Genomic DNA, 72,089 nt, shown 5'->3' on the forward strand with positions numbered 1-72,089 from the left:
AAATAAGGTAGGGTGGAGAAATATTACATTACCAACTTAAACTACCTATACATATACTGTACATTCCTAGTAGATGCAGATATATATCCCCTACATGTATTAGTACAGTTTCCTGTATGTAACTTTATGAATGTTGGTGATGGGGATGTTACTGCTACATTAATATGCATTCCATTTTTATTCATATATGTTCATATCTGGCTGTATTCAGGTACAGCATCCTGCTACATTTGATTTATATGGGTCTAGACAACTGTGTAAGTTCAGCATTTCATACAACCATACTATTTCCATAATGCAAGGGTACAGCAACATATGAAATTTGTGGGACGGACACAGTCCATGTTCTGTATTTTATTTAACACATTACACTCTTTGGTTGTGGCTGTCTCATTCATTTCATAATGTAGTGACTGCAGTATACCTTTATTCCAGACTTATTACAGCTTTTTTGGTGGCTTCAAACTGTCTTTCTCACACTCTCTCAATTATTTTATAGTTACATTTCAGACTGGTACTTAATTCTAGGCTTTATTAACATTTATTACAGGTTTACAACAACACTTTCCAGCTGACTCACTTATTTCATATGGCAGAATTTACAAGGATGTATTTGACACTTGTCTATCCTTTGTTGATTGATTACCACTCATTTTCTGCCTGCAGCAGTTATCTGATATTCCAATACAGGTGGACACTTCTATTTGAGAATTGTTTAATCTTTATTACTGGATTGCATGACACTATTTTCCAGGCTGCATCACTTATCTAATCTTACAATACTAGCAGAATCTTTCTTCTAGGCTTATTTGACCTTTATTAGTGGGTTACAACACTGAACTCTTTTACAATCTGTCTCACTTATATTCTATGACAATACCAGCTAAGTAATTACTAACCTGCCTGGTGGCACAACCTAAGCAGCCTATCAGCATAAGCTCACTGATTCGCAGAACGAACACCTGCAGCTGTAATATAAAGAAAGTAATATTGGAACATATGTCTCCATATTATAGGCTAGGATAGCATTTCTTACATACTTAATTACATGGATACTTAGTAGTGGAGCATTGGGCATTTGGCGGGCCTCCTGGATCCAACTGTTCAGTTGGTCCTCCTTCCATCGCTTCAGGTCCGCATGGTGGTGACGGACCTGTTCACCTGTCCTTGGAATGCCTGTGGCACTGGTGAGATCATGTGCCAACCGGTTCCATGCCTCTGCCTTGTACGCACCCCACTGAACCTGGCCCTGCATGAATTGTGCTTCATGATCATGGACTAGGAGCCAAACCATATATTTTGACTCCTCAACACCCCATCTTTGTGCTCTAAAGTGACTTGCCTCTCCTGCACCTGCCATCCTGACTGCAAATGGGTACCACAATCAGTTATGCTGTGAATTCCCGCCTATGGGGCTTATATATGCTGTTTTTCCTGCACTTATCTGTGATTGGCCATTTTGGATATTTATCAGCTTGAAAAAACCTGCTTTGTCATGCTTCTATTTCCATTCATTCCTATATATATGTTAATACTGCATTTCTCAGTACAACTATCATGGCTTAGTGGTAAAGTACTTTGACTATGGTGCACAGTATCCCAGGTTCGACCCTGGGCATTGCTTTTTTTTATTTTACTACTGTCTAGACAGGCTAGGAGGTGTGTCTGTGTAAAGGTGGCTTTGATACAGCTTGCCCAATGTTGCCCAACAGTAAGCTGGTTGGCTCGCTGTGCGGCTTCGCACAAACGGCTCATGCTGAATAACCCGTTATTTAGCCATGAGCACTAATATTACATTGGGTGCAGTGCTGCTGAACTACGGGCACTCATTTTAAGCTTGGTAAAGTGCTGCTCAACTCCGGGCACTCATATTATACCTGTTAAAGTGCTGCTCACCTGCAGGCACTCATATTAAGCTTCTTAAAGTGCTGCTCACCTACGGGCACCCATATTCAGCTTGCTGAAGCCTTGCTAAGCTATGGACAATTCTGATCCTTTTTTTATATTTTATTATGTCGGATTTCTTCAAAAATATATGGCCCATTTCATTACATTTTGCTTAAATTATAGTTTATATATATATATATATATATATATATATATATATATATATATATATATATATATATACATATATGTATGTGTCAGGGGATTGTTTCATGCTTATTTAAATAAAAATGGAATATGATGTTGTGGGGGCTCGAACCGTGATTACCTCCTCTTTGGCCAATGTCTCTACCGCTACGGTATTGCTACTTGGCGTAATTTGCATATTTAGATTTTATATGCTTTTCAATGTCTGCTGACTGTGGCTGAGTGGAGGCTATACCCGCGCAAGCGAGCGCAACTACGGGCAAACATTTTGGACATTATAAAAAAAAATTTAAACTAATACTTTTACATTTTACATTACAGTTGGGTTTATAGTCTGTGAGGGCATGTGGTGTTGTGTTCCTTGACATGTCCGCGTACTCGCTCGTGGGTATTTACTTTCAGGACTCTGACTCTTCTGGGGGCATGTCCCTTTGCAGAACTCGGCATTCGGACACGCCCCCTACATTCCTACACGGACCGTGTTAGCCTAGGGTATGATTCAGCATGCCCTCATGAATATGCATGGCATGCTGACGTCATACTGTTAAACTGCAGCCTCCGTGTAAGACATATTAACTCTTACATGGAGGTTTCGTGAATCCAGCCCAATATTTTTCTATTGTGGAAATCCAAGAAATAACTGCACCTTCACTAAATGATGCATGCTTCAGACATGTCAAGATGGCTGTGCAAATATCACAGATCCTGACAGCATAAATGGGCTGATCTCATAATTTTAAAAACAAGTAGCATTTTGAATTCCTAATTATTTATTTATTTATTTACATTTGTTGACTGGAAATGTCCGACTGGGCGCAGGTCCATTTTCAGTGGAGATCCAGGGAGAAAAGCTCCACAAATTAAAATATTACAGACATAGTTACAGATTAAGAATCCTAGCAATTAAAATATTACAAACATAGTTACAGATGAATAACATAGTACATTCAGCAGATAACTAGCATCTGTTTTATCCACGAAGTCATAGCAGATATTAAGAATTGTTACAATAAGAAGTTACTGCCATATAATAAGTAGATAGGCATGGAAGTATCAGAGCTCGCTGTAATCAAAGGTAGTTTGTGGGGTGGAAGAAAGGTAGAGGGTAGATGGAGTGGGAGAAGTTAGAGGGGGGAGTTACAAGGGCATAGCCAGCATGTTTCTAGGTGAGCTTTAAGTAAAGCTTTGAAGTGGGTGCATGATGGTAGAGAGGTTATTGTGGGGGGGAAGGTGTTCCATAATTTGGCTATAGCACTGGAGAATAGTGCTTCTCCAGCAGTGTTATTGGCTCTAGTAACCTCTAATTGATTTTTGTTGCTGGATCATAGTGGTCTGGTGGTGAGATAGGGTTAGAGTAGATACTGGAGGGATGGGACCTTTAGAGGATGGTTAACCAGCTTGTGGGTGAGTGTGAGTTGATACCATTGAAGGAGGTGAGGGAGTTCTAGCTAGCCTAGTTCAGTAAGTGAGAGACAGTGGTGACTGTGGTGGGACACCCCGGTGGCGAATTTGGCAATTTTGTTGTAGCAGGTCTTGAGTTTATTTAGATCGCATTGCCTTAGGTTGGTATATATTGGAGAGGCATAAAGAAGGGTGGAAATAAGGTGCGAATTTGCAACTGAAATCCTAGCTGCTTTGGTGAGGAGTTGCTTATTTCTGTATAAGGCTCCTAGTTTTTGGTGAACTTTGTTTATGGTCATGGCTATGTGAATTTCAAATTTGATAGCTTGAATTCGAACTGGGCTGGGATATTAATGGTCAAAGATGTATGAGCTATAAAATTAACGAAGTATGAGATTGTCAGCAAGGTTAAGTTTAGATAGCAATCCTTCCTCCTGTTTTTGAGCCTAGTGGTGCAAAGTCTGATTCCCGCAGCCTCTGTTGTTTAACTGTGTGACTTTGAACAAGCCACTTAACCAGACACTGTTCCCGGACTGGGAGCAGTTACATTGTTACATGACCTAACTGTGGGACTCTGAGCAAGTCACTTAACCGGACAGCACTCCTAGGCAGGGAGCTGTTACATTGTTACATTACCTAACTGTGTAACTCTGAGCATGTCACTAAACCAGACAGCACTCCTGGGCTGGGAGCTGTTACATTGTTACATTACCTTACTGTGTAACTCTGAGCATGTCATTTAACCAGACAGTGCTCCTGGGCTGGGAGCTGTTACATTGTTACATTACCTTACTGTGTAACTCTGAGCATGTCATTTAACCAGACAGTGCTCCTGGGCTGGGAGCTGTTACATTGTTACATTACCTTACTGTGTAACTCTGAGCATTTCATTTAACCAGACAGTGCTCCTGGGCTGGGAGCTGTTACATTGTTACATTACCTAATTGTGTAACTCTGAGCATGTCACTAAACCAGACAGTGCTCCTGGGCTGGGAGCTGTTACATTGTTACATTACCTAACTGTGTGACTCTGAGCATGTCACTTAACTAGACACTGCTCCTGGGCTGGGAGCTGTTACATTGTTATATTACCTAACTGTGTAACTCTGAGCAAGTCACTTAACCTGACAGTGCTCCTGGGATGAGTCTGGAAATGGTCCATGGAGATAAGTGCTCTACCCCACTAAACAAAGAAATGAATAAATGAAGAAAGAAAGAAAGAACTGTAGCAGCTTTAAGTTTAGAGTGACACATGATGTCACACTTTGTGTGATTGAAGACTATTACATTTTAGTTCTGTACTGCCATGGGATTTCATGATTTTAGCAGCTGAACTTGTATATAAGATGCTCAAACTATACTTTAAAAGTAATTTTCCATGAAACAGAATAAGAAACAATGCTACGCTAACATAAGATTCATGGGAACTGTTCAGAACCACCTGCCTTGATATTCGGTGGGCTATGAAAACATGGGTGACTTAAATAAAAGATTCTGATGCAATGATTTCTGGATTATTGGTCTTTTGGATAACATAGAAAGAAAAGACATAATCACATTTGCTTAAGAAAGGGCTCTCAAGTTTTCTGCAAAGACTGGGTTGTCCACCAAAACAGGCCAAAAAATCATTGATACGAAAACTTCATCCTAACAGCAGCTGTAGCCAAATTATCCTTAGAATGGCTGATTTCAGGAATGAAGATATTATTTTGCAAGCTTGCCAATATAAAAATCAAATTGAGTTCATAGATAACAAACTTAGGGCCTTTTAAGATATCTGTTTAAAATTAATCTGTACATGACTTTTTTTTCTTTAGGCAAGCCTTGTGTAATGTATACATAAATTTACTTTCAATCAACTTCCAACACTCAGTTCACGCACCTGTTGAGAAAAAAATGTAACTTGAATAACCTACATCAAACTTTTCAACTGAGCAGATTTTCACAGAATTTTAGATTTTTGCATTATATTTGTGTCTGGTATTCTAAAAATTTGTAGTTTTCTGTAAAACCATTGAGGACTGAAGTCACCAAAAATGACAGACATTTGATTGTCAGACTTGTTATCCTTTAGAAAATGCACGTTAGTGCAAAACCTATTACTCTAACACATTTTTAATTTTATTAGAGAAATATTTAAAATCTGACCTGATTTCTGTCATTTTGTCCCCTTTATTTTTGCCTTTGTCCAGATTTCTTGTGCTAAGCGGTTGAGATGTATGACCTACATAAAACATAAACATAAATACAAATATAAGAATATATCTATATATATATATATATCTATCTATATATATATATATATATATATATATATATATATATATATATATATATATGTGTATATATATATATATATATATATATCTACACACACACACACACACACACACAGACACACACACACACACACACATATATATATATATATATATATATATATTTAGTTAAATTTGTCAAATTACACAAATGTTGACGTGCATAATGTCAACACCAAATGATTGAAATTATGTCCATCAGCACACTAGTATGCATGCACCAACATCAATTTTGGCTAATGCAAAAAAAGAAACTGCAAAAGAAAACATAAGATTGCAGCTATTCATTATTTGTTCCTTTTACAGCATCTGATAATTCCTGAATTTTTCCGTCTGCCCTTGTCTGAAAACCCTTCTTGCTGCTTCCTCCTTGCTTCACGTCACTGCTAGTAGAATCTCTTTAACTGACTGTATTCATATACTTTCTTCCTGTTTTTAAATAGAAGTTACATACCTGGAAAGGGCTAATTTAGTACATTTGACTCCTATTGAATTTTTGGTCCAAGTGTATTATTTTAACTTTCCCATTCCAGCTTCAGATCATATATGGAAAAAAAGCTTTTCATTTCCACCTCTTGCCTTTTATTAAAACTGATTTATAATAATACTGTTTACTGATAACATTTAGCTTTAATTTAATGACACTGCCTGGGATACTTCTGCTAATATTTAAGGATAGAGGAATGGTTCTTGCCTTCAGATTTACAGTGGATTCATGAAGACCTGGTAAAATTCTTAGAAGAGTCAAATTGTTTATGGGCATTTAAACTACAAGAACATTGAACTAAACCTTTGCAAAGATTCCTTGTTTTTAAATGCATGATGTCTAGTTTGTATAACTTTTTATTATTATGTTAATATTGCAGCAATAATTCTTATACCTATTTACCATTTATGTTGAAAAGACACAGTTATGCTGCTTAAAAGTTATAGCCTGAGATGTAGAGGCTTCCTCCTGGGATCACAGCCTTGTTGTGGTGGAGGGGTTTGTGTGCTAACACAACTCCTTAGGCAGGGCACCATTTGTAAACTGGCCTCAGGAGAGAAGCCAGACTAATACCAATCCCCAGTTCCACCATACATGATTTAGTTGAGCCCCTGCTGAAAGTATGAGGACTGTAATTGTGATAATCAGAAAAACAATTCCTGAGTATAGTTTGTCTTTCTCCTGTTTTGGAGATGACCCACTAAAATGGATCAGGCAGCAGTGGGAATTCTCAGAAGCTCCTGGTTGGGTGGTGCTCAGTTGAGATTTGTACAGTGAATGAGAGAGTTGCCTCAGACTCAGTTTGACTGTGAGATGTAGAAAGAACACTTTCTTTGCTGTGTGTGCATATACACAGCAACAATTTGGAGTATTTGTCCCTTTTATAGACTGTAGTTGTGATGCAGGAAGGCACTATAAATTAATTATATAGTTCTTCTAGGAGATTTTTTATCACTAATGTATGGAAAGATGGACATACATGTGAGAGACTCAGTGGAAGGAATGGTTGTTTCACCTGAACCTACAATAATTTGTTTTTGAACTTACATTCTCCTGATTGTCAATAATGAATAACACATTTGGATACAAGGATGCTTTTAAATTTACTTGATATCAGAAAGTCTTTGGACAAAAGTCACTGATTAATTTTATAATCAAGTCATTAAAACTGAGACCGTATTTTCTGGATAAATAGGTTAAGAGAGGAGCTGGGCTAAGAAATGATCACCATTTGGTAGTGAGTTTCATCAGACTGCTGTGTCAGAGGTTAGACAAACCCAAAATCACAATTGAATAATGAAGGTGACCTTGGAATACCTAAGCATTGCTTCTGTGTATAATAAATTCAATTCATATAATCTGTAGATATTGGAACAGTGGATTCTGACCGGAAACTTTCAAGTCATCAGCAGCTGAGGGTATGGCAAGGGGCTGTTGCCAGATGTTGGTAAGTGCTTGGATGCATACTTCCCAGCTGTGGAACAGTGAATCAACTATTTTCTTTTCAATGAGTACAGCGGGGAGGGGTGAAGGAGATTTGCCAATACTGTTTTTATGGATTTCCATGATATTTAACAGGCATATGACCATGTACATTGAAATATCTTGTAAGAAGTGCTACAGCAGTTGGGGTTCCAAGGCTGCTACTGCTTAAAAAGTGAGAGTTGTGTGTGATTTTTGACACTGGTAGTATCCATGCAAAACTGCTCCTAGTTGGATAAGAAGTAAAGCAGCAGGTGCATCCGTTACCAACATGAAGGTGTGGGTATAAGAGGAGATTGCTGTAACCATGGAGCATAATTTTCATATGGCCTTATGAAGGTTCTTAAAAACTATCTGGAAACTTTGAAGAAGAGGCAAAACATCACCTGGACTGTTATGTACAACCCTGGAGAAATATTGGCCATGACTGGTAATATTCGCATTGGGTATAGGGATCATAGCTCTTGTATACAATATTCTGTTTTCCTATGTTATAATCCTCTTTTGAAAATGTGCAGCTTATATTTATATGTATTCCCATGTTCTGGGGGTTCTCCCACTGAGGCACTGCTGAAAAAAAGACTGCTCTCTCGTTTGGCCAATCCCAGATAACAAGAAAAAAAATCCTGAATTTAATGGGCATGTATTCCTCTGAAGAAGCAGCAGCAGAAGAAGTGATGGGAATTGTATGAATTATAGTCATTAAGCACTTCCTGTGTTATAGTCAAGTGTGTTTCAGTCATTAAGCACTTCCTGTGTTGTAGTCAAGTGTGTTTCAGTCATTAAGCACTTCCTGTGTTATAGTCAAGTGTGTTTCAGTTATTAAGTACTTCCTGTGTTATAGTCAAGTGTGTTTCAGTCATTAAGCACTTCCTGTGTTATAGTCAAGTGTGTTTCAGTCATTAAGCACTTCCTGTGTTATAGTCAAGTCTCTTTCAGTCATTAAGCACTTCCTGTGTTACAAAGCTATGGGAGTAAAGAAGATCTGGATGGATATGCTGGAGATGCAGTACATTTTTGGTGCCCCATGGTTAACACATCATTGCAATGTTACATGGATGGCAGAGGCAGGGCCTCTGAACTGGCAAAAGAGGCAGTAGTCCCTATTTTTAAGCTGAAGGAGATAATGGGGAGTCCTCATTAGAGGGATTTCTTGATTCTCAACCTCTCTGAGGAAGTGAATACTAGAGTGTTGGAAGAGGACCTCCAACATAACAGCCTTTGATTCAGGAGCAGTATTGAAGATTGCATCCTGACAGTGAAACAGTGGATACAATCTTTTCATTTCTATGGGTACTGGGAAAGGGGTGGTCAAGGATGTTGGCCAATATTGTCCACATGTTTGTTCAAGACATTTAATAGGTATATTTCCAGTACATTGGAATCTCTTGTAAGAACTGCTGCAGCTGTGTGGGGTTCTAGGGCTGCTACTGCTTGCCAATTGGTCCAGAGAACATTCAGGGACCCCATATGATGCGCTGAAGATTGTTGTGGAGCTAGAGAAGTCTAGTCTACCCTGCTTGGAATGATACCACTGCAACCCTTCCAGGATAATCACCCTAGAAAATGGATGACTGGAGGTATATGATCATATATGGGTGCCACAGTGGTATTCCAGTTAGTGTTGCTCCCTCACAGTGCTTGGTCTCAAGTTTGGTTCTCAGCTGAGGTGTCTTCTCTGTGGAGTCTACACATCTTCCTTGTGTCCATGTGTGTTATTACTGGGTGCTCTTGTTTCCTCCCCCATTTAAAGGATGCATTCTATGTGAACTGGTGTTCTGCTAAATTGTGTGCAGGGATATGGACTTTACAAGAAAATGTGAATTTGTGCATCCTGTGACATGTTGGTATCCTCATTTGATATTCGTTCCTTTAACCTGTGCTTCGTGAATACCCATAGGCTACTGTTCCTCTACACTAGTGAATCGTAGTCAGTGGGTGATCTAAGACTGGTGGAATGTATGAATATTTGTTTATTTTTATTTATTTACTTGTAAATTAGGGTGTAGAACTGATACCCAGGGACCATTTCCTGACTCATCCTTGGGACACTGTCTGGTTAGGTGACTTGCTCAGAGTCATACAGCAGGCAAATGGAGACTGATAAAATCAAACTCTGGACAACATGAAGCAGCTTCTAAAGAACTCATAGCCATAATCCTCTGCACTAAGTGATAGAAAAGATAAAGTAATTAGTGTTTCTCACTACTTAAAGGTTGTTTGGTACAGACATCTACCTTATCCACTAACAAGGCACTAATCACAATCTCCAAAAAACCATTACAGCTCTGGTGACTCCCTGTACTCTAACAACATTGCCAAGACTTGGAACTCCCTACCACTACAAATCAGGGTACAACCTAATAAAACCATCTTGAAAAAGCTTATTTCCCACCTAAACTACTCCTGGACATGCAACTGCCTAGTACCTGGCTGACATATTCTAACATCTTTCCCCATCCACTATCCAACCTCTTCTTTAAAATTTTCACAGATGCACTATATATTATCACATGTTACTTATCAAATCCCCACCACCTGCTCCCCACTGTCCCATCTATACCCACTAACTCTCCCCCAGTCTAAGTTGAAAAGCTTTCCCTTAAAATGTCAATGCACCTCATATAAATTTGTCTGTATTCTCCTCCTTTGACACACTGGCTAGTATTTTTAGTTTTTCCTTTCTTCTCTTAACTTCATTACATCTTCAAGATTATTTGGCTAGTATTTTTTAATTTTCCTTTCTTGTCTTATCTTCACTACATCTTCAAGATTATCTCTACTAAACATACTGTATGAACAACTATCATATGTTACTACCTGCAGTACTTTTAATTGTATTTCTAAATCATTATGCTGATGTAAATATCTTATGCAATCATATGTTATTATCTGCTTTGTTTTATAACTGTATGTCTAAACCACAATGCTCATGTAAATATCTTATGTATAGTATGTTAGCAATAGTGCTGGAGCTTTTCTCCCCGGGCCTCCTCTGAAAATGGACAACTCTGTCCAGTTGTACCTCCCTGGTAAACAAATGTAAAATAAATAAATAAATAAAAGTAAACCTTTCTTTATTAGTTATTTGCTTGTTTGCTTATCATAGATGAATGGAGCGGACCACACAAGATCTTTTTTCAGTTATGACTTAGTTACAGGAATAATAAGGAAGTCATATAAAATAGGAAATCAGGACATTAAAGTAATAATATTCCTAAGTATGAGAGACATCTTGATTTGCACTGATCAGCATTTCAGAAGCACAATATCTCATGCTGAGACAAACTTAAAACAGAGACATATAGCGTAAGGGCTTGTACAACTGCTGATTTACTAAGAAAGGCCTACAGCTAACAAAATACGTTCTAAGATCTTTTAATCTAAATTGCTTTTAATTTAGTTATTATAAAAAACACTATTATTATCAGCACATTGGTACACAAAACAGAGGTTATCAATTAAATCAGAAGTGATTAATGCTTTAAAATTAATAAGAAACAATACATTTTAGCAAGAAATGTCAGAGAGAAAATGAGGCAGAGTGATGACAGAAAGGTAATCTGAAGCTGTGGCCTCATTTGTGAATAATGAAGAAAGCACACAGCTATGGTACGCATCTTCTCATGATCCACATATGTAGGGTGGCCACCTTTTCAAATGTCTAAAGTGGGAAATTCTTTGTAGAAACATGAGATTCTGCAGGACAAAACATACCCACATCCAGTACAAAGGATAGAGCTACACTTTTTTGCCAAAATAAAATCTTATTCTTGTAGCTTTTGAGTTGTTTATGCTCTTTCATATAATATTTAGGTCTTTCAGATGCAAAACAACTGTTTCAAGCAACTATTAACACTTATGAAATATTTTTGTCCTAATATCTCAGGAAATTTGCCATTTTATAGTTTTTTTCCCACAGGACACAACCACCTAAGATGGACAATGGTAACCAGACAGATATGAATACCACTTCAGAACTATCTTTATTGTCCTATACATGCTTTCTGAAACAGGTAGAACCATATCAAATATTTCAAGCTAAAATGCAGCCTTTCGTGCTGATGGATATTTTATCTGTAATCTAAATACATTATTTATAATTTATTTATCTCTATTTCAGATACAAAATTAAGAAATAGTTAAAATGCAATTGCTTTATTCAAAGAATTCTCTACCATAGTTCTTTTCTTACCTCCTAGCATACACCCAAATAAAAAATTAGAAGCCAGTAGTTTGTTCTTCTAATATTTGTCTGTATGATGTATCAGAATGACTAAAGGGGTTGGCCATAATTGTTTCAGCACCTGGTTAAAAAATTCAGTTAGCATTTCATGTGTGCTTAGTCTAAAGCCACTGCATTACAGTTTGCTAGTGAAGTAAATTAACAAAGGGACTTAAAATGTTTTTCTTGCTCACTGTTTGCTATAAAGAAAAAAGTGAGCATATGTCTCTTCTCTTCCCATCTGTCACTTTTTCGTGCAGTTAAAAAAATTGGTTTATAAGCTATCTCAACTATTAGTGAGAAAAGAAAAAAAATGAATCAGCACCATTTATCAATACGTTTCTCAGTTTTAATGTTCTTGCAAAACCGTAAAGATGCACATTTTTGGCTTTTTTTCATATAAGATAAAGATGTTGACAATCAATCTATGACTCCACTGTCATTCATACTTTAGGAAAACAGTACAATGTGTCATTATCATCTGCCGAACGAAATGGTGAATGTCCTAATTAAAAGCCTTCTAGTCATCATCAACAGTTTATAGAATATGTTGCCTTTAAGAATAGTATGAGTTATCATTTTAAGACTCAGTAATACCTTCATAAATACAATTAATTATTTTCTACAAAATTAGATGTAATAGTGATTTTTAAAGTATTTTAATAATATAAGAGTCTCAAAAATGCATAGTTGTCAAAAGTTTAAATAATAGTATGGAGGCTGGTGAAAGGTTGCATTATTACAGGCTTACAGCATTTTAAGCTAAATAATACCAAAATGTAAGTATGGCCATAACATAACATACATTTTAATTTTGTCTTCTATAAACTAGAGCCATTAAGTATGAGTGAAGGTAAAAAAGAAAACAGGACCATATCAATATGAGTATATGGCGCTGCTGGAAATGTTGCAGTTACAATCAGTTAAGAAATACAGTAATATTACAACATGAGTGAAGTTTTTTTTTTTTGGTGATCGGGAGGAAACTGAAGAGGATGCATGAAAGATGCAATAGGTGTTGTTCTCAGACTGAGCAGTGGCATGTTTGATATAACTCATCTAACTAATGGGATTCTCCCAGGGATTCAGTAACCTCTGTGTAGACTTTGTGCAAAGCCTACATAGAGTTTACGTGTTTGCGTGATGAGCAGCAGCACTAACTGCATATGCATGCCATGCATCGCACATACACGGTTACAAGCAGTGTTTCATGGCCCCACGCATCGCACGTACACGGATACAAGCAGTGTTTCATGGCCCCACGCATCGCACGTACATGGATACAAGCAGTGTTTCATGGCCCCACGCATCGCACGTACACGGATACAAGCAGTGTTTCATGGCCCCACGCATCGCACGTACACGGATACAAGCAGTGTTTCATGGCCCCACGCATCGCACATACACAGATACAAGCAGTGTTTCATGGCCCCACGCATCGCACGTACACGGATACAAGCAGTGTTTCATGGCCCCACGCATTGCACGTACACGGATACAAGCAGTGTTTCATGGCCCCACGCATCGCACGTACACGGATACAAGCAGTGTTTCATGGCCCCACGCATCGCACGTACATGGATACAAGCAGTGTTTCATGGCCCCACGCGCCGCATACGGATACAAGCAGTGTTTCATGGCCCCACGCATCGCACGTACACGGATGCAAGCAGTGTTTCATGACCAGCAGCGGTGTTGCTAGCCAGGAAACCATACAGAGCAACATAAACTCAGATAGAACATAGAAACAAGTTTGCATACAAGCAAGCCTACTTTGCAAGATTGGGCAGAAAGCCACCATGACTAACAGGGGTTAAAATAACTGAAACAACTGCAGTATTAACACATTATAGAAAGGTGAACTCAGTGCAATGTACACTACCACAAGTTTTTCCATACTGAAATAATGCATGTTGCAGTGATGAGCAAGGGCAAATACAACGCAACATAAATACACTAGGCAGGGAATTTGTGCTGAATAAAATGTCCAGACATGAATGATAGGAATGGAGAAAGAGGACATGTGCGTGTACAATACGACAATGTACCCAAGACAGGATATGTCAAGTTATGTACACTTCCACGACACATCAGTGGCATAACATGAAGCACATATGTAGACAGCACAGAATGTACCACTGTTTATGCCTCCTTTTCAAGTATATGTATATCAGCACACATCATAGTATATATCTTTGACTGTCACACAAGGTTACATGTCAGTGGAGATGAATGGTTGTGATATAACCATCACTGACATGCCCATTGGAGACAACATTTACCAGGGATGGTATATAGAATAGGGGGTATGTGACTGTTGTCGACAGTATATAGAATAGGGGGTATGTGACTGTTGTGGACAGTATATAGAATAGGGGGTATGCGCATATTGTGGACAGTATATAGAATAGGGGGTATGTGTATGTTGTGGACGGTATATAGAATAGGGGGTAAGTGCATGTTGTGGATGGTATATAGAATACAGAATATATGCATACTGTGGACAGTATATAGAATAGGGTGCATGTGCATGTTGTGGACGATATATAGAATAGGGGATATATGCATATTGTGGACAGTATATAGAATAGAGGGTATGTGACTGTTGTGGATGGTATATAGAATAACGAGTATGTGCATGTTGTGGACAGTATATAGAATAGGGGTTATGTGCATGTTGTGGACAGTATATTGAAAAGGGGGTATGTGACTGTTGTGGATTGTATATAGAATAAGGGGTATGTGTATGTTGTGGACGGTATGTGTATGTTGTGAATGGTATTTAGAATAGGGGGTATGTGCATGTTGTGGACAGTATATAGAACAGGGGGTATGTGTCTGTCTTGGACGGTATATAGAATAAGGGGGTATGTGTATGCTGTGGATGGTATGTGGAATATGGGGTATGTGTATGTTGTGAATGGTATTTAGAATAGGGGGTATGTGCATGTTGTGGACAGTATATAGAATAGGGGGTATGTGCATGTTGTGGACGGTATATAGAACAGGGGATATATGCATATTGTGGACATTATATAGAATAGGGGGTATGTGCATGTTGTGTACGGTATATAGAGTAGGGGTTATGTGCATGTTGTGGATGGCATATTGAATAGGAGAAATGAGTTGTGGATGGTATATAGAATGGATGGATATTTATGTTGTGGGCTGTATGTAGAACAGGGGGTATGTGCATGCTGTGGACTGTATATCATAGGATCATAGGATTATAGGAGGTTACTAGGTTACTGGCACTGAGGCCCTTATAAGCCTAGCCAAGAGTTTAGCCAATGTTTAGACGAGTCAGCACCCAGAGCCCCTGTCCAGCAGGGACACAAGTTGAATCCCAGGAGTGTATTTTCTGTTTCTCATCCAGTTATCCAGGTTGCACTTAAAAAGGGATAATGAGATGCTCTGCTTGATGTGGAGAGGGAGTCTGTTCCACAGATGGGGGGAGTCTCTGGGACACAAATCTATCCCTCCCACAAGTCCTATTGATAGCACAGATCAGATTGAGGTAGTGAGTATGGGTTGCTCGAGTGGAGCTTGACTTGTGGATATGCAACAGTTCCACCAAGGCAGGGTCTGAGATTGCCTTGTATGCCAGAAAGAGGTAATCTCTGAGGAGTCTGTATGAAACTGAGTAGAGGGACAGGGCTTTTAGCCTATCTGTGTAGGGTAGGTGTTTGAGGCCCTGGATTCTCCTGGTGAGGAACCCCTGCGATCTCTCCAGCTGCTGCATGTGCTTTGTGAGGTACATGCCAAAAGGGGCATTGTACTCAATGATTGGCCTTATAAGGGAAGAATACAGGGATCTTATGACCTCTTTTTCCCTGGATGAGATACCCTTACTTATGAGGTGGGCCATGTAGAAAGTTTTCTGTACAACTAAAGCAACATGGTGGTCAGAAGTCAGGTTGCTATCAATGTGGGTGACCAAATCCCTCACTACTGATTGTGTACTTAGGGTGTTGTTATTAATGTGATAATATATGGGGACATCACTCTCCCCAAAGGGGATGATGATACATTTTTTGACATTCAGCTTGAGGCCATATTTTGGGTACCAGTCATTTGTTTGGGTGAGACCCTCTTGGAGGATGTCCACATCACTTGGGGAATTCATGACTGCGCCCAGCTTGCAGTCATCAGCAAACTTCGTCAGCCATAGCCCACTGGTTTTGGCCTGCACCTCAGAGAAGTATATCCCAAATAACAGAAACCCCAAGACTGATCCCTGGGGTATGCCACTTGTTACGGGTCTACTGTTTGAGGTGGCTTCCCCTATTTTGATTAGGTGGTTTCTATCAGTGAGCCAGTTTGCTACCCATCTGGTAACATATGAATTGATGCCTAGTTAAAAGATTTAATCTACTATGCCTGAGTGGGGAATAGTGTTGAAGGCTTTAGCCAGGTCAAGGTAGGAGGTATGCACTGTCTTCCCCTCATCCATGGTTTTGGTGACAGTCTCAAAGAAGCCGACCAGATTTAACAGACAAGACTTCTCCTTGACAAAGCCAAACTGAGTGGGGTCGAGTGTTTGGAGGTTGCCAATGTCCCTGTTAATGAGGTCCATTATAATCTGTTCCATCGCCTTGCAGATCATGCTAGTTAGGCTGATGGGTCTATAATTTCCTGGATCGGTGGATGCTCCACCTTTATGTCCTCCACTTGGCTGTGACAATGCCAGTACTCAGGCTTTGGTTGAATAGGTTGCCTAATGGTGCTGCAAGTTCTTGCCTGAGTTCATGTAGGATGCAGCCTGGAATGTTATTGGGTCTCATGGAGGCTGTATTTTTAGCCTTTGAGAGGGCAGTGATGACCTGTTTCCTAGAGATAAGGGGTGGGGGGCAGGTACTGTGGTTTCTGGATTTACTGATGGGGAGGACAGAGGGGAGATGTTTTTGGTGAATCTGTCAGCCAGTAGATTGGCTATATCTACAGCATTTGTGTATATGGTGTCCTTGACTACCAGTTCTGAGCAGAGTGCTTCCTTTGAGATTGTGGGCATATGTAAAGAAAGCCTTATGATTGTGTCTAGTAGATATATCCAATTTGAACTCAAAGTTGCCTTTAGAGGATTTCACTAGTGCTCTTATTTGCTTATTCAGGCTAAGGAGAGATTGCCTCCAATTTGGCACCTGCTCCTTCTTGGTCCTGGACAGCAAGTTTTTCCTTTTGTTATGGAGTTTATTTATTGCAGATGTCCACCAGACAGGTTTACTCTTCCTTGCAGAGGATGATTTTGTCCTGTCAGGTATTCCTGATTCCATGCATCTATATAAATGTTCGTATAGTACTTTAGTGTAGATTTGGACATTGGTGCCAGTTCCTACATTGGGGGAGGGAGCTGTGAAGCTGTTTATACCATCCCTCAGGAGGTTGTATTCAGCTCTGGAAATTTTTTTTTTGTTGGACCCTATCAAGAGGGGGGTCAGGGCACATGGTGGCTTTATGGTTGCATCTTACCAGAGAGGATGATACCATAGGGGTGCTGCAGTGGTTAATCATGTTGGTTAATACCACGTCCAAGATATTATCACCTTTTGTGGAGGTATCAACTAGCTATTCCAAGGCATTTGCATTGATAAAATTGAGGAATCTCTGGGCATTTGTGTTCTGGCATGAGTAGTTTTTCCAGTCTATGGTTGGATAGTTAAAGTCACCCAGGATCAGGGTAAAGGGTTGAATCTTGACAGATTTGAAGAGGTTCAGATAGGTGGAGTGGGCATCTTGAGTCAAATTTGGGGGCCTGTAGCTAGCAATAATTTGAATAGGGGTTCTTGTCAATGGTTAACTGCACCTGGAGTGTCTCCTGTGCATCATACTGTTTGACCAGCCTGGAAGTGTGTGTGTCTTTAATATATATTGAAACTCCATCTCCTTTGGCTTTGCTGCCCAGATTTTGAGGTCTGAATGTATGATAGGATGAGTAACCAGGTAAGGCTGGGGTGTTCTCTGCAGCTTTTAACCCCGGTTTTTGTGACTGCACAAATGCCAGCATCTTCCAGGGTTAAGAATACTTGCAATGAGTGCAGTTTCATGTTTAGATTCCTAGCATTTAGCAGCATGACCTTTAATTTGCATTTTGTTGAAATGTTTATGTTGGTAGTATTGACCTCATGACGTTTCCTAAAAAAGGAACTATGGGGGAGGCAAGGGCCTTTGCCAGAAGCCTGAAGCCCAAGTGAGACAGATGCAGGCCATCTCTAGCAAAGCATCATGGTCTGTCAATCATATCTTCCCAGGTAGTCAAGCACTGGATCCCCCTGGAATGACATGAGAAACTAAGCCAGTTGTTAAAGTTAATCATTTTCTGTTTGTATTGAGGCATTATTCTGGGTGATGGTTGATGCTGCTTAAGGCTAGGGACATCCCTGCCTGGGACACACATTTAGTGAGCTCAGTCATGTCTCTCTTCTTATAGTCCAGGGAGGTACTTCGCAAATTATTGATGGCAAAATGGACTATGACAGAGTTATAACAGTACCTGTTGTTGAGAGACTTGGGTGCATGTGTGATATGGTGGATTCTGGCACCTGACAAACAACTAACTGTGACTTTCTCCTTATCCAGCCTGGTGAGAGGCACATCTGTGTGTCTCACAATGGAGTCTCCTCTGACTAATATGCTGGATTTATGGTTAGGCCTTAGTGGTTGTGAGACACTGGTATGAGGACTATGCATGGTATGTGGTGTGGAGGGTTGTGGAGTTCTCATGTGTTTTTGCCTCTGAAGTATCCTTTGTTTGGGTTTGTTTTTGTTGAGAACATCCACATATGTGGGTGTATGTTGTGTAATTGTCGGTGGTGTTTGAGGTGTAGTGATTGTGTTGACAACCTTCTCAGTGCCAGGTATACTGGCCTGTGAGGGAGAGAGCATAGACTGTAGCTTCTTTATGTAACTGCATCTCTCACAAATTGTGTTCCAAGGTGGTAGTAGTAGATGGTTGTCCATGTACATGAGGCAGTTGCTACACTGTCTCAGGATACCCATATCAACTAGACTGGAAGGAGAAACCATAAGAAATTGCCCATCCATATTTGTCAGAATCTGAAGGAAAGAGGCCTGGGAGAGCTAAGGGGTAGGCCTAAACCCCAAGTGCTTAAACCAAACCTAAGAGACGTAGAATAACACTTAAAATTTAAACAGGCTAAAAACAAGCAGTAATAAATGCAGCAGAGAAGATGCAATTGAACACTTTAGAGAACAAGTAGCAGAAAAACCAAGATGAAGTGACAGAGTAGGAGAAGGAAAAACAAATACTGTAAAAGCAGCTGAATAAAGCTTTTTTTTTTCCTTTTCTTTTTTTTTTTAGTAAAGTGGAAAGGGAGAAAGGATATAATTGAAGGTTAAGAAATTAAGAGGGTTGAACTTCCCAAATGTCCTTTCTGTATTAGGTAGAATGAACTAAAGACCCTGGACTGGACTCAGATAAAATTTACACTAGGGGCAGGCAACTGCAAAATTACCAAGTATAAGAACAAGACACCAATAGGGAGGGAGGGTAAGAAACTATGGCACACCTACTAGCTACACTATTTTAGGCATAAAACACTACAGAAATGTTTATCACAGCAGCACAGCAGTGAGACATTAAATGAAAGTTTTAAAAGATGTATACAACTATAATGATTCCTAATATTCTATAACAGGAAGTCAGCCCTCTTTTCCAAAAATAAACTACCTTTGGAGGGGTTAAGTGTGATAGTGTTAAACTTGGTGTCGAATTCAGGGGCAACCCTGGCCATTTGAGAGGTTAGCATGACACATAAGCTGCAAGCCATATGTGCAATAATCAAACCCATGTCATCAATGTTGTCAATGATCTCTGTATTTACTGGCTGCAACACTGAAAGACGTATCACACATGCATCTTGTATAACACCTTGAGGGGAAGTCTGCACTGTCAGTTCCTAATAGGTGTGTATAACAAAGAATGGTTCTGTATGGGCGGCAAGATGTGTGCAAGGTCACTGTGTCATATGTAATACACTTGACAAATGCATCCCTTGCTGACATAGGTATCAGCCATAAGGATAGCAACACTTACAAGCGACACACTATTATGTGTGGAATCCCTACACACAGCTGCTTATTGCATGCATCTGCCACATGTAACAGCAATGGATAAATTGTCTGAAGCATCTTCAAGTAATGTTTGAATAAAGAACTAGTGTGTTATAATGAATGATTCAGTAATATGCGATACTGATGGCAATGCATCAGCTATGCCTATGTGTACAGAAACTACAGCAGTGCAAATTCTAGTGTCAATAAGCAAGGAAGCTGTCATTGTAATATTGTGCACATACTAGATAATGCATGGAGTGCACTCTATAAGCACATGCATTGCTTGGTATGTGAACAAACAAATAAAATAAAAGGCTCAAAGAAGCCAAAGTGTCCAAGATAAAAATGAAGTATCCAAACAGCCAAAAAATCTGAAGACACACCATTACACCACAGGACGATTTTAATGCAGGCAAAAGTAGTAACAAGCAAAGCTTTCGAGACAAGCTTTTTCTGAATGCTTAACAAAAATAAAATGCTGTCAAAATCCTTTAAATGTTATGCATTTGCATCAGCTAGCTAATGATGCAAATTAACCAAAGTTAAAAAACTTTAACCATTTAAATACACACTCATTTTTTAAAACTATCTTATAGATAATTGTGCTTAATTTTTAAGACAGGCTTTATGTTATGTTGTGCATTCAGTACTGGTAACACATCTGCCCTGAAGTAGTTTATCCACTTATACTCTAAGAGTTCTGCTTTTGGTCATCACCAACATGGGCGACAGGTGTTCCGTACTGGAGGTCAACCCATCACTGGTTAGATCAGACCATAAACTAATCACCCTGGATGTCCACACCCCACCACCACCCTCAACCAAGGAAACCACAGTGAAAAACTTTTCTAAAGCAAACTTCACCTTACTTAAGGCAGAGGTGGTAAGTTTCACAGCCCCACGCTAAAGGATAACACTGCCCAGGATGCAGAATCCTTTACAATTGCACTCTATGAGCACCTACAAGGATGCATGGATCATGCCATCCCTAGCAAGACCAAGACTCACTCCCCTAAGAGAAGGAAACTAGTTGGTGGACCCCTGCCATAAACAGGTTATACAACAGAAGGAGGAAACTAGTTCAGAAAAAAAGCAAATCCCAAGAAGGAAAGACATCCCTGATCAGTATCAGTAAGAAACTAAGGTCCCTCATAAAATCATCCAAGGCTAACTTCAAAAGAAAAATAGCCAAGGATTTGAAAGATAACCACAAAGCCTTCTTTAGCTATTAAGTGGCAACTCACAGATATGCTCTGAGCTAGTGCAAAATAGCACAAAATATACTGAACCTACTGCTATTGCCAACATCCTGGCAGATAGATTCAGTGCAAACTTCACCTCCCTCTCACCTTCAAAAGGGCCCACAACAATACCGGAAAAGTGTAGTGTCTCAGAAATCATAGAAGCACAGGTGAAAACAGCCCTTTCAAAAGCCAAAAACACAGCATCAATGGGGCCAGATGGTGTCCCATGCTACGTCTTGCACGAACTACAGAACGAACTAACCCCCACCTAAACACGCTGTTCAACCTCAGCCTCTCCACAGGCTACATGCCCATAGAATGTTGCACAGCAACGGTTATTCCACTCCACAAAGGAGGGGCCACAACTGACCCTGGTAACTATTGCCCCATAAGCCTGACTAGCCTGGTCTGCAAGGCTATGGAGCACATCATAATGGAACTCATTAACAAAGACATTGGGAACCTCCAAATACTTGACCCGACACAGTTTGGCTTTGTTAAGGGCAGATCATGCCTACTAAACCTGGTTGACTTCTTCGATACATTCACTAAGGCCATAGATGAGGGAAAGGTGGTTCACACAGCCTACCTTGATCTCGCCAAGGTGTTTGGCACCATTCCTCACTCGGGTATTATAGAAAAACTCAGCAGCCTGAACATAAACCCCTACATCACAAGACGGGTTGCCAACTGGCTTACAGACATAACTCACATGGCAATAATAGTGGGCTCCAGGTCCGACTCTAAACCAGTCACAAGTTGTGTCCTGCAAGGTTCGGTTCTGGGACTCCTACTGTTTGGAATATATTTCTCAGATGTGCAGGCGAACACAGGAGGACTATGGCTAACCAAGTTCGCCAATGACAGCAAACTGGGAGCCATAATTGACTCTCCGGCTGACACAGACATCCTTCAAAAAGGCCTTACTGAGACAGACACCTGGTGTCAAAGTCATGGCCTCAAGCGAAATGCCAAAAAAATGCATAGTCATCCCGTTTGGGAAAAACAAAACACCCACGAATTACCACATAGGTGGCAGCCCCCTTAATACAGAAGAGGTAATAAGAGATGTGGGGACCCAGGTAGATAGTAATCTCTCCTTTGACAATCATATTGCCAAAGTAGTTAGGAAATCCTTCTATGTGGTCCATCTAATTACTAAGGGGTTCGCATGTAGAAATAAAGAGGTTATTGTGCCCCTCTACTCATCACTCATCAGACCCATCATAGAGTACAATGCCCCATTTGGGATGTACCTCACAAGACACTTCCAACACCTGGAAAGACCACAAAAGCACCTCACCAAGAGGATTACTGGCCTCAAACATATGTCCTATGCAGCCCGACTGAAAAAACTGCAGCTGTACTCAGTGGCATATCGCTTACTCAGAGGTGATCTCTACCTGACTTACAAAGCCATGGTCAACTCAGAATTGATGGACATGCTCCACCTAAAGAAATTCAAATCACTGAGAGCCACATGCTCTAGTGAGCTAAACCTCACCACAACAATAAATAGAACATGCTGGAGGGATAGATTCCTGTTACAGAGACTCCCCATGCTTTGAAACAAAATTCCTAACTACATTAGGCAGAGCCCCTCACTAACACTCTACAAGAGAAGCTTTGACGAGTGGATGGGTAACAGAAAATACACCCCTGGGATCACTTCATTGGCTCTGCTTGACAGAGGCTCAGTTAATTAATCAATGGGGTGGCAAAAGCCGACACACTCTGGCTAGGCTTAAAAATGCCCTCGGGCAGATAGCCTAGTACCTACTTATGAACCTATGAACCTAAGATATATTACTTCCTCTAATATCCTAAAATACTTTTTGTAGAACTTTAAATGTATACTTATGGTTGGGGCCTTTCTGAGACATATGTTTATATAGGGCATTATTAGTAGCACATCTGTGTATATCTGAGAGATGTGAACTAATGCATTCCTTACGTTTCTGATTTGTCTTCCCTATATAAAAATGATCACAAGCCTCACAGTTAGCAAGATAAATGAACTTTTCTGTAAAATGTAGCATAGGTTTTGAATGTAACTTATGACTTAACATATAAGGCAGACTCATTTAAAAAGCTGCAATGGCAAAGACTTAGTTTTAACACATATTTAGAACTTGGGATAGTACCTAAGGGATTAAGAATATTGACTATGCCTACATATAGGTTCATAGGTTCATAAGTAGGTACTAGGCTATCTGCCCAGAGGCATTAATAAGCCTAGCCGGAATGTGTTGGCTTTCGCCACCCCCTTAGATTAGTTCCCTGTGCCTCTGTCCAGCAGAGCCGCCGAAGTGATCCCCGGGGTAAACTTCCTGTTTCCCATCCACTCATCAAGGTTTCTCTTGAAGAGTGTTAGTGACTAGCTCTGCCTAATGTAGATTAGAATCTTGTTCCAGAGCAAGGGAAGTCTCTGGGACAGGAATCTATCCCTCCAGCACATCCTATTTATTGTTGTGGTGAGGTTGTGTGGCTTGAGGGGATATGGTTTTCTTTAGGTGGAGCATGTCCATCAATCCTGGGTTGGACATGGCCTTGTATGTCAGGCAGAGATCATCTCTGAGTAGGCGGTATGCAAATGAGTATAGCTGGAGTTTCTTCAGTCGAGCTGCACAGGGCATCTAATACGCAGTTCAAATAGGTTCATAGGTTCATAGGTTCATACTAGGCTATCTGCCCGAGGGCATTTACAAGCCTAGCCCTTCGTTTTGTGGCTTACGCCACCCCTTTAGTATGGGGAACTATACCCATTATTTTGCTGTGCCTCTGTCGAGCAGTGACACTGAGGTAATCCCTGGGGTATATCTGCGATCTCCCATCCATTGGTCAAGACATCAAGACATCAAAACACTCAATATTTATTAAAACAAAAAACAACTGGTAAGCGCTTTCATTCACAAAGAACTTCATCAGACCTGGTTGTCACACATACAAAATTTACATTTATAGTTTGCTCAAGTCACATGACTCAAAACATTAGCAGTGTTTTAACCCTTTCTTACGTAATACTGCTTTAAAGTTTTACATATCATTCATACCTGGATCTGTACCTGTGTTTAGCCTCACTTGCCAAGCATATTCTTTCCAGTTTAAATCCACTTCTGCATCCCATCTCTTGTTTGCATTTAAAACTTGGTCAGTAACAGTAAAACTAAAACCCACTTTAACTCTGTTATGGCAGTTAACAACATGTCTTGCTAGGGCATTAGTTACATCCAGTTTTTCAACTGCCCTCAGGTGCTCATAAATTCTGCGATGGAAGCTACTTATAGTTCTTCCTATGTAAAATCCATTGCAAGAATGACATAATACTAGATACACAATGAATTTAGACTTGCAATTGTAATTCACCTTGATATTAATAGTAAAGTCCCAAGTCTTTACTACTGTTGTGTTCCCCAGTACCAAAAACTTACAATAATTTCTGTCTTCACATCTTGACATCCCATTATAAGTAATAGGAGTATTACATTTTTTTGGTTTCTAAAAAATCCTTAAGACTTTTCCTTTTTTTTGTGACAAAAGTAGGACTCTCATATAAAAAAGCACCTAACTCTTGGAAATTCTTCAAAAATGTCCAATTATTTGTGATTATCTGCTTAATGCTGTACATATCTACTGAATTTTCCAATGTACAACTCAGATTGCAGTCTACTGCTTCACTAGTCCTTTCAAAATCCTTTATTGTCCCTTTCTTCCTCACAGCTTTAATTGTATCTATTGCTTCACTTATTACCCCAATAGGGTAACCCCTGATTAAACACTTTTTTCTTAACATCTCACATTCTTCCAAAAAATACTCATCTTTGTCAGTGAGTCTATTTATTCTATCAAGATGACCAAACACAATATCATTTTTCAAGTTCACACTGTGCAAACTGTTATATTCCAAGTAGCTGTTACTCTGGACATCTTTTTTAAAAAATTTAACCAAGATCTTCCCCGCTTTGTTGTACACAGTCAGATCCAGGTAATTCACAATAATTCTACTTTTATTAAAGGAAAACTTTAAATAGCTTGTAACAGAATTTAAATATTCACAGAATTTCAACAATTCTGACTCAGAACCTTCTCATAAAAAAACAAGTCATCAATAAAGTGTTTGTAAAAATAAATATTGCTAGCAAATGTAGAATTAAAAATAAATTCTCTTTCCCAACTACTCATGAACAAATTGGCATAACTTGGGGCCATAGCTGCTCCCATAGCCTTACCTTTATTTTGTTTAAAAAAAATCTATTGTCGAAGCTAAAAAAATTGTAAGACAATATTACATATAAAAGTTCAGCCAACACATTAATCTCCTCACCATTAAAACCAGGAAACCCCTCAGCACTCATGTAACCCTCTCAGTTCCTTCGTCATTGGGAATTACAGTGTACAATGAACATACATCAGCAGTTACTAACCACGTATTATCGCTCAGGGAAACATTCTTCACACTTTCTTTATAATCAAACGAATCCTTAATATATGATTCAGCTGAAATTACTGCTTTTTGCAAGCATCTATCTACATAGATAGCCATGGACTCAGTTTTACTACCACCATTGGCCACTATAGGCCTAAAATTTGGTGAATCCAAGTTCTTATGTATTTTGGGAAGGCCGAAAAACCTTCCCACCTTGGGAGTACTCGCGCAAAAGTAACCAGCCAACTCATTGCTGATTCTTCCTTCAACTAACCATTCTTCAATCAGTGAGTTTATAAAATTAAAACTTTTATCTATATCAATCCAATTCACTTCTGCATAAAAATTAGCATCAGACAATAACTCTTAGATGCTATGTTTATAAAAACTATAGTCCATGACTACCACTGCATTAGCTTTGTCAGCCTTAGTGATATAAATATCTTTATCAGGAAGAACTATATGTAGTTTCCATCACAGAATTTGTGAGCACCTGAGGGCAGTTGAAAAGCTGGATGCAACTAATGTCCTAGCAAGACATGTTGCTAACTATCAAAAGAGTTAAAGTGGATTTTAGTTTTACTGTTAATGACCAATTTTTAAATGCAGACAAGAGATGGGATGCAGAAGTGGATTTAAACTGGAAAGAATATTGGCAAGTGAGGCTAAACACAGGTGCAAATCCAGGTATGAATGATATGTAAAACTTTAAAGCAGTGTTATGTAAGAAAGGGTTAAAACACTGCTAATGTTTTGGGTCATGTGACTTGAGCAAACTATAAATGTAAATTTTGTATGTGTGACAACCAGGTCTGAAGAAGTTCTTTGTGAATGAAAGCGCTTACTGGTTGTTTTTTGTTTTAATAAATATTGAGTGTTTTATTGTCATTCGAACTGCGTATTGGATTTATTATATTTACAATTGGAACTGTGGAGATTTATTTGCATAGGGCATCTGTTTGAGGTCAGTGATCCTCTTGGTGAGGTACTTCTGTGGTCTTTCCAGCTGTTGCAGGTATCTTGTAAGGTACATCCCAAATGGGACATTGTACTCTATGATGGGTCTGATGAGTGATGCGTAGAGGGGCACAATGACCTCTTTTGATCTGGATGCAAACCCTTTTGTGATTAGGTGGGTCACATAGAAGGATTTGCTAACCACTTTGGCAATGTGATAATAAAAGGAGAGATTAATATCTACTTGGGTCCCCAGATCCCTTATTTTGTCTTCCGTATTTACGGGGCTACAACCTAATAGCACTCCTGTACTATCCAATCTCATAATCCCCTATAAAAATCTAAACTCCCTATGCTCTTCTAGTAAACTTCTAGCTAACATAACCAAGACTAACAACACAGCTGTTGATTCCCTGTTTTCTAATGCAGTGGGAAAAAACTGGAACCTACTCCCCAACGATCTTACACCACTTACTTCCTTGCCTCTCTTTAATCAAAACCTCAAAAAACATCTTAAAACATACTGGTTATGCCCCTGCAGTAACCCTGACTAACCTCCTGCTTTTTCTACCTTATAACCCTGCTTTTACTAACTGATAACCCTGACTAACCATCTGGTTTTGCTAATTTTTATTTGCGCCTCTTTGTATACATTGCAAACACTTTGCATACTTTTTGAAGCAGACATGAACTGGTGAACACAATGGAACAGACTGCTGGACTTTGTACTGTTGTTGATCACAAAACACTCATTTTCATTATTTGTTCAGAACCTTTTCTCACTTTTTGTGTAATTAATTTAGCACATAATATTTGCAACTTTTATATTAATGTGCATGTCATCTTTTATCTCCATTTTTTTATTCACTTCTTCTAGTATCTTTACTTAACTACTTTCATTTACTATGTATCAACTATGATTTGCATCACTTGTATTTTTATTTCAAATTTTATAATCAATTTGTCTATTACTGGAGCTTTTCTCCCCGGGCCTCTACTGAAAATGGAAATATATCCAGTTAGACTAGCCCGGTTAACAAATGTAAAATAAAATAAAATAAATAAATAAAATGTGGTAATTTGTGGGTACTTTGTTTTTCCCGAAGGGGATGACTATGCATTTTTTGGCATTTAGCTTGAGGCCATGGTTTTGACACCATGTATCTGTCTCAGTGAGACCCTTTTGGAGGATGTCTGTGTCAGCTGAAGAGTCAATTATAGCCCCTAGTTTGCAGTCGTCTGCGAACTTGGTCAGCCATAGTCCTCCTCTGTTTGCCTGCACCTCTGAGAAGTATATGCAGAACAGGAAGGGTCCTAGGACTGAGCCCTGGAGAATGTTACTTGTAACTGGTTTAGAGTCAGACCTAGCTCCCGCAACTCTTACCATGTGGGTTCTGTCTGTGAGCCAGTTGGCAACCCATCTCGTGACATAGGGGTTTATGTTCAGGTTGGTGAGCTTGTCTATAATACCAGAATGGGGGGATGGTGTTGAAGGCCTTTGTGAGGTCTAGGTAGGCTGTGTGGACTACCTTTCCCTCATCTATAGTCTTGGTAACTGTCTCAAAGAAGTCCACCAGGTTTAGGAGGCATGATCTGCCCTTAACAAAGCCAAAATGTCGAGTGTTTGGAGGTTCCCAATCTCTCTGTTAATGAGATCCATGATGATGCACTCCATAGCCTTGCAGAACAAGCTAGTCAGGCTTATAGGGTGATAGTTCCTGGGGTCTCTTGTGGCTCCACCTTTGTGGAGCTGAAAAACCATTGCTGTGCACCACTCTATGGGCATATAGCCTGTGGAGAGGCTGAGTTTGAACAGTGTGTTTAGGTGAGGGTTAGTTCATCTTTGAGCTCATGTAGGACGCAGCCTGGGACATCGTCCAGTCCCATTGATGCTGTGTCTTTGGCTTCGGAGAGGGCTATTTTAACCTGAGTGTCTGTGATTTCATGGGCACTACATTCTTCTGGCATGGTTATGGGCCCTTTTGGGGGTGAGCGGGGGGGTGAAGTTTGCACTGAACCTGTCTGCCAGGATGTTGGTGATATCAGTCAGTTCAGTGTATTTTATGCCATTCTGCATTAACTCCAAGCAGATCTGGGAATTGCCACTTAGATTCTTGACATAGCTAAAGAATGCCTTGTGGTTATCTTTGGAGTCCTTAGCAATTTTTCTTTCGAAGTTAGCCTTGGATGATTTTATGAGGGATCATAGTTTCTTGCTGATACTGATCAGGGATGTCTTCCTCTCTTGTGATTTTACTCTTTCCTGTACTAGTTTCCTCCTTCTATTGTATAACTTGTTTATGGCAGGGGTCCACCAGACTGGTTTCCTTTTCTTGGAGGAGTGAGTCTTGGTTTTGCTTGGGATAGCATGATCCATGAATTCTTGTAGGTGCCCATAGAGTGCATTAGTAAAGAATTCTGCCGCTTGGGCAGCGTTTTGTGCTATTCTGCACTAACTCTGAGCAGATCTGGGAATTGCCACTTAGATTCTTGACATAGCTAAAGAATGCCTTGTAGTTATCTTTGGAGTCCTTGGCAATTTTTCTTTTGAAGTTAGCCTTGAATTATTTTAAGGGGGATCATAGTTTCTTGCTGATACTGATTAGGGATGTCTTCCTCTCCTGAGATTTTACTCTTTTCTGTACTAGTTTCCTCCTTCTGTTGTATAGCTTGTTTATGGCAGGGGTCCACCAGACTGGTTTCCTTTTCTTGGAGGAGTGAGTCTTGGTTTTGCTTGGGATAGCATGATCCATGAATTCTTGTAGGTGCCCATAGAGTGCATTAGTAAAGGATTTTGCAGCTTGGGCAGTGTTAACTTTTAGCATGGGGGATTTGAAACTTTCCACCTCAGTCTTAAGTAACGTGAAGTTTGCTTTTGAAAAGTTTTTCACAGTGTTTTTTTGGACCAGGGGTGGGGGCGGAATGTGGATATCCAGAGTGATTAGTTTATGGTCAGATCTAACCAGTGAGGGTTTGACCTCTGGTGTGGATCACTGATTGCCCATGTTGGTGATGACCAGGTCCAATATGTTGTCACCTCTGGTGGGGGTGTTGACCAGTTGATCCAGAGCATTTGAGTTTATAAATTCTAGGAAATGTTAGGCAACAGAGTTAGTACTGGAGTAGTTCTCCCAGTTAACGTTTGGGTAATTGAAATCACCCAAGATCAGGGTGTTTGGTAGGACCTTTATGTTTCCCAGTGTTTCCAGAAATGCAGAATGGGGGTCCTGGGACATGGTGGGTGATCTGTAGCAAGCTACAATGTGAATTGCAGTTCTGCCTTTGTTAGTTGCACATGAATGATCTCTGAAGCATCGTTCTGTGCCACTAACCTGGAGGTGTGGGTATCCTTGATTAATATGGATACATCCCCACCTTTTGTATTTCGGTCCGTGTTTTGTGGTCAAAATGCAAAATGCATGGTATGAGTTGTAGCCTGTTAGTGCTGGGGTGCACTCTGGAGCCTTAAACCAGGTTTCTGTTACTGCACATATATCAATTTCCTCTATACTTAGGAGTGCCTCGAGTGCATGCATTTTGAGGTTTAGACTTCTGGCATTGAGTAGCATTACCCTCAGTTTTTTGTTACTTGTGCTATTTATGGTGGTGGGTTTGTCTTTTGAGCCTTGCCTAAAAAAGGCACTATGGGGATAGCAAGTGCCTTGGCCAGTATTTGAAAGCCTAAGGGTGACAGGTGCAAGCCATCTCTAGCGAAGCAGTGTGGCTTGTTGAGCATGTCATCCCAGGCTGACAGACACTGGATCCCCTTTGAATGACACCAGAAGCTTAGCCAATTGTTGAAATTGATATTTTTTTCTTTATACCATGGTATAATTCTTGGTGAGGGCAGGATGCTACTCAGGGTCAGGGTCATACTGCCCTGTGCTATGTGATCAGAGAGCTCTTTTATGTCTCTTTTCATGTAGTCTAGGGAGGTACGGCTCAGGTCATTCACACCAACATGGACAATGGCAGAGTCATATTTGTACTTGTTCTGGAGTGACCTGAGTGCTTGTGTTATGTGGCAGATCCTGGCACCTGACAGGCAGCTAACAGCAACCTTCTCCTTGTTCAGCCTAGAGAGTGGGACATCAGTGTGCCTGACCATAGAGTCACCTATTACTAGTGTGTTTGGTATGTTATTTTGTCTTAAGGCTGTGATTGCGTGGCATATTGGTTTTGTGAAGTATGTGTTTCATGGTTTGTGTTGGGAGGTGGAGGTTGCTCGGATGTCTGCTTTGGAGGTCTCTGTTGCTTTTGCAGGTTATTATTTAGAGCCTCCGAGTATATTTTTGTGTATTTATGTGTGTTTTTGCCGGTGCTGGTTTCATAGGTCTATGTGAGACTAGTGGTATGATGCAAGTAATTCCCTTATCCTCTTGACTGTCTGGTCCAGTCTTGGGTTGAGAGAGCTTAGCCTCCAGTTTGGCTGTATAATTGAATCTGTCGCATGCATTAGTGTTTGGTGGTAGGAGGAGAGGGTTGTCTGTGTACATGAGGCAGTTGTAACATTGCCTCAAAATGCCCAGATTCACCATTTGGACCAGAGAGTTCACCTTGAACTGCCCTTTGGACATGCCTGGATAGGTACAGTGAGCTGTGTTACTGATTGGCAGGTAAGGTAGAATAGAGAGCCTTGTCCTTCTCCACAGTATAGGAGGGGGGTCTAGTGCTAAGGTTTATTAGTCATTGCTATGAGTTTTGAGCAAGTGCTGGGCGAAGAAGTGAATGGTTTGAGTGCTTAAGTTGAAAGTTTGTCTAGTTGCTAGGGAACAATTGAAGAGTAGACTTTGTGGAGCCGGGAATAGTTATACCCTAGCTAAACGGTGCTGCACGGTGCATAATTATAGCAGGGAAATTAAAGAGATAGAAATTAGCCCCAAATGGCCAATAAACTACTAATTTCTGGGCTGAAACCACTTCTCCAGGGACAGATAGGCTGCTCAAAGCTACCCAATCCCAAAGGTGAACAGAGAAACTTCATTCTATCCAAATAAGTTATGGGCAAACACAGAAACTTGTAACACAGCCCTGAATTCGGCACCAACCTGAAAAATGGACTATACTAGCTTAGAAAGGAAGGAAAACAAGTACTTTTTTTTTTGTTGTTTTTTTGTTTTTTGTTTTCAGAAAATAAAGCAGATACAATCAAAAAAACACTTTAAATGCACAGAAATTGCTATCAAACTTGAGTGTGTAGCCTACTAATGTCGTTAAACAGGTAATTTAAACACAAAAACAACTTTGTTAAAATGCAGGGAGTAAAATAAGTACAATATGTAGCTGAAACAAGCCTTTAAAATCACAGAAACCCTAAAAAAATTGCATTTTAGGCAGAATTAGATAAGGCAGCAAGAAATGCAGAAAAATGATACTTAATCACTCAAAACTCTCTCTTTTGTCTCTCTGCTGCTGTAGAACTCTGCAGGCCACCAGGCAGGAGCTTGCTGAGCTGTATACTAGCACAAAAACTTTGCAAATGCGGGTCTTATAACAGAGAAATTAAAGAGATAGAAATTAGCCCAAAATGACCAATAAACTTCTAATTTCTGGGATGAAACCACTCCTCCAGGGACAGATAGGCTGCTCAAAGCTCCCCTCTCTCACAGGTGAACAGAGAAACTTCCTTCTATCCAAGTAAGGTATGGGCAAACACAGAAACTTGTAACACATTCCTGAATTCTGCTCTAACCTGAAAACTGGATTATACTAGCTTAGAAAGGTGGGAAAATAAGTTTTTTTTTTTTGTTTTTTTCAGAAAATAAAGCAGATACAATCAAAGAAAAACTTTAAATGCACAGAAAGTGCTATCACACTTGAGTATGTAACCTACAACAGTTAAACAGGTAATTTAAACACAAAATCAACTTTGTTAAAGTGCAGGCAGTAAAATAAGTACAACATGTAGCTGAAACATGCTTTTTAAATCACATAAACTCTAAAAATATCTGTGTTTTAGGCAGAATTAGCTAAAGGCAGCAAGAAAATGCAGAAAAATGATACTTAATCACTCCAAAGTCTTTCTTTTGTCTCTCTGCTGTTGTAGAATTCTGCATGGCGTCAGGCATGAGCTTGCTAAGCTGTATACAAGCATAAAAACCTTGCAAATGTGAGTTTTATAGCAGGGAGATGAAAGAGATAGAAATTAGCCCAAAATGGCCAATAAACTACTAATTTCTGGGCTGAAACCACTCCTCCAGGGACAGCTAGGCTGCTCAAAGCTCCCCTCTCTCACAGGTGAACAGAGAAACTTCCTTCTATCCAAGTAAGGTATGGACAAACACAGAAACTTGTAACACAGCCCTAAATTTGGCACCAACCTGAAAACTGGACTATACTAGCTTAGAAAGATGTGAAAACAAGTTTTTTTTTTGTTTTTTTGTTTTTTTTTTTTCGAAAATAAAGCAGATACAATAAAAAAACACTTTAAATGCACAGAAATGGTTATCACACTTGAGTGTGTAGCCTAGAACAGTTAAACAGGTAATTTAAACACAAAAATGACTTTGTTAAAGTACAGGCAGTAAAGTAAATACAATATGTAGCTGAAACAAGCTTTTTAAATCACAGAAATTCTAAATAATTGGCGTTTTAGGCAGAATTAGCTAAAGGCAGCAGGAAAATGCAGAAAAATGATACTTAATCACTCCAAATTCTCTGTTTTGTCTCTCTGCTGCTGTAGAACTTTGCAGGGCACCAGGCATGAGCTTGCTGAGCTGTATACAAGCACAAAAACCTTGTAAATGTGGGTTTTATAGCAAGGAAATGAAAGAGATAGAAATTAGTCCAAAATGGCCAATAAACTACTAATTTCTGGGTTGAAATCACTCCTCCAGGGACAGATAGGCTGCTCAAAGCTCCTCTCTCTCACAGTGAACAGAGAAACATCCTTCTATCCAAGTAAGGTATGGGCAAACACAGAAACTTGTAACACAGCGCTGAATTCAACACTAACCTGAAAAATTGGACTATACTAGCTTAGAAAGGTGGGAAAACAAGTATATATATATATATATATTTTTTTTTTGCAGAAAATAAAACAGATACAATAAAAAGAAACACTTTAAATGCACAGAAATGGCTATCACACTTGAGTGTGTAGCCTACAACAGTTAAACAGATACTGTTATTCTCAAACCTTCATTTGTAGCGATTTCGCCCCTTTCTGCCGTTTCTTCCGTTTCTTCCCTTATTGTAGTGGTCATTTTGAAAGTTCACATTATCCGTGGAATTTAAGTTAGAAGCTTCATTGGAAGCTTCTGTAACATCCCTATCAGGAACTCGGTTGGAAACAGCAGTTCTGGCAAAAGAAACATTTTTAGTAACAGTATTCTGTTCTGTTGAAGAAAAAGACGACGCTGAATGGTTTCTTCGTTTTGAGCTGCGAGTCCAGCTCCTCCCCCTAGAGCGATTACGTACAGGTTCACGCTGCCAACTAAAAATAACACCTGTTTCGTAATCTTTAAATTCCGAACTAATTTGTTGCGTTTTCTCTGTACTATGTCAGCCTCCAGCTTATTCATTTTATCATTTATGTTGACCATTTGAGCTCTGTAGTTCACTTCAGCTATGAGTTCATTTTGCAGTGCTGAAATCTCATTTTTGAGTTTATCATGAGATTTCGTATTGCGTTTGATTAATATGCGAAGCCAACCTATGGTACATGAAAGAGGTTTGTTTCCACTCCTCTAGAAGGTCAGACTCATCATCCAAAAAAGGTGCGGCTGGCAACTTATCAATGCGTAACCCTCTAGGGGTGATATTAAGACTGACATATTTCTCCAATAGCCTCGTATCAAAATAAAGTGCAACTTCCTTAGCCATTAACTTATTTAACTGAGCAAAACGACCATCTGCATCTGTATTCCCCCCCAAGTTCCAGGGATCATTGCTAGTGTACCTTTTGTCACGCTCCACCACCATATCCAGAAACAGCAGAGCATTAGATGCAGGGCTCCGTTCGGAGCTTTCATTCTGTGACATGGATGAAAAATTCAATGATCTCAGCACGAAAATATTAGTTCAAATATCAATTCAAAAGATAAGTCACTGGAAAAGTGCGGCTTGGATCCAATTCTCAAATAAACACAGCAACATGAAAAGCACATAACCAAATAACACACGAACAGCCAGTACTTCTCCAGCAATTCTCCTTTATTTTCAAAGACCTGGTACCTCGGCAATTCGCCTTCAAGGATCACAACTTACTGCTGCACAATGGCAGTTTTATATATACATTAATTAAACAATCAATTAATTAATTGAATAATTAATTCCAAAAAAGGAGGGAAAAAGACTTATATACATATTTAAAGTGATCTCACAATAATTTCTAAATAAATATTCATATAAATAAAATTATACATTTTACATTCATTATATATTCCAATTATATATTATTATTAATAAATTCATATGTAAATATAAATGTATTATTTTGTTTATTTATTTTATTGCCAAATATATTCAATAAAATGAACTAATATAATATACAAATTCATCAAATGCCTAGTTCTAAGTTTAGACCAAAAGGTTTTAAAGGCGAATTGCCGAGGTACCAGGTCTTTGAAAATAAAGGAGAATTGCTGGAGAAGTACTGGCTGTTTGGTGTGTTATTTGGTTATGTTCTATGTAAAGTCTAGTCAAAATAAGTATTACAATTTGGATTATGTTTAGAGGAATGCATTGAAGAGACTCATTAATAATTGTGAAATAATTATAAAACAATCAGATAAGGGGGTTGAAGTTGCTATTATGGATGCTGAGCTATGCAGTGAGTTAATGTATGAACTGCCTGATGATCCTATGACTTTTAAGAAGATTAATATTGGTATAGTGAATACCTTGATTTTTAAAATAAAAAATTATCTTTATGATTTACTTATGGAAGGTGCCATAGTACCTGAATTGTATCATTTTTTATGTCCGTCGCATCCTGCAATACCCATTATATATGGCTTGTCAAAGCTACATAAAAATATATCTAGACCCCCCATGAGACCAATTGCATCTGGGAATCAATGAGCTACTAGCCCCCAGCTAAATATTTGGAACAACAACTGAGTCCGCTACTTAAATTTAGTCGAAGTGTTGTTAAAGACACAAATGATTTTTTGACATCATTGAGTGAGTGGTCAGATAAGAATGAAAGTACATGTTTTATTCTAGTTATGATGGACATAAAGTCACTGTTTACTGTTATCACCAATGATTATGGTATACAGTCTATATGGGAATATCTAGCATTGCTTACTAATTATACTGCTCATAAAGTTGAGATGTTATGCTCTATGTTAGAAACCATGTTGGACAGATAGGCTGCTCAAAGCTCCTCTCTCTCACAGTGAACAGAGAAACATCCTTCTATCCAAGTAAGGTATGGGCAAACACAGAAACTTGTAATACAGCGCTGAATTCAACACTAACCTGAAAAATTGGACTATACTAGCTTAGAAAGGTGGGAAAACAAGTATATATATATATATATATATTTTTTTTTGCAGAAAATAAAACAGATACAATAAAAGAAACACTTTAAATGCACAGAAATGGCTATCACACTTGAGTGTGTAGCCTACAACAGTTAAACAGGTAATTTAAACACAAAAATGACTTTGTTAAAGTGCAGGCATTAAAATAAGTTCAATATGTAGCTGAAACAAGCTTTTTAAATCACAGAAACTCTAAAAAAAGTCAGCGTTTTATGCAGAATTAGGTAAAGGCAGCAAGAAAATGCAGAAAAATGATACTTAATCACTCCAATGTCTCTCTTTTGTCTCTCTGCTGCTGTAGAACTCTGCAGGCCACCAGGCAGGAGCTTGCTGAGCTGTATACTAGCACAAAATCTTTGTAAATGCGGGTCTTATAGCAGGGAAAGGAAAAAGATAGAAATTAGCCCAAAATGACCAATAAACTGCTAATTTCTGGGATGAAACCACTCCTCCAGGGACAGATAGGCTGCTCAAAGCTCCCCTCTCTCACAGGTGTACAGAGAAACCTCCTTCTATCCAAGTAAGGTATGGGCAAACGCAGAAACTTGTAACACATCCCTGAATTCAGCTCTAACCTGAAAACTGGATTATACTAGCTTAGAAAGGTGGGGAAATAAGTTTTTTTTGTTTTTTTCAGAAAATAAAGCAGATACAATCAAAGAAACACTTTAAATGCACAGAAATGGCTATCACACTTGAGTGTGTAGCCTACAACAGTTAAACAGGTAATTTAAACACAAAATCAACTTTGTTAAAGTGCAGACAGTAAAATAAGTACAACATGTAGCTGAAACAAGCTTTTTAAATCACAGAAACTCTAAAAATATCTGTGTTTTAGGCAGAATTAGCTAAAGGCAGCAAGAAAATGCAGAAAAATGATACTTAATCACTCCAACGTCTTTCTTTTGTCTCTCTGCTGTTGTAGAACTCTGCATGGCGTCAGGCATGAGCTTGCTAAGCTGTATACAAGCATAAAAACCTTGCAAATGTGAGTTTTATAGCAGGGAAATGAAAGAGATAGAAATTATCCCAAAATGGCCAATAAACTACTAATTTCTGGACTGAAACCACTCCTCCAGGGACAGCAAGGCTGCTCAAAGCTCCCCTCTCTCACAGGTGAACAGAGAAACTTCCTTCTATCCAAGTAAGGTATGGACAAAGACAGAAACTTGTAACACAGCCCTGAATTTGGCACCAACCTGAAAACTGGATGATACTAGCTTAGAAAGATGGGAAAACAAGTTTTTTTTTTTGTTTTTTTGTTTTTTATTTTCCGAAAATAAAGCAGATACAATAAAAAAACACTTTAAATGCACAGAAATGGATATCACACTTGAGTGTGTAGCCTACAACAGTTAAACAGGTAATTTAAACACAAAAATGACTTTGTTAAAGTACAGGCAGTAAAATAAATACAATATGTAGCTGAAACAAGCTTTTTAAATCACAGAAATTCTAAATAATTGGCGTTTTAGGCTGAATTAGCTAAAGGCAGCAGGAAAATGCAGAAAAATGATACTTAATCACTCCAAATTCTTTCTTTTGTCTCTCTGCTGCTGTAGAACTTTGCAGGGCACCAGGCATGAGCTTGCTGAGCTGTATACAAGCACAAAAACCTTGTAAATGTGGGTTTTATAGCAGGGAAATGAAAGAGATGGAAATTAGTCCAAAATGGCCAATAAACTACTAATTTCTGGGTTGAAATCACTCCTCCAGGGACAGATAGGCTGCTCAAAGCTCCCCTCTCTCACAGTGAACAGAGAAACATCCTTCTATCCAAGTAATATATGGGCAAACACAGAAACTTGTAACACAGCGCTGAATTCAGCACTAACCTGAAAAATTGGACTGTACTAGCTTAGAAAGGTGGGAAAACAAGTATATATATATATATATTTTTTTTTTCCAGAAAATAAAACCGATACAATAAAAAAAACACTTTAAATGCACAGAAACGGCTATCACACTTGAGTGTGTAGCACACAACAGTTAAACAGGTAATTTAAACACAAAAATGACTTTGTTAAAGTGCAGGCAGTAAAATATGTACAATATGTAGCTGAAACAAGCTTTTTAAATCACAGAAACTCTAAAAAAAGTCAGCGTTTTATGCAGAATTAGGTAAAGGCAGCAAGAAAATGCAGAAAAATGATACTTAATCACTCCAATGTCTCTCTTTTGTCTCTCTGCTGCTGAAGAACTCTGCAGGCCACCAGGCAGGAGCTTGCTGAGCTGTATACTAGCACAAAAACTTTGCAAATGTGGGTCTTATAGCAGGGAAATGAAAGAGATAGAAATTAGCCCAAAATGACCAATAAACTGCTAATTTCTGGGATGAAACCACTCCTCCAGGGACAGATAGGCTGCTCAAAGCTGCCCTCTCTCACAGGCATACAGAGAAACTTCCTTCTATCCAAGTAAGGTATGGGCAAAATAAGAAACTTGTAACACATCCCTGAATTCAGCTCTAACCTGAAAACTGGATTATACTAGCTTAGAAAGGTGGGAAAATAAGTTTTTTTTTGTTTTTTTTCAGAAAATAAAGCAGATACAATCAAAGAAACACTTTAAATGCACAGAAATGGCTATCACACTTGAGTGTGTAGCCTACAACAGTTAAAGAGGTAATTTAAACACAAAATCAACTTTGTTAAAGTGCAGGCAGTAAAATAAGTACAACATGTAGCTGAAACAAGCTTTTTAAATCACAGAAACTCTAAAAATATCTGTGTTTTAGGCAGAATTAGCTAAAGGCAGCAAGAAAATGCAGAAAAATGATACTTAATCACTCCAAAGTCTTTCTTTTGTCTCTCTGCTGTTGTAGAACTCTGCATTGCATCAGGCAGGAGCTTGCTAAGCTGTATACAAGCATAAAAATCTTGCAAATGTGAGTTTCATAGCAGGGAGATGAAAGAGATAGAAATTAGCCCAAAATGGCCAATAAACTACTAATTTCTGGGCTGAAACCACTCCTCCAGGGACAGCTAGGCTGCTCAAAGCTCCCCTCTCTCACAGGTGAACAGAGAAACATCCTTCTATCCAAGTAATGTATGGGCAAACACAGAAACTTGTAACACAGCCCTGAATTCGGCACCAACCTGAAAACTGGACTATACTAGCTTAGAAAGATGGGAAAACAAGTTTTTTTTTTGTTTTTTTTTTCCCGAAAATAAAGCAGATACAATAAAAAACCACTTTAAATGCACAGAAATGGTTATCACACTTGAGTGTGTAGCCTACAACAGTTAAACAGGTAATTTAAACACAAAAATGACTTTGTTAAAGTACAGGCAGTAAAATAAATACAATATGTAGCTGAAACAAGCTTTTTAAATCACAGAAATTCTAAATAATTGGCGTTTTAGACAGAATTAGCTAAAGGCAGCAAGAAAATTCAGAAAAATGACACTTAATCACTCCAAAGTCTCTCTTTTGTCTCTCTGCTGCTGTAGAACTCTGCAGGGCACCAGACATGAGCTTGCTGAGCTGTATACAAGCACAAAAACCTTGTAAATGCAGGTTTTATAGCAGGGAAATGAAAGAGATAGAAATTAGTCCAAAATGGCCAATAAACTACTAATTTCTGGGTTGAAATCACTCCTCCAGGGACAGACAGGGTGCTCAAAGCTCCCCTCTCTCACAGTGAACAGAGAAACATCCTTCTATCCAGGTAAGGTATGGGCAAACACATAAACTTGTAACACAGCGCTGAATTCAGCACTAACCTGAAAAATTGGACTGTACTAGCTTAGAAAGGTGGGAAAACAAGTATATATATATATATATTTTTTTTTTCCAGAAAATAAAACAGATACAATAAAAAAACACTTTAAATGCACAGAAATGGCTATCACACTTGAGTGTGTAGCCTACAACAGTTAAACAGGTAATTTAAACATAAAAATGACTTTGTTAAAGTGCAGGCAGTAAAATATGTACAATATGTAGCTGAAACAAGCTTTTTAAATCACAGAAATTCTAAAAAAAAGTAAACAGGTAATTTAAACATAAAAATGACTTTGTTAAAGTGCAGGCAGTAAAATATGTACAATATGTAGCTGAAACAAGCTTTTTAAATCACAGAAATTCTAAAAAAAAGTCAGCGTTTTACGCAGAATTAGGTAAAGGGAGCAAGAAAATGCAGAAAAATGATACTTAATCATCACTCCAATGTCTCTCTTTTGTTTCTCTGCTGCTGTAGAACTCTGCAGGACACCAGGCAGGAGCTTGCTGAGCTGTATACAATCTCAAAAACCTTGCAAATGCTGTTTTTTTGGCAGGGAGATAAAAGAGATAGAAATTAGCCCCAAATGGCCAATAAACTACTAATTTCTGGGCTGAAACCACTTCTCCAGGGATAGATAGGCTGTTCAAAGCTTCCCTCTCTCACAGGTAAACAGAAAAACTTCCTTCTATCCAAATAAGTTATGGGCAAACACAGAAACTTGTAACACAGCCCTGAATTCGGCACTAACCTGAAAAATGGACTATACTAGCTTAGAAAGGTGGGAAAACAAGTATTTTTTTTGTTTTTTTGTTTTTTGTTTTCAGAAAATAAAGCAGATACAATCAAAAAAACACTTTAAATGCACAGGAATTGCTATCAAACTTGAGTGTGTAGCCTACTAATGTCGTTAAACAGGTAATTTAAACACAAAAACAACTTTATTAAAATGCAGGCAATAAAATAAGTACAATATGTAGCTGAAACAAGCCTTTAAAAATCACAGAAACTCTAAAAAATTTGCGTTTTAGGCTGAATTAGATAAGGCAGCAAGATATGCAGAAAAATGATACTTAATCACTCCAAAGTCTCTTTTTTGTCTCTCTGCTGATGTAGAACTCTGCAGGCCACCAGGCAGGCGCTTGCTGAGCTGTATTGGCAATAAATATCCTGAGTTCCTAGGTAAATGGCAACAACTTCATTTTAAATTTGACATGGATTATAGGTGCTTAATGAATGACTATTTCTTGCCATTAGAGAATGAGCTTGCAGCTGGGTTAGAGAGTATGGACTATACAATTGTAAATTTTGCACCTTTTGCATCTGTATCTACTGAGTACTCTGAGATGCTTACGCATTTAAAGACATTTGAAGAAAAATTAATTAATATCAAATTAATATCAAAAAATGAAAGATTATACATATCAATGATTTTAAACAAAACCATGTTTTTCATTGGCCAAGACAAGAGAGAAGGGCTGTAGTGAATTCATCTACCCACATTAATGAATGTGTATCAACTGAAAGAGGCTCCATAGGGGAATTGGAACCCCGACATGTACAATCTCTCAATGTTATTAAAGCTGATACAGAGAAATGTAGAGAGGACATTGGAGATTTAGATAATTTTGCTGTAAATACCATCAACAAAGTATTCTCACAACATTATTCAACAAACATTAATGAAGTGAATATTGGAGAAAGTTTTTAGGTACAGGTCGGTTTCAAATACAACTGCCCATACAAGTTGTGTTGAACGTCAGTGGGAGGCGCAAGAGCAGGAACAGACCGCAGAATGGAGATGGCAGAACAGCATCGCTACAGAAAGAATGCAAAATTAAACATTCAGGCCCTGTTACATGGAGCAAGCAATTGAAGAGAGGGTTGAACATATGTAGTGAACTTATCCAGTTATGAATTGTCTGAGGATGAATTAAGTGTCCTTGAAAAAGGTATGTCATATTTACCATCATGTGAGGGTGATCTAAATGCGATTTTGACTGAACTAAGGTTATTTACGTGTAATATTGATTTAAAACTTCTATTTGAGAAAGCTACGGATATGCCAAACATTAACCTTAAAAGAACAAGTGTATTTATACCCATTTGTACACCTTTAGTTAAGGCATTTACTGAAATGTGTGAGCAAAATATTTAAGATATGTTCTATGTAAACACAGCAACATGAAAAGCACATAACCAAATAACACATCGAATAGCCAGTACTTCTCCATCAATTCTCCTTTATTTTCAAAGACCTGGTACCTCGGCAATTCGCCTTCAATGATCACAACTTACTGCTGCACAATGGCAGTTTTATATATACATTAATTAAACAATCAATTAATTAATTGAATAATTAATTCCAAAAAAAAGGAGGGAAAAAGACTTATATACATATTTAAAGTGATCTCACAATAATTTCTAAATAAATATTCATATAAATAAAATTATACATTTTACATTCATTATATATTCCAATTATATATTATTATTAATAAATTCATATGTAAATATAAATGTATTATTTTGTTTATTTATTTTATTGCCAAATATATTCAATAAAATGAACTAATATAATATACAAATTCATCAAATGCCTAGTTCTAAGTTTAGACCAAAAGGTTTTAAAGTATTAAACTTCAAAATCATCCTAGTTTCCAGCTCCAACAATCTATCAGAAATGTTATCACCCCTGCAAGAAAAAGGCTTTTCCAAAACGCTGAATTTTAAACTTTCTGACTTCCCCTCATGAGCTTCAGAGAAGTGTTTAGCAACTGGACTGGATAAATTTAAGTTCCGAATGTCCCTTAAATGCTCCAAAATTCTGACTCTAACCATTCTTTTGGTTTGTCCGATATACCATATGTTGTTACAACTACAAGTAAGTGTATATACAACACCAATGGATTTACAATTAAAATAATGCTTGGGGTTATGGTTAACATTATTAATAGACCTGACATTTATTATTCTATCACATAAACTGCAAGAGCCACATCTAAATGTTCCCACATTAGTAGTATGAGAGGTTCTTTTAATTAAGAGGTTATTATTTAGTATTTCCTTTAAATTCTTTCCCTTTTTATATGAAAAAATTATGTGATATGGAAAGAGCTCACCTATAGAGTCATCCTCACTAACCAAGTACCAAAACCTTTTAATTAAGGAAATAATTTTTTCAGAAAAAGCTGTATACCTGGTCACAAAAAATATCTCTTCCACATCTCTTTCTTTTTTTATTGGATCTAAAACATCCATTTCAAACTTTGTAAATGTTCTGTGCTTACTCATAACATTATTCATGCTCTTCAAAAGTTGCTTTTTTTCATACCCTCTTTCAATTAATCTCAAATAAACCTCATTTAACTCATAATCCAACTCAGATTCTATGCTAGTATGCTGATATATTCTTTTGAATTCCCCATAAGGCAAAGCTCTCAACAAGTGAGGAGGATGCATGCTAGTAGCATGCAAAAACATATTAACTGACGTACTTTTTCTAAAGGGTCTAAATTCAATAATGTTGTTTCTTTTGAATAAAGTCAAATCCAAAAAATTGATTTCATTTCTATTCATCTCATATGAAAATGAAAGATTATGTTCATTGTTATTCAAAGATTCAAAAAAATCACAAAATTCTAACACATCCCCTTTACATATAAAAATCAAGTCGTCAATAAAACGTTTATACAAAATTACTTTGTGTTTGAAAAAGTCTGTGGGGTAGATAAACTTTTTTTCAAAAGAATCCATATATATCACAGCATATGTGGGAGCATAAGCAGCTCCCATAGCAGTCTCCTTGGTTTGTAGGAAATACTCATTGTTAAACATAAAATAATTGTGAGTTAAACAAAATTCCAATAAGGAAATCAGAAAACTAGTCCTAGGACCTTCACCTAACATATTATAAATGGCTTCAAGTCCCCACCTAATGTTAATATTTGTGTATAAAGACTTAACATCAATGGTCACCCAATAATAATCACTGTTCCAAGAAATTTTGGATATTTCATTGATCAAATCTTGAGTGTTACCGATATGAGCACTAACCCTATTAAGATAAGCTTTTAACTGAAAGTCCAAAAAGACATTAACATTCTCCAAAAAAGAGCCTACCCCTGATACTATAGGCCTACCAGGGGGTTCAATTAAGTCTTTATGGATCTTGGGCAGAGCATATAATATTGGTGTAATAGGGTCTTTAATATACATTTTTTTAACATCAGTATGCAGGAAAAATCCTAGTCGTTCTCCCCTTTCCAATAAAAATAACAATTCTTCATTGTAAGATTTTAGGGGATCACCATCAAGTTTGTTGTATTCTTCACAATTACAAAGCAATCTGTTAACCATCCTACAATAATCAGGTCTATTCAAAATAACCCAATTACCCCCTTTGTCAGCACATTTAAATATATACTCATTTTTCAATTTTTTAAGACTTTTTAAGGCCTGCCATTCTTCTTTGTTCAAATTAAATTGTTTTTTCTCTTTGCAAAATTCCTTAAACAATAACTCTGTCTCTTTAAGAAGTACTAAACAAAGTTAAAATTCCCAAACTCAGAAAAAGAAAATAAACGGAAGCTAAACAAATAACGCCAGTCAGATGGATCCAAATCTTTTACTTAGTTAGCGCTTTCATGCAAGACACTGCTTGCACTTCTTCAGACAAAGTAAAAAAAAAAAAAAAAAAAAAACTTTACATTTTTATAATACTAAGTGCTTAAGCCAAACCCACAGTTAATTAGATAATTAATTGGTTTATCCAATTAAGTCAACAATGCAGCAACCATGCAAAACTTGACTTATAAAAGTAACATTCATACAAAAATGTTCGTGTAAAAATTGAAGAAGTACCTTTTGAAAAATTGAAATAGCTGGTATAAAAATCGCTGGTGTAAACTTACTTCTAACATTTTTAAATTTTGGCATCATTAACTTGCCATATCCTGTCAAGTAGTTAACATTTGAATTAATATTGGTATTGGGACAAGTTAAGCAATCATCACATTCTTCAAAAGAACAATTAGATTCATCACATTCATAATTATATACAGATAAATTCATTAGACTTTCATCAAAATCAACTTCATTAAATGATTCATCATGAATTTCATTTGAATTAGGAACATTTTCATTCACATTCACATTAGTAAACCTTTTAAAGTATACTCTCAATAAAAGTTTACGAATAAATGCTTTCACTTCTAAATAAATATCAGCAAACGACGGGAAAATCGTTGGAACAAATTTACTCCCCATACACAGAACATTCAACATATCATGGTTTAAACACAAATTAGATAAGTTGACACATTCCAATGAAGGTACATTGTAACAAGTTCTATTAGATACTGTTATTCTCAAACCTTCATTTGTAGTGATTTTGCCCCTTTCTGCCGTTTCTTCCGTTTCTTCCCTTATTGTAGTGGCCATTTTGAAAGTTCACATTATCCGTGGAATTTAAGTTAGAAGCTTCATTGGAAGCTTCTGTAACATCCCTATCAGGAACTCAGTTGGAAACAGCAGTTCTGGCAAAAGAAACATTTTTAGTAACAGTATTCTGTTCTGTTGAAGAAAAAGACGACGCTGAATGGTTTCTTCGTTTTGAGCTGCGAGTCCAGCTCCTCCCCCTAGAGCGATTACGTACAGGTTCACGCTGCCAACTAAAAATAACACCTGTTTCGTAATCTTTAAATTCCGAACTAATTTGTTGCGTTTTCTCTGTACTATGTCAGCCTCCAGCTTATTCATTTTATCATTTATGTTGACCATTTGAGCTCTGTAGTTCACTTCAGCTATGAGTTCATTTTGCAGTGCTGAAATCTCATTTTTGAGTTTATCATGAGATTTCGTATTGCGTTTGATTAATATGCGAAGCCAACCTATGGTACATGAAAGAGAGGTTTGTTTCCACTCCTCTAGAAGGTCAGACTCATCATCCAAAAAAGGTGCGGCTGGCAACTTATCAATGCGTAACCCTCTAGGGGTGATATTAAGACTGACATATTTCTCCAATAGCCTCGTATCAAAATAAAGTGCAACTTCCTTAGCCATTAACTTATTTAACTGAGCAAAACGACCATCTGCATCTGTATTCCCCCCCAAGTTCCAGGGATCATTGCTAGTGTACCTTTTGTCACGCTCCACCACCATATCCAGAAACAGCAGAGCATTAGATGCAGGGCTCCGTTCGGAGCTTTCATTACGCGACATGGATGAAAAATTCAATGATCTCAGCACGAAAATATTAGTTCAAATATCAATTCAAAAGATAAGTCACTGGAAAAGGTACGGCTTGGATCCAATTCTCAAATAAACACAGCAACATGAAAAGCACATAACCAAATAACACACCGAACAGCCAGTACTTCTCCAGCAATTCTCCTTTATTTTCAAAGACCTGGTACCTCGGCAATTCGCCTTCAAGGATCACAACTTACTGCTGCACAATGGCAGTTTTATATATACATTAATTAAACAATCAATTAATTAATTGAATAATTAATTCCAAAAAAAAGGAGGGAAAAAGACTTATATACATATTTAAAGTGATCTCACAATAATTTCTAAATAAATATTCATATAAATAAAATTATACATTTTACATTCATTATATATTCCAATTATATATTATTATTAATAAATTCATATGTAAATATAAATGTATTATTTTGTTTATTTATTTTATTGCCAAATATATTCAATAAAATGAACTAATATAATATACAAATTCATCAAATGCCTAGTTCTAAGTTTAGACCAAAAGGTTTTAAAGGCGAATTGCCGAGGTACCAGGTCTTTGAAAATAAAGGAGAATTGCTGGAGAAGTACTGGCTGTTTGGTGTGTTATTTGGTTATGTTCTATGTAAAGTCTAGTCAAAATAAGTATTACAATTTGGATTATGTTTAGAGGAATGCATTGAAGAGACTCATTAATAATTGTGAAATAATTATAAAACAATCAGATAAGGGGGTTGAAGTTGCTATTATGGATGCTGAGCTATGCAGTGAGTTAATGTATGAACTGCCTGATGATCCTATGACTTTTAAGAAGATTAATATTGGTATAGTGAATACCTTGATTTTTAAAATAAAAAATTATCTTTATGATTTACTTATGGAAGGTGCCATAGTACCTGAATTGTATCATTTTTTATGTCCGTCGCATCCTGCAATACCCATTATATATGGCTTGTCAAAGCTACATAAAAATATATCTAGACCCCCCATGAGACCAATTGCATCTGGGAATCAATGAGCTACTAGCCCCCAGCTAAATATTTGGAACAACAACTGAGTCCGCTACTTAAATTTAGTCGAAGTGTTGTTAAAGACACAAATGATTTTTTGACATCATTGAGTGAGTGGTCAGATAAGAATGAAAGTACATGTTTTATTCTAGTTATGATGGACATAAAGTCACTGTTTACTGTTATCACCAATGATTATGGTATACAGTCTATATGGGAATATCTAGCATTGCTTACTAATTATACTGCTCATAAAGTTGAGATGTTATGCTCTATGTTAGAAACCGTGTTGTATAACAATGTGTTCATATTTAATTATGTTGTTTCACCAACAGATGGAGGTTGCCTTGGGCACCCCCCTGTTGCAAATACCAATGCTAATTTGGTATTATCTAGGTGGAAAGAGCAATATATATTCAGTAGTGAGATGCAAAATGGTTATAGGAATGAGAACTTATTATTGTTTAAAAGGTTTGTGGATGGTGTATTTCTGCTTTAGGGAGGCACAGTATCTGCTTTGAATGAATTTGTTATTGAGTTAGAAAATGAAACACAATTTTTAGTATTTGATATGAAGCATTCTGACACAATGATTAATTTTTTGGATATCTGTGTCTTATATAAAGATATGAAATTTGAAACTAAAATTTATAGAAGGGAAGTGCAAGCCACTTCTAGAAGTATGCATCCAAGACACATTTGTCCGAATGTATTGAAAGGACAATTTTTTAGAGCCAGTAGACTGAATATTAATGATAATGACTTTGTTACTGAGTTGAATTATATGACTGAAGACTTTAAGATATGAAGTTATACTGAGGTAGTAATAAAAAGGGAAAGGAACAATATAATGGGAGAACGTGAAAGGACTGGCAGACCATATCTGCATGGTCCAGTGACCAGGAGTAATCTTAATAACACCAACAGGGAACAAAGGTTAAGAAATATTACTAAATTTAATAGACATACTAATATGATTAAGAAAATCATAAAGAAAAACTGGGCCATTCTTCACTCTAGTAGTGATATTGGACATATTGTAGGTATGCAACCCAGTTTTACATATATGAGAGAGAGGAATATGAAACAGATGCTTTGTTATAAAGATATGTCTAGAAAGATATGTACTAATATAAAGAGAAAAGGTATAATACCCTGTTATAATTGTGTTTTTTGTAGTGAAATTAACACAGAGTTCATTTCTATACATCCTGTAACAAAAACCTGACCTATGCCACATGTTTTACAGAAAATGTCATATATCTCGCTAACTGTGAGGCTTGTGATCATTTTTATATAGGGAAGACAAATCAGAAACTTAAGATCACATCTCTCAGATATTGTAGCATTTAAAGGATTTTGATGGCATTTTATTTTTGTTAAGCATTGAGGAAAAGCTTGTCTGGAAAGCTTTGCTTGTTACTACTTTTGCCTGCATTAAAATCGTCTTGTGGTGTAATGGTGTATCTTCAGATTTTGTGGCTGTATGTGAACAAACAATGCATGGATCACACTCTATAAGCACATGCATTGTTTAGTATGTGAGCAAACAATGCATGGAGTGCACTCTATAAGCACACGCATTGTTTGGCATGTGAACAAACAATGCATGGAGCATACTTTATAAGCACACGCATTGCTTGGTATGTGAACAAACAATGCATGGAAAACACTGTATAAGCACACGCATTGCTTGGTATGTGAACAAACAATGCATGGAGTGCACTCTATAAGCACACGCATTGCTTGATATGTGAACAAAATGCATGGAGGGCACTCTATAAACACACACATTGTTTGGTATGTGAACAAACAATGCATAGAACACACTGTATAAGCACATGTCGAACCACAACACATGTGCCTCATGATCACTGTACCCCTGACATTGTCAGTGAAAATGTTATACTGGCATGAAATTGTGACATGCATGCATATCTGTGTTCATGTAAAATATCAGGTGGCAATACTGATGTGATTATACTGGCATGAAATCATGACATGCACACATTTGTGTTCATGTAAAATATCAAGTGGTAATACTGATGTGATTATACTGGCATGAAATCATGACATGCACACATTTGTGTTCATGTAAAATATCAGGTGGTAATACTGATGTGATTATACTGGCATGAAATCATGACATGCACACATTTGTGTTCATGTAAAATATCAAGTGGTAATACTGATGTGATTATACTGGCATGAAATCATGACATGCACACATTTGTGTTCATGTAAAATATCAGGTGGTAATACTGATGTGATTATACTGGCATGAAATCATGACATGCACACATTTGTGTTTATGTAAATTAAGTGGTAATACTGATGTGATGTATTGCTATGTCCATGATGCTGTACACTCACACCATAGCTGAACCTAGGATACAGTTTGCGTTTATAGGACAGTACTAGGCTAATGTTCCAACATAACATAAAAGCATAGACATATTTAACACAAGTTTCACACTTTTAAACATTTATGTGCACAAAGTTCACACAGATATGAGCCTATGCTATGTTATCTATAACTAACTTCCTCTATCCATGAGGGACATGGGCACAACAGCAGGAGTACAATTAACATTAACAATCCATTGATGTGGGTTGCACTTGTATACAGTCAGGAAAGGCCTTTGTTTTACATGAATGGGAAGCTACCGACATGATTTACTATGTCAGAGGCTAGGTTATCATCCATTGAAAGAGTGACCCTCATGCAGTTTGCTTCACCAGTGTGGGACATTTCCATCAGGGCCGGAATGGGAGACTAATCTATAAGCCGGACACAAATCATCCCTTATTAGTCTGTAGGTGATAGCATATGGTATTATGGGTTTCAATCTTTTCAGGTAGGACTTGTGTAGTACACTATGTTTCTTCTTTGTCCAAAATCTCTGGTGTTACTCCAACTGTTGCACATGTTCAACTTACTATTACAATCTACCTGAGTAGGCAGATAGCATACCACTGAGTGCACTCATTGGTGTGTGCTATCTATATTGTAAGTATGTTGGGTATTTGATTTAGAAAAAAAAAATAATTATGCTTTTTTGGATATTTAATGTGTCTCCATGGCCCTAGCACCATTCATTTGTGTATGTTAATACTTTCTGCAGTATATCAATATTTCATAAAGGGATTTAGACCCTGGAACCACTCAGTCTTGTGGCAAAAGTTTTAAAAAAGGCAATTGAGGAGTTTTAACATGAAACCTTGGCAGGAAACCAGGAAAAAAAGATTTGTTTCTGAGCAGTATCCCAAATTCCTACTGGAAGTGGGAAGAGTTAGGTGCTATCTTGTAATCAAAATTTATGATAATTAGATGCCCAGATTTTTGAGTAGAAGTACCTACATTTCAAGGGCCTCTGTATCTATTTCAACGCCTGCAAATTGAGAGGAGGTTAACCAGTCCATCAAAAAAAAACCTTCGTCACTACAACCAAGTTAACTTCAGTCACAGATTAATGTATGTTTTTTACTCTTTGCACCTGCAAGTATATGTTTACTAGTGGTAACATGCACACCACAGACCATACCTAATCTCTCCTTCTACACTTATAGCACAGACAAATATCAAGAAGTACTTTATAACTGAGGTGTCTAAAAGAAGTTTTGAGGCTATGTCTTACAACATTGAAAGATGTACCTTTTCTTTTTTGTTTTAGTGATGTATGTCCATGGTTTATTTGATTTCTTCTATGTCTTGGACATTGCTTTAGTTTGTTTGCAGTTCTTTTACTTTACTGTTTATTGTTGATGAATTGCAAGCTCTAACCTAGACAAGAATAATTGGCCTTTTGTCACTGTTCCATATACAGCAAATGTCTTTTTGCAAGCTTATGGGGTGACTGGCTCAATCCTGGGCTCAGTAACTTAAACTGATTTGCTGCTGCAAAATACAGATTTGTTTTTGTGCCTTCTACCATTAGAGATAGGCACAGGGCTTTGTAATTACTGTCATACTCCCCTTTAATCATTTAGGGGTTGCTCTAATGTGACTAGAGCACTATTCTTTCTAAGAAATGGAGCAATGTATTTTATTGCTGCTGTTAATTATATCTTAAACAGTAGGTTGTGCCCTCAGCACATCTTTTTGTTGCTAAACATTGCTTGCATGACCCTTGGCTCTTGTTAATTGTACACTATCAATGTAACTCTGCATAGTATGAGTAGTTAACCCTGCAAACTGCTTTATGTGATTTTATCCTTTGTCTCCGTAGGACATTGTTGATGTGACATCATTTTAGTGGTGCATTTGTACTGAACCTACTGATGCCTGTATTCCTGATTTCTGTACCATTATTAGAACTGTCTACTTAGTTTGTTTATGAATACTGCATTTTTAACTGCCGCTCTCCTACATTGGACACAATAGAAGAGTCTTTGTGGGTTATGTTCAAACAGCTTTATTATATACAAACACATTACGATATGCGTTTACTGACTTTAACTTAAGTAACTTATATACAAACTAACCACTGCAGTCATACATGCTCACTCTCAGGCTGCACTCTCAAAATGGCACTGTGAATAGCACGTGCCTGGTATTTATATGTGCACGTTCAGTTCTTGATATGATTCTTAAAGACACAACACATACACTCTGATCTACATCCCCCTCTTTGAGAAGTAGATCATGCAACATTCTGAATCTACTTGGCATGCAGATAATACAAGTAGTTCTTCATCATGCAATTATACAAGACTAGGTACATATATACAGTTATGTCCATGTTGCTGTGTATTTCACACTGAGTCTAGAAATTCGACCATATCTTGTGACATAAAACTGGGAATTAGGTTTAGCAACTGGAGCTGTCTCTACAGAATGTTCAACCTTGGAAGTATTTGGAACATCCTCAGGAATGAAAGTAGAGGTTGAAACACACTCTGGGATGGGAACAATGGTTGGTTCGCTCTGAGATCTAGAGTCTGTAGCACAGAAACAATGCTGTGATGATGACTCTGGTACAGGAAGAAGATGTCTGAGATTTCTCCTGTACTCCATACCCTCAGATTCTACAAGGTAGGATCTCAGCTCAGTACATATTTATTATTATTTATTTATTTGACATTTGTTTGTTTACCGGGAGAGTCCGACTGGGTATAAAACCCTTTTTCAGTGGATGCCCGGGGAGAAAAGCTCCATTGTTAGTATACTATTATGTTAGTAGAAAGAAAATTGTATAATAAAATAAAGAAAAAAATAGTAACAGACATTCATAACGGTAAAAAGACTAAAACAGAATAAATTTCGTGAAACAACTACAAACACCACCACTGACTGCGACGTTCTTTAATCACAAAAAGTACATGTAAAATGGGTAAAACCCTAAAAACAAAAGAAACGAGGTAAAATCCCCTGATACTTCGTCAACGATAAGCGCTTTTGGATTAACCTTCTTCAGATCGTAATGAATGAAGTGGGGAAACACTTAATAAAGTCATTTTTGACCAATCAAAAGGTAGCTTTAGGCCAACTCCCTCCTCTCAGATCGAATCAGAAATGAACAAATGAAAATGTGTAAATATGCATGCTTCTTCTATTCTAACCAATAGCCATTAGTAACCAATCAAAAGGTAACATTGGGCCAGCGCTTGTGGTTGTTTCACAAAGGTTGGCTTTTTACCTTATCCACCTTTGGCAGCTACCAGCCATTTTATCCTTAAAACAGAATAAATTGGTCAAGTGGGAGATGAGACCAATAATCTTATATAACAATGCTTCTAGAAGACAGTTCTTATAGTAGTAGCAGGTAGTGACATTGTATACAATGAGAGTGCAATTCCGATACTTTATCTTATATACAGGTAGCATAGCAAACTGAAGACTTAAAATCTGATAGATATTAACCATGAGAAAGAAAAAAAAACAACATAAGTTAATCATATGACTTAAATTCAATGCTCATTACATATGCAATTAAAATTTTAAAATCAGCTAGTTCCATGGTTTGGACTACCTATGCCCGGTACATGTACAAGTCCAGGAATTGGTGAGGTGGGCTTTAATGTGATACTTGAAAAATTTAAGCTAGTTATAGTTCTAATTTCAAGTGGTAAGGCATTCCACAGTTTAGCAATGCAGTAGGAGTATAGAGAGTCACCTGAGCTATTTTTACTCCTGGTTAGTTCAATTAGAGCTTTATTAGTGGATCTTAGTGGACGGTTACTTATATGGGGATTGAGGAGGCCTTGTAGAGCTGGTGTTTTATCAGGTTTATAGTACATTTGGTGGGTGGTAGACAGTTGTGTCAGGGTGAGTTGGTGGGGTAGTTCTAACCAAGATAGTTGTCTTAAGTCCTTACAATGATGGGTTCTAGGAGGACAACTAGTGGCAAATTCAGCAGGCATCTAGCTTGGTTAGGTCTGATTTGGAGAGGTTGGTAAAGATGGATGAGGCATATAAGATGAGTTCTGTCTGTGTTTATTCCGGAGATCGTGGTTAGGTAGATTTTGCATCTGTATGAGGTACCTATTTTCTTGTATACTTTTTTTACAGTCTGGGCAATGTGTAAGTTGAACTTCAGATTTTGATCAATAACAACTCCAGGAAGTTGGGTGGATGGTACTGGTTCGATCAAAGTCTTATTACTGGATGGGATATTGAAGTAAGTGGATTGGGTTTTGAATTTAGTGGTGTGGAAGAGCATAAGTTTAGTTTTATTTGGGTTCAAGATTAATTGGGCATCTGCCAACCATGATTCAATAGCATTGAAGGATGTTTGGGTTAAGTTCTGTAGTTCAGGTAGAGTTGGGGCAGAACATATGACAGTGGAATTGTCTGCATACTGTATAAGTGTAGCTAGAGTTGTAGCATTATGGGGTTTATTTGTAAACAGGTTAAAAAGGAGGAGGCTGAGAATAGACCCTTGAGGCACGCCCATAGTCACTGGTAGTAAGGGAGAAAGAGCTTTGTTCCACCATACCACTTGTTGCCGATCTATGAGGTAGTTCTGAAACCAGGCTAGAGTGGAATAGCTTAGGTTCAGTTTGGACAAGGCAGTCAGCAGTTTGTTATGAGACACTGTTTGCTTTTGATAAGTCTAAAAAGATTGTTGATACTAGCTCACCTTTATTTCTAAGTTGACTGATGGTGTTAGTGAAGCTAATAAGGGCTGTGGTAGTACTATGGTAGGGGCGAAAGCTGTGCTGAGTATTTATAAGTAATTTATTGTCTAGGAGATAGTTAAGTATTTGGGTGTGAACACACCTTTCCAGGATTTTCGATAGAGGGGATAGGATTGCTATGGGCTGATAGTTAGAGAGGTCGGTGGAGGGACCTCCTTTGTCTCGGGGTATGATGTGAGCAATTTTCCAGAGAGTGGGGATGTGTTGTTCGAATATGGAATGGTTAATTAGTAGGGAAACTGGATAGGAGATGGTTCAGCTGCTATTTTTAAGTATGTTGAGGGTAGGTTGTCGGCTGCTAGGGTTGTGGGTTTTAGACTGAGTAAGTATTTGTGTATGTTGTGTGTTGGGACCGGTTTTAAGGAGAATGTGTTGTTATTATCTAGTAAAGAGGCTAGGTTGATGGGCAGTGATGGAATGTTTTGGTTAGTAAGGATTTTGATGGAGTCAATGAAGTATTTATTAAACTGGGTAACAATACATTATAGGGGGTTACTTGCTGTTGGTTGGGGGGTCTTAGTTTGACCTGGTCATAGTATTTTATTTAAAGTGGTCCAGAATTTTTGAGGATTATTTTGGTATTTAGCTTATAAGCTAGTACAGTAATTCTTCTTATCAAGTCTTATTTGGGTTTTGGCTTTGTTTCTTAGCTGGAGATACTTCTGGTCAGTAACTATTGATTTTTTGGGGGTCCATTCATACCACGCTTTATCCCTTTCTTTTAGGAGTGATTTTGTCCATTTAGTGAGCCAATGAGAGTAATTAGATTTTGCTTGTATTGTCCTGATAGGGGCTATGTTATTTAAGATATTTAAAAATGTGGTGTTAAAGTAGTCGAATGCACAGTCCAGGGATACAGTTTTGAGGGGTTTCCAGTTGCAGAGCTTAAGGGATGTTATGAAATCTTGAGGCCTGAAATTTTTGGTGTTGCGAATTTGGTAAGTAGATGTTTTTTTATAGGATTTGCCTGATGACATATAATGTATGTTGGGAGGTGGTCACTGAGTGAATCGGGTAGGGTACCAGAACTATAGGAAAGTGTGGAGTAGAAGGTGAGAATCCAGTCAAGGATAGTTTGCTTTTTAGTAGTTTTTCAAACCTTGTTGTGGTTTGAATTAATTGAGTAAAGCTGTAGAGGAGCCGTACAGGCATATACCTGTAACTTGACCAATCCAGTCGAAACCTTCCACTGTTTGTATCCCCACTGTCTCTCCTTCCCTCAAAAGATGAAGAAATCTGATCTATTTATCATAACTGGACTTTTGGATAGAATGCTTCTTGAATAATTGAGCCTTGATAGTTCTATTGTTCTTAGCTTTAGGTCTCAATAAACTGGAACTAATAGGCAACATCATTCTGGTTTGCCTGGAAAGAAGTCTTTGAGCAGGTGAGCCAAATATATCATCATGGGGTATGTTTCTGAGATTAAGTAAATTCAAAAAGACATCGATATTGTCCCGCTTTGACTTTTCAAGTAATTGCTTTGCAGTCTGCACTGCATGTTCAGCTAGCCCATTTGACTGCGGAAATTCTGGACTACTAGTAACATATACCAAGTCCCATTCTCTTGCAAATTTCTGCAATAACTGACTAGTAAATTGCGTACCGTTGTCAGAAATAACTTTGTGTGGACTACCATGGACTGAGAAGTGACATTTCAACTCAGTAATAACAGTTGTGAATGTTAAAGGGTCTATATTAGATCAGTGAATGCTTAAAAAAGCGAACGCTGATTGATCAACCTTATGTAAGCGAAAGCTTACAATCTCGAACCGTCAGATCAGCGATTTTTTTCCTAGGGAAAAAAATCGCTGATCCAAAACACATACACACATCACAAGAACACCAAACAAACAGAAATCCACACACATACACCTAAAATCTGACAGCTAACCCTACACTAAACTATGCACACACCACTAACTATCCACTTACCTTAACCCAAACCCTAACCCTAAGGTCCGTCACTATTGCACACTCACCTCACCCGCTCCCTAACCCTAACTCACCTAAACCCGCCCTAACCCTCACGTCCACACAATCGCACACATACCTAACCTGAGCTCCAACCCTAACTCACCTAACCCACCCTAACACTCACATCCACACAATTGCACACTTACCTGAATCCGACCCGTAACTTTCCACCACAGCACTGAAAATACCGAAGCAAGAGAAACGGACAACCAAATTCTTTCCCTAGGAAAAAATGCGGGTTTCTGTTGCTTTGATATTTTGAACATTTGCTAAAATAAGGTCGATCAATCAGTGTTCGCTTGTTTAAGCATTTGCTGATCTAATATAGACCCGATGTTAAATTAGGTAGTAAGTCAATCTCAAACCAATTCGAATAAGAGTCTACCAATACTAAGTAGTGTTGATTGTCCCACTTCAAGATATCAGTGGCTACTGCTGACCAAAGTAGTTCAGGAACTTGACTTAGCTGAAGTGGTTCTCTTTGCAAATGCAGTCTAGTACTATTGCATACTGAACAAGAAGAAAGTACTTTATCAATGTCTTCAGTAATGAAGACCATAATACTAATTCTCTCATTCTTCTCTTAATGGATGCAGAACCTGGATGACCACGATGCATAATCTAGGATATATTCTTGTTGTAAGAAAGCAGGAACAACAATTTTAGGACCTTTGAAAATAATGCCATCTTCTATCAACATTTCATCTCTGTAAGGAAAATAGGTTTGCACTTCAAATGGTACACTAGATTGCTTTGATGGCCATCCAACATTAATGTAGTGATTGAGCTTTTGCAAAATTGGATCATTCTTTGTATGATCTCTCAGCTCATCAATTCTAGTGAGAAAGAAATGACATACTGCCATCATGTCAAAGTTAAAATTCTCTGCATCAAGCTGTTCTGTCATACGTCTGGGTCATCTGGATAAGGTATCGCCAGATAAAGTAATTTGCCTTTCAAGTAGACCATTTTGAAGTTGTACTTTGGCAATTTGAGCATCATTCTTTGTAATCTTGCTGGAGCTGAATGCATAGGTTTCTTTAGAATAGTAACTAGAGATTGGTGGTCAGTTTCAATCGGAATAGCTTGACCATAGATATAATCATTTGAAAATGCAAATACTATTGCCAAAAGTTCTTTCTCAATTTGAGCATATTGCATTTTGGTTTGGGTAAGTATTCTAGATGCATAGGCTACTAGTCTGCCGAAGTATAACTGTACCAAGATCAAATTTTGAAGCATCACAGGAAAGAAGTGACTGGCTTATTTACATCATAGTATCTTAATGTAGGTGGGGCAGCAATTTTCTGCTTAAGGTCTTCAAATGCCTTCTGGTGCAGTTCTAACCATTACCATGTAGCATTTTTGCTCATCAGCTCTCTTAAAGGTGCTGTCAAGTCACTGAAGTCTGGTATAAACTTTCCTAAATAGTTGATCATGCCTAGGAAATGCTGTAGAGCTTAAATATTATCTGTTGCTGACATCTCAAGAATAGCTGCTTGCTTGTTTGGGTCTGATCTCAAGACAGTACTGGCAAATAATGACCTACATATGTAACTTCTGGTAGTCTGAATTTGTACTGCACAAGAATGAGCTTCAAGTTCACTTCATGTGCTCTGTCTAGAACTCTCTTTAGGTTTCTGTCATGCCCTGCTTCACAATTGCCTCCAACCAACAAATCATCTACTATTATGGTACAAGGATTACCCCCCCCCAGAATTTGCTCTATTGCATGATGGAAGCCTTCCTTGCAGAATTTATTCCAAATGGCATCCTTAGGAATCTGTATCTGCTAAATGAGGTACCAAAAGTAGTCAGTAATGAGGATTTGTGATCAAGTATCACTTGCCAAAATGAATTTTTTGCATCCAAGACAGAAAAAACAGCGGCATTCAGTATTACAGCTGCTACCACTTCAACTGTATGCATTGGATGATGCGTTCTCTTCAATGCTTTGTTCAGATGTCTTGGGTCAATACATATGCTGATATTGTCTGGGCCTTTTTTGTGAGTTGCTACAATAGATGACACCCATTCCGTTGGTTCTGAAATTGGACAAATTACACCTTGCTGTACCATTTTATCCAACTGAGTCTTAACTTTATCCTGCATAGCTATTGGAACTCTTCATGCTGGTCTGACTACTGGAGTGACCTATAGGTCTAACTTCATGGAATACACAACTGGAAGTTTGCCCAACTTGTCAGCAAAAACATCAGCATTCTCTGAGAAAATGTCTTCAGAAAAACTGGAACTAGGATATGCTCTTATGTGATGAACGTCTTTGGTAAAAGAAAGCAGGTTCATTCTCAAAATGTCATTGAGAACCAATAATGACTGCCCAGGTCTTCGGACTATATAGAATAATAAACTGTAACAGTTCTTAGCTAAATAGCATGAAAGCATCACTGAGCATTCAGTTTGAATTTCTTAACCTCCATAAGCAACAAGTTTTGCATTACTGGCCACATTGAGTTGTTCATTAGTTTTCTCTTTAGCAAATGTCCGCTGATATAACATTACACTTTGAACCAGTGTCTACCTTAACCTCTGAGGCTTTACCACTGATATGGACAGTAAAAAACACTTTGTTCTTCATTAACAAATTCACTGCATCAACTCTTTCACCAATCACTGAAACACCATCTACATAAAAAGTAAACTGCTGCAACTCTACTTGATCAATTTGCTTTTTTGTGTGACCCTTCTTTAAAACTGTGTGGGGTTTGCTTGATTTGCAAAACCTTTGAAAATGGTTCCAGTTTTTAAACTTGTGACATTGCTGACCAAATGCTAAGCATTTCTCTCTTTTAGACTCATGATTGACAGCACAATTGTGACAGTTAATAAAGCTGGACTTGAATTTTACTAACTCACATTTGTACTACACTGAGCATGTTCCTTTAACTGAACTGGTCTTAGAACTTGCTGGAAAACTATGCGGTTTCCCTGGTGAACCAGCAGGGGTTGTGGTTGCCATGTGATTAGGCCTACTTCTATTTGCCATGTGTTGCATGCTATCTACATTTCCTTGGTGCCTACTGAAACCATGCAAGGATACTTGTGTGTTTTTCTGTAACTTCATGGATATGACAAATCTCTATGGCATTACTCAACGTTAAATCACTATCACAAAGCACAATCTTTCTCACAGCAGTACTATTGATATCACACAGGAGCCTGTCTTTTATGAATTCATCTTTTAAGATACCAAACTGACACATTTTGGCTTTGTTTCTCAGGTCAGTTATATAAGCTGCAAAAGTTTCCCCTGGTTACTGATCTCTCATGTAAAACAAATGCTTCTCTAGTGTAATATTTTTCTGAGGGTTACACATTTCTCTGAAATTGAACTTCAAACACTTGGGGTCTTCCCTTGATTCAACCTGTACAACAATATGTTGATTTTCACCTTCTCCCTCATATACTGTTGGTGCATACACAAATGAATGCTCTTTTTCAATGGCCTCTGACACAGATAGGTTTAGCAAAATGAATGCCCTGGTGCATGCATCTTTATCTGAATAAGCTGGTTGTATAAAAATATTGTACTCTTGCTCAAATATTCTCCAGTTCTCTGCAATATTCTGTTTAAATACAAGTGGTAAAGGCTTTCAAAATCCATCTGCCATATTAACACATAGTGAAGGGTTTTGCAAATAAGGATGAACACATACACATACACATATGCCAGAAATGTATCCTAGCATTTGTAACTTTGCCCAATAGCACAACAAGCCTCTGTATAACTGAACTTTGTGAAATAAGTCTCTCAGGCACCGTGATACTCTTGAAATTACTGTACTGCAAGAAATCACTTCTTATCATTGTAAGAAACATTTCAAATAATTGCACAATGTAAATGAACTGGACAAGAGAAGCTCAGAGTCAGTAATATTTTGAAGTAATTGCACTTTACAAATAAATTGTACACAGCACACTGAAATTTATCTAAAATGGCAATACCCTCCTAGGCAATTCTTTACAGTGTAAGAAACACACTGTAATGGTGGCACTTTACGAATAGACACACCCAGCACAGGAAACTTTTTGAAATGGCTATACTTTGACTGCACTTCAAGAAATAATTGCACTCTTCACACAAATAAACTCTTCAGAATACATGCATAGCAATAAGCACACATGGTAAGCACTTTTACACACTTTGAGATACTTCGAATAACTCTAGTTATGCCCTTGATAAAATACAAAGTCGTAGTTAAGCCAGAACACAGCACTTTGCCAAAAACATGCAGTTGCCTTGCTTATTTATGCTTAATGTGCCCTTTTTTGCCCTTTATTATATTCATTTGCATGTTTAATCTCTTTTCATGCCCACTGTGGGTTTTTTTGTGCTCATTTTACTCTAAAAATGCCCATTTACTTCAAGCACACTCGTTTTGCTTTAAACATACTTGTTTTGCTTTAAACACACTCATTTTACTTTGCTGATAATTGTTTCTTCAAATATCTTAATCTTAAACATTTTGCTTAGTTAGTAAAGCCTTTGTGCCTCCTGTTTGTTTAATAATGTGGTTTGTGCCCCTGTAATGCTCCGTTTCATCTTTTTATAAAACAAGCAGTTTGTGCGAATTCTCAGTACCTTTGATTCTTTTCTGGCTCTTTTTCATGCTCATTTCTGTTAGTTTACCTTCACTGTTATCTCTGCATCTCATGGCTCTGAATATCATTCTCTGGAATCCCGGTTCTGACACCATGTCGCTCTCCTGCTTTGGACATATTAGAAGAATAGGGGAAGGGACATAGAATGTCAGTGTCAGGTAGGTAGGGTAGGTAAGAAAGCAGGTGCAGACAAACAAGACAAATAAGACAGACACAGGGATGGTGATGGACACAAAAGTGTGGGGGGCACCATGATTGGCGATAAGGTAGGGGACATCGGAGGCATGCCCATCAAGCATGGGGACAGTCAGAATACAGTCCTCGGCCTTTAAACTGTCATCACTGTCCCCTTCCTCACCTCCCATGAGATTTCATGATGTGAGGTATTTTTCTGTATTCGAAGGAGCAATTTCTCCAGATGGCTGAGGTGTGCACCAGTGCTACATTCTAATACCTCATGCACCATCTGTGCCAGCTCCTGGATGGTGACATAATCCCTGCCTCTACCAATACTCGCTGATGGTATCAATGCACATGCTGCTAGGGCAGTGGTCTCTGATGTTGATGGTCCAGGTAGTGCAGGGGCTGTGGAGGTAAAACTGCCAGATCGCATCCCAAGTTGGTTGTTGGTGCAGTAGCTGGTGGTAGGTATGCAGGCTGAGATGCAGCAGTTGACCTACCTCCCAGTGGTGAAAATCATTTTGTTTGTTGGCAGAAAAGTATGACATCAGAATGGTATGTTCACATATATGAAAAAAATAAAAAAAGAGATAAGGGGTGGGGTGAGAAAAAATAAAAATAAAACAGATGATTATAACCATTCATAACTTCTTTATTACAATTAAATTTACTTTTATCACCATATTATCAATAGAGCTTTTAAAATTCAAAATAGGATTGTGAATTGTAACAATTAATCCTTGCAATGTGCATACATTGCATATATACTTTTAAAGATAATACTGATTAAATTAACAACATGTCATTAAAGCCAATTTTGATTAAATTATTATTAAATAATGACATTTTTGTAATTAGAATGTATTTGTTACTTGTGGGAACCAAACCCACCAAATCTGAATGCACTATTACACTTGTCTAATACTATTACGAAAAGCTTCAGAAGCATGCATGCTTCCAATTACAATTAAGATCTGCATGCTTAAGTTGCTAGTAATGTATGGAAGAGTAATAATTTTACTACAGTCATGTTCATTTTTGCTGCATACATACCCTTTGCCTCTCTGACTCTTTCCATCATTCAGCATGCACCTCCCTGTTTCATTCAGCGTGCACCTCCCTGTTTCATTCAGCATGCACCTCCTTGTTTCATTCGGCATGCACCTCTCTGTTTCATTCAGCACACACCTCCCTGGTTCATTCAGCATGCACCTCCCTGTTTCATTCAGCATGCACCTCCTTGTTTCATTCAGCATGCACCTCCTTGTTTCATTCGGCATGCACCTCCCTGTTTCATTCAGCACACACCTCCCTGGTTCATTCAGCATGCACCTCCTTGTTTCATTCAGCATGCACCTCCCTGTTTCATTCAGCATGCACCTCCTTGTTTCATTCGGCATGCACCTCTCTGTTTCATTCAGCACACACCTCCCTGGTTCATTCAGCATACACCTCCTTGTTTCATTCAGCATGCACCTCCTTGTTTCATTCAGCATGCACCTCCTTGTTTCATTCGGCATGCACTTCCCTGTTTCATTCAGCATGCGGCTCCCTGTTTCATTCAGCATGCACCTCCCTGTTTCATTCAGCATGCACCTCCTTGTTTCATTCAGCATGCGGCTCCCTGTTTCATTCAGCATGCACCTCCCTGTTTCATTCAGCATGCACCTCCCTGTTTCATTCGGCATGCACCTCCTTGTTTCATTCAGCATGCACCTCTCTGTTTCATTCAGCATGCACCTCCCTGTTTCATTCAGCACACACCTCCCTGTTTCATTCAGCATGCACCTCCCTGTTTCATTCAGCATGCACCTCCCTGTTTCATTCAGCATGCACCTCCCTGTTTCATTCAGCATGCACCTCCCTGTTTCATTCAGCATGCACCTCCCTGTTTCATTCGGCATGCACCTCCTTGTTTCATTCAGCATGCACCTCTCTGTTTCATTCAGCATGCAGCTCCCTGTTTCATTCAGCACACACCTCCCTGTTTCATTCAGCATGCACCTCCCTGTTTCATTCAGCATGCACCTCCTTGTTTCATTCAACATGCACCTCCTTGTTTCATTCAACATGCACCTCCCTGTTTCATTCAGCATGCACCTCCCTGTTTCATTCAGCATGCGGCTCCCTGTTTCATTCAGCATGCACCTCCCTGTTTCATTCAGCATGCACCTCCCTGTTTCATTCAGCATGCACCTCCTTGTTTCATTCAGCATGCACCTCTCTGTTTCATTCAGCATGCACCTCCCTGTTTCATTCAGCACACACCTCCCTGTTTCATTCAGCACACACCTCCCTGTTTCATTCAGCATGCACCTCCCTCTTTCATTCAGCATGCACCTCCCTGTTTCATTCAGCATGCACCTCCCTGTTTCATTCAGCATGCACCTCCCTGTTTCATTCAGCATGCACCTCCCTGTTTCATTCAGCATGCACCTCCCTGTTTCATTCAGCATGCACCTCCCTGTTTCATTCGGCATGCACCTCCTTGTTTCATTCAGCATGCACCTCTCTGTTTCATTCAGCATGCACCTCCCTGTTTCATTCAGCACACACCTCCCTGTTTCATTCAGCATGCACCTCCCTGTTTCATTCAGCATGCACCTCCCTGTTTCATTCAGCATGCACCTCCTTGTTTCATTCAACATGCACCTCCTTGTTTCATTCAACATGCACCTCCCTGTTTCATTAAGCATGCACCTCCCTGTTTCATTCAGCATGCAGCTCCCTGTTTCATTCAGCACACACCTCCCTGTTTCATTCAGCATGCACCTCCCTGTTTCATTCAGCATGCACCTCCCTGTTTCATTCGGCATGCACCTCCCTGTTTCATTCGGCATGCACCTCCTTGTTTCATTCAGCATGCACCTCCCTGTTTCATTCAGCATGCACCTCCCTGTTTCATTCAGCATGCACCTCCTTGTTTCATTCAACATGCACCTCCCTGTTTCATTCAGCATGCACCTCCTTGTTTCATTCAACATGCACCTCCTTGTTTCATTCAACATGCACCTCCCTGTTTCATTCAGCATGCACCTCCCTGTTTCATTCAGCATGCGGCTCCCTGTTTCATTCAACATGCTCCTCCCTGTTTCATTCAGCATGCAGCTCCCTGTTTGCTGAAATTTCCTGAGTAGTTGAAAATAAAGGAGAGAAAAGGAGGCACAAACGCATTATGCATACCAGTGTTGGCTATCTACAGCTTTCCACGTCAGTTTAAGTTGATTTATCTGCATACTTACACAACTGTGGGATGTCAGCAGCCCTAAACGTACCCAGCCACTGGTTAAGTTATGCCTGCTTGCACCATTTCAGGTCGTTATAAAGATGCCTACATTGCTTCCTAGAGTGTAATTCTCCAGTTGCACTGGAGATAGAAACTGAAAACACAAACGGCTTAAAGCAAGGTAGGTGCAGATACTAGAAGAGCCAAACAAATGAAAAACTGCACCAAGCTGACACACCAAGTATTTATTATAGAAGTAAAAAATACAAAAAAGGTGAGCACTTTCACGACAGAACTTGTCACTTCATCAGACACATGAATAAAGATAAAACCAACATTTATAGTGTAGCTAATGGTCAGCTAACAATTAAGGTCACATGTTTGTTAAAACCCATCACAGACTCTATTAAAAACAGAGTAAAACAAGTGTAAAGAATACATATATAAAAAATAATTAGCTTTAACATCAGTTGTAAAAAAATACTGATAAAAATGCCCAGTATACTATTCATAAAAATACGGTGTATATAAAAAGTATATCTGCATATAGACACATATAAGTTACATCTAGTCTCTATATAAAGGATTAGGTAAATATATATAAAAAATATATATATATATATATAGGTTCATAGGTTCATAGGTAGATACTAGGCTATCTGCCCTAGGGCATTTATAAGCCTAGCCAGAGTGCATTTGGCTTCCGCCTCCCTATTAGATTAGCCTACTGTGCCTCTGTAAAGTAGGTCACAAAAGGTACCCTTTTAAGATTAGTTTACTGTGCCTCTGTCTAGCAGGGACACAGGAGAGATCCCAGGGGTGAATTTGAGATTTCCCATCCACGCGTCCAAATTTTGCTTGAAGAGGGTCAGCGAGGGGCTATGTCTAACATGAATTGGGATTCTATTCCAGAGTGAGGGGAGCCTCTGGGAAATGAATCTGTCCCTTCAGCATGTCCTATTTATTTTTGTGCTGAGGTTTAGATCCCTGGAGCATGTAGCTCTAAGGGACTTGGATTTTTTGAGGTGGAGCATGTCCATTAATTCTGGGTTTGACATGGCTTTGTACGTCAGGCATAGATTGCCTCTGAGTAGGCGGTAAGCAACTGAGTAGAGCTGGAGTTTCTTTAGTCGAGCTGCATAGGACATCTGTTTGTAGCCCATGATCCTCTTGGTGAGGTAATTTTGGGGTGTCTCCAGTTGCTGCAGGTGTCGGGTAAGGTACATCCCAAAAGGGGCATTGTATTCAATTATGGGCCTGATGAGTGACGAGTAGAGGGGCACAATGACCTCTCTTGATCTAGATGCGAACCCTTTTATGATAAGGTGGGCTATATAGAAGGTCTTTCTAACCACTTTGGCAACGTGATTATCAAAGGAGAGATTACTATCTACGTTGGTCCCCAAATCTCTAATTACTTCTTCCATACTTAATGGATTACCACCTATGTGGTAAATTGTGGGCACCTTGTTTTTCCCAAAGGGGATGACTGTGCACTTTTTAGCATTTAGCTTGAGGCCATGGCTCTGACACCAAGCATCCGTCTCTGTGAGACCCTTTTGGAGGATGCTTGTGTCAGCTGGAGATTCGATTATGGCCCCCAGTTTGCAGTCATCTGCGAACTTTGTCAGCCATAATCCCCCCCGTGTTAGCCTGAACCTCAGAGAAGTATATACCGAACAAGAGAGGTCCCATAACTGAGCCCTGTGGGACGCCACTTGTAACTGGTTTGGATTCTGACATGGCACCTGCGATTCTGACCATGTGGGTTCTATCTCTGAGCCAGTTTGCAACCCATATTGTGATATAGGGGCTGATATTTAAGCTGATAAGCTTATTTATGATGCCCGAGTGGGGTATTGTGTCGAAGGCTTTTGCGAGGTCCAGGTAGGCTGTGTGGACTACCTTGCCCTCATCTATGGCTTTGGTAACTGTTTCAAAGAAATCAACTAGGTTTAAAAGGCAAGATCTGCCCTTAACAAAGACGAATTGGGTAGGGTCCAGTGTCTGGAGGCTCCCAATGTCTTTGTTTATGAGTTCCATGATAATACGCTCCATAGCTTTAAAGACCAGACTAGTCAGGCTTATGAGGCGATAGTTTCCGGGGTCCGTTGTGGCACCACCTTTGTGGAGTGGGACCACTGTAGCTGTACGCCATTCTTTGGGTACATATCCTGTAGTAAGGCTAAGTTTGAACAGTGACTTAATGTGAGGGTTCAGTTCTTCTTGACACAGCCTGTGACACCATCCGGTCCCATAGATGCTGTGTCTTTTGCTTTGGAGAGGGCAGCTTTCACCTGTGCATCTGTGATGTCTGGGAGGTTACATTCAGTTGGGATAGGCATTTGCTCCTTTGGGGGGGGAAGGGGGGGAGTTTGCACTGAATCTGTCTGCCAGGATGTTGACTATGTCTGTAGGTTCGGTATATTTTGTACCGTTATGCAACAATTCAGAGCATATCTGGGAGTTTCTGCCCATGTTCCTGACATAACTAAAGAAGGCGTTGTGATTATCTTTAGTGTCTAGGGCAATTTTTCTTTCGAAACTGGCCTTTGATGATTTTATGAGGGATCGAAGTTTCTTGCTAATACTGATCAGAGATGCCTTCCCTTTTTGGGATTTTGCTCTGTCATGTAGTAGCTTCCTCCTTCTGTTGTATAGCTTATTTATGGCCGGGGTCCACCAGACCGGTCTCCTGTTTATATCCTGTATATATATATATGTATATATACGTACATACATACACAAAACAACTATAACTATTAGCATTTCAAACGATGAGACTTCAAAAAAGGTTTCAGAGAAGAAATACCCTTCAGTCCAGGATATCTCTAAGCATTTAGCGAGAGAATCCATTTCTGCTCAATACTCTCCATTAAATTTTCTATATCACCACCTCTTATATTAGGATGAACTACCTGAATGGCAAAAGATCTAACGGTGTGTGTAGGGTCGTTCTTTTTAACATGGTTAGCTAAAGCATTGGTTTCCTTACCACTATTTATATCTCGGATATGCTCAAGGATCCAGTCCTTGAACATTCTATTAGTCTTTCCTACATAGTGCACGTGACATTTCTGGCAAAAGGAGAAATAAACAATGTTTTCAGTTCTGCAGTCAGCATAATTATAACTTGTAATAGTAAATTTACGTATAGAATGTGTAAATGTCCTATTACTATACAAATATTTACATGCAGAACACCGTCTACATGGAAATGTGCCTAGGCGTACTGATTGAGTAGATATATGTAAGTCCATTTTACTACATAGATGTTGCTTTAAGGACTTATTATTTCTAAAGGAAAATGACGGAATGTTTCCAATTTTGTCCAAACACCCTGGTACTTCATACAAAATATGCCAATTACTCTTAATGATTCTGGTGTATTCATTAACGTCACTTGAGTATTGGAATACAACCCTAAATCCTTTATTATCTAGAGTGCGACCATCACCATGGTCCTTCTGTGTCCCATTTGTTAAGTAGGGTTTACATCTGTTTCCTCTTTGTTGCCAAGCTTGTTCTATGGTAGAGATAATCTCCTGTTCAGAATAACCTCTCTCTAGAAAGTCACATTTCAAATTGTGTAGGGCTACTTGTGCTTCACCATCCCTATTGTGTAACCGCAGCACCCTGTAGACCTGACCTTTAAGTACATTTCTTGAAATGTGTCTAGGGTACATGCTAGTTTTGTGTAGGAATGCATTCCTTCTATTGGGTTTTCTATAGATGCTACTGCTAATCTCATTCAAATCAGATTTCTTGACTTTCACATCCAAGAAATCAATATCACTATTAGAGTGCTGGTACGTAAACCTCAGGAACTGGGTTTGGGTATGTAAGTAATTGACAAAATCAGTAAGTTCATTCATGTTTCCTTTCCATAACATAAAAACATCATCTACAAAACGCACATACCATGTTGTGTCTTTCAGCTTTTCCCGGTTAGAGGTCGCCACAGCGGAACACCGGTCTGCTAATGATTGGCAGTAGATTTTTACGTACTGAGTTGCCAGCCCTGACACACAACCTTCAACAAAGATACGCCCATTCACGCATGTCTCCTCACAGAAGACGCTTTAGCTGAGAATCGAACAGGACACCGTCTTATTGTGAGGCGACAACGCTACCGCAGCACCACCACCGCAGTATCTACAAAACCCACATACCATAGAATATTATGTAGGAATGGGTTAGTCTCAGAAAGTATTGTCTGTTGTTCCCAACTCACTAAAGCTAGGTTGGCTTAGCTATTGGCACAGGCAGTGCCCATAGCCACGCCAACCTTCTGAAGATAAAACTCATTCTCAAACACAAAGATGTTTTCTAGTATAATTTCAAGAAGATTATAAATGAGTTGTATCTGCTCATTCTGATAACATCTATTTAGCATAAGGAATTCCCTAACTTTCTCTATTCCCCAATCATTGGGTATGCATGTGAATAGTGACTCTATATCCATAGTAACAAAACAATAATCTTCTTCTATAGTGGTAATTCTATCATGCAATCTTTCTAAAAATATTTTAGTATCTCGTAGTATAGTGTAACAGCCTTCTAACTGACCGTGTAAACTGTCTTCCACATATCTGGCAGTGAACCCTGTACACCAGCCCACTCCTGACACAATGGGCCTCATGGGAGGTGTTTCAATATTTTTATGAATCTTAGGTAGGCCATATATTCTAGGGATAACTGGATGGTCAATGCTAAAAAACTCAAAAAGTTGCTCATCAATCAGATTAGTCATTAGTAGATCGAAAATCAGGACTTATACCTTTTCCATGACACCATAAATATGGTGATAGTCTTGGCCAGACTGTTCTAAGCCTCAGACTTATACTGAGACCCGGAATAGTCCCCCTGCAGCAGCCTACTGCTGTAGCACTTTACAAGGACTGCAATGAATATTTTTGACTCCTCCACACCCCGTCTTTGAGCCTTTAATTGGGCATCATTCTTCCCAGTCTATGCCATGTTCGTACAGGTCCTCTAGAAACAGTTAAAGTGCTTGCCTGCCAATTTGTGATATTGCGTTTTATGGCCAATGTACAAACCGACACAACTATTCCAATCACATTTGTGTGAAGTTAAGGGGAGAGCAACATTGCCAAAGAGGAATGCAGTTTATGAAATCGGTAGGGTAATGTGACAGTTTGCATTAATGTATGGTACGCGTGCTGCTATATATGACAACAGTTTGTCCAATGGTCAACACTGATATGTTAAATGACTTGGCTTTTAAGACGTGAATTTGGGAGGATCCGTTTTATGACTTGACACATATTTTGTGGGGCCTTACACGCTGATAAAATTTATTTGTACAATGCAGGATTCAAACCTATGTAAAACAGAGAAAACATATATTTCGATATTGCTCATTGCCACAGAAGAAGTGTTTACCAACCATGGTCATTACTAATATACACCTTAAGGAGTGAGTGGTGCTATATTTCAACTAGCCATGTATGTGTGTGATGTGACAAGGTCCTGGTTTATGTATTCTCAGGTGTGACGCAGAGGTAACGTGTGACAATATACTGGAAATGCATATACTAGTATTACTTTCACAGTAGATTTTTGAGTTCTGTTCTAGACCACAGAATACATTCTGCTTTACAGCTTTACTTATGTTATGGGAGGTGTGTAGATGACTGTCAGTAAACTCTGATCGGAAAATAAATTTTAATCACAGAACAATAATTGTCATTCTACACCAGTTACACATATAAAACATGATACCATGGGTATGGTCAATCAGCCTGCCATACATAGATATTATGCATAATTATCTTTATTTTGTTATTTTCATTATAAATGTAAGTGGGACACCATTAATAAAAAGTGCAGTATGCTGGATAAAAATCCTGACTCAGCTGTGTTCTGACCATGAGCTTGCACCTTGTTTCACAGGGAAAGCTAGGCAGCAGTTGTAATTTTTAAAACAGTACTGTCCAGAGTGCTGACAGCCATGTAATGCAGCTTACCCTGATTGTGTGTTGGAAGGAAAGCAAGTGACAATGATTTTTTTTTTTGCAAGTAACAATGTTTCTTTTTTCCTGCAATGATTTTTTTTTGCAAGTAACAATGTTTCTTTTTTCCTGCAATGATTTTTTTTTGCAAGTAACAATGTTTCTTTTTTCCTGCAGCAGTGAACCCTGTTTGCGCATGGGTGAGCAACTCACAAGTGACAGAGGCAAAATTGAATGTAGATTCTTTTTGTTCATACTCATTATGACTGCTCCTCAGTAAAAACATACTGTGCTCGAACCACAGTCTACTTATCTTATGTATTATGTACCTCAATGTGTTTATAAACTGTGCTGCACAGACAGTTGGTGCACATGTGTAATTTATGCCTTCATTATCAACTAAGGTGCTGACTACAACGCAATGCCGCTAAGCGTGATTGTGCTTCCTAAGGCAACTGACATTAATTTTTAAATATTTATGCATTTGACCATGTTTGTGCTAGGCTGTGCACTGGGTAAATGTTAATTTTGTTGTTCTTCTTTCGGCTTTTCCCAGTTAGGGGTCGTCAACTGGGCAAATGTTAATAAGAGAAGAAAATAAAAAGGTAAACATACATTAAGCACTTACACAGCTCTGGATTTGAACTACCAGAGTAATGATATTAAAAACCACAGTGTGGAGTATGTTAGCTCTCTTTGCAACAGACACAGCTTTGCAACAGCAATAAAATTATGTGCATACAAATAATTCACATTTACTCTACAGTATTAACAGGGCATACACTTGTACATTATCTGCTGGTTGTACTTACGACAACATATTTAGTGCAATGACTGATCACACAACCATTTATGAATATGTTAGCAAAAATGCAGCTCTGTCTTCAATTGGTATTGTGTTCATTCTTCTATTTAAGTGAATTGTGATTTTGATGTTTTATTGCACTGAAGAAGGGCAAAGCCCGAAAGCTTTGCTGTTTGTATTACCTTTGCTGGTCATTTTATTAAACTGTGGTTCAACATTCTTGGTTGAGTTTTTGCTTGGATTGTTTGTGTTTTACTTTTCACCAAGTTTACTACTGCTTTGCTTTTCTTTAGGATTGTACTCATTCTTCCCATATCTCTGCTGTAATCTCATACATGCAGCCTATAGTGCATTTTGTATCACTGTCCTTTAAATACATGATAAAAATACATTAAAGTGAGAAACATTTTTCAGCAAAGGCAGGGGAGTTTGGCTATTAATAAATAAAAATGATAAATGTATCCTGTTTTGTTTCATTTAAAATCCTGATGAAGTTAGTTCCACACTTTGAAAGTGTATCCTGACTGACACACCCACTGCAGGGAAGATTGGCTGAATTTCCTTTGTGTTTACCTTCTGTTTGACACTAATCATTCACAGTTGCAAGCCATTGGCAACTAACACTGGTGTAGAGCCTGCCCTATGTTTGCATCTGTTACATGGAGTTAAAAGTTTGGTATTCAGTAATTCTAATCAGTTTACATCTCATTTACATATTCACATTGTTCAGAGGGCTGACTATAAAAAGGTGACTGTTTACCTAGGCAAACTGAAGGTGAGTAGACTTGTATATTTGGACAAAACAGACGTTTGGTATTTCTTTGAAGGAAATTTATTGGCAAAGAAAGCTTATTTTAATTTAGATAAGGTATGTTTGTATTATTCAAGTACATTCTAGATTTTGTAAAATGTTACAAATATATTTATATTTCTAGCAAAAAATGGAACTTTTATCTGTATGCACTTCTTGTACTTCACTGTA

This window comes from Protopterus annectens, chromosome 11.part0 (assembly GCF_019279795.1).
Source record: "Protopterus annectens isolate FY-2018-M chromosome 11.part0, PAN1.0, whole genome shotgun sequence".
Classification (NCBI taxonomy): Eukaryota; Metazoa; Chordata; order Ceratodontiformes; family Protopteridae; genus Protopterus; species Protopterus annectens.